We start from the raw sequence: 72,089 nt of genomic DNA on the forward strand, positions 1-72,089 counted from the left end.
AGACTTTCGTTAAAATTAAAATGATATTTATATGAATACATACTATAATTTATAATTATATTACCTATTATATTAAATGATAAATACGCATCATTAAACATAATTATATTTTGTGAGTGTACCTACTTATATAAATGGGATTTAAAATAAAAAAATACCTATAAATACCTACATAAATTGCACGTAATACGAAATTTTAAGTGTGAAGTATTTGTATAAGATAAAAAAAAAATAAAAAATATGATAGCCAAATGATGAAATTTTATATATTTAATTTTTATTACTAGGTAAATATTGTATATTGCTAATCAAGTTTAGATTTTGTTTTAAATAATTTGTAAAATTGTTAAATAATAGTACTATACATTGAATTACTTTTGAAATTATTTTTATATCATTTGTATCTTAATTGATAATGGACATTTAATAGTCAACGATTTCAAATCTTAACAGTTTTGTACTTTTTATGAGAACATTGACAACCACGTGTCCATGTCAATCAATCCGTGATAAAAATATTTATCTACTTCGATTTTTAGAACATAGTGTTTTACATATTATACTAATTAATTAGAATAGTATAAAATAAAAATCTGTAGTTTGGAACTAAGATACAATTCATTAATACATGTTTTAAACTATTAATTTAATAATATTATAATAGTAGTATAGTTATTGCACGATGCACTTTGCTGGAAATGAAAATTTATGCGATTGACATTGATTTGAGATTTGTTCATTATTGTTTACAATTTGAGGGATATATTATTTATACCTATAATACCTGCCAATAGGTATTATAGTAGGAGTTTTTGAGTATTAATTACATGTACAATAATAATTTTAATAAAGTTTTGTATTTTTTAGATAATTGTTAGACAATCACAAAAATGTGTTTTGTCTTAAATCTTATTACAATTTAAAAAATGTTGCTATACCAATGATCACCGTTAATAGGGTAAATGAATATCATCAAGGGTAATACACTATAAGAAATATTTAATCTGTTAATCTATAGGTTAGGTATACCTAGCAATTATTCGCAATTGTAATGTAAAACCACACATTCCTTATAAAACAGAATAGGTAATTGTCTGTGTATTATTGTTTTATTTCTCTTTAATTTAATAATAACCATTCAAAAATGTAAAAAAATTAAATGATATTTCTATATTTCGATATTAAACTTTTATGTGAAAATATGTAAGCACAAATCGATTGAAGCTTACACTGGTTACTAGTTATTTGGTCATAATGTTATTATTTTTTTTTTTTTGTATTTTATTGTAGCAATGGTGTCAACTTCTTTGCCATATTTTCGTAACCACCATATCAATGATTATTCGTTACACGTAATCGTCATAAAAAATTAAACATTTGATGTATTTTTTTTAAGAGAGAAAGCCATCCTTAGAATATATTATTGTCCTTGGATATTGAAACGTGCCTCAGCGAATAACGATGTCCATCGGGAAGTAGGAAGTGGCATATTTTTATTTGCGTAGAAGTCTGGTCATGTTTTTTGAGAAGTCCATGGGCGTTTTGCGATGGGGAACATACTCGTAATAATGTAATACAAAATCGAAACTTTGACCATATCCTAGCAGCAGCAGCAGCAGTGGCGTAATCTTAAATCTCGTATAACTTGTTAAAAGATGACGTATCAATCATTTTATAATATAAAACAAATTAAATTACTTTTGATTTACGCAAATCGTATCAAGGTATAACTAGGTATGTCTAGTGTTTTGTATTTATATGTTCCATCTTCAAGCAAATTTTTTCAATCATTTATTTGACAACCTTCGGAAATAAATTATATTGCAAATATAACTTCCAGACTGAGCATTAAACGAGTAGAAACATATAACTATGATTAGGTTAGGTTATATTGCGTGCAGTATAAATAGGCGTAACCGTGTAGTCCTATAATAGTTTATAGTTTATATTCACACACCTATATATGCAAAGTAATATATTAAAGAAACTATTAAGTATTGTGTTTGTCAAAATATAATAAATTTTAATTGCATTTTATTTAATTTTAAGAACTTTTAAATTAGTTTTAAAACCATGTCTTTTTTTGTCATACAATAAGCAATGTTTAATAGTTAAATTAGTTAATACTTTAATAGGTAAACAAATTCAAAAGATACTTAATCAAATTTATTTCATAAACAATTTATGACGATATATCGTTATTATATTATAATAACGATGTTATCATTTGATTATAATTATTTAATTATTCAAAAAATTAACTTTATAATTTATTTAAAATTCTGTAAATAATAAGAAATTTAAGTGATTATAATTAAAAACTATATACATTGCTATCGATATTAATTTTTATAGGACAATAATATTATTTATCAGAATTTAGAATCTAAGATAAACTATAAATAAAATAGCTGAAAAATAAAAAAACGTAATTAAATAGATTATAATTGTACCTATATAAATTAATGATCGTCCTGTTACATAATATACCTACGCTTTTATTTTGTGTATGAAATAGCAATTGAAGGTTAGGTTAAATATTTTAAGTTCTGAACAGTTTATACTTTATAAAATTAATTAATTATTTGTAAAATTAAATATTATAACAATGTACTATATACCTATTATATTATAATTGTATTGAAAAAATTAAATAATTTTACTAATGGTTTCTACCTTTAACTATTTGGTACCTTGTTGTATATGTATGAAAGTACTTTATATACTATGTATAATGCAAAACATGAAATCGATAAGTATATTGATGAAATTATAAGACATTAATAATTATAAAATTCAAGTTAGTATGATAAATTATGAATTAAAAATAATCTAATTTTCATTTTCTACTAATAATAGTTCAAAAACAACCTTGATTTTAAAAATTATGACTTTGCTGAAGTTTCAAACAAATTTGCTTCATAATTATTTTATAATTAAAATAAATATTTATTATAGATATAAGTATTTTATAAAAGCAACAATAAAAAAAAAAAAAATATTGGATCTTTTCTAAACTTATTTAATTTTATATTATTACCAAAGTTATTTTCTAAAATTTACTATTTACATATTATTTTTGTTTCTCTCAGTGGAATTCTTTTTTACCTTCATTTTAATGTATACATATCAAAATAGCATATTTCCAGAATACTATAGTAACCGATTACATGGATGATAAAGCAATTAAATTAATAGACGAAAACCTTCTTACTAAATTTGCAAATAATTGCCAAACATCTGAACTTAATGTCTGAATAGTACACAAAGTGTCGCATTAAACCTAATAAAAATAAGTCAGTACATACCACAAATATTCTATACCACTCTTTTTCTCCTAATGTACTACCTTCATAACGTTTCTATTCTATTGTCTAACACAATTAGATACTTATAGCTTGGATAAAAGCTTCACTTAAAATAACAATATCCGTATCCAGTGAATTGCCTTAAACGCTAGGTTTTGTAGGTTACGTACATTATCCTTTTATAAATAATAAATACTCCAAATTAAAAATGAAAATTCTTGTGAATAAAATATTACTACTACGAAAAATCTATTGGTTCTAATTATAGGGTACTTCAAAAGTTTTTAATACTAACAAAATTCAACATATCCAGAATATTTCTCTTTATGAAGATAATAATTAATGTCCCAACCTTTGTACCTTTGTACATTTATACAATTATACATTACATAAAGATCTTTCATTGAAACTTTGATAGAAGAAACTGCATGCTTCTACAAAAGCTTTCCCAATTATCTTTAAACCCATCATAAGTCATGTATAAAGGTCTTCTGCACATTATGCTAATAAGTACAGATTATAGTATACCTTGATGTAAAATTTAAAAAAAAAAATTATTTTTGAAACTTATAAAATAACTAAATTTAGGATACATATTATTCACCTAAACATAGTTAAATTTACAGAAACATTTTTTTTTTATTTAGTAGTTTTAAATTAAATTTAAGACAATCATACTATTTTAATAAGACCAACTATAAGTTAAAGTTAATTAAGTTTATTAAATATAAGTTATATTTTTTGTATTATCCCATTTTAGTATGAAATTTAATGTATTTATAAATTTGTCTTTAGATACACATGTTATAAAAATTTTTATATTATAAATACAAAAATTATTTATTATGTTTATAATTAATAAAAAAAATCTTAGTACAAAATTTTAATTTTACACATGGATTAATTCTTTGCTTAAAATTAAATTATATTATAACGAGCTACGAATTAATATTGTTTATATTTTTTAATAAGTATGAGAAAATATCTTAAACAATAAATTACGCAAAAATTGACATTTTAAAACGCACTCTGAAGGTTAAAAGCGTTTAATAAATCAAAAGGTACGCATAATATTGTATTTGGTGTATAGAATACTCGAATATTTAAATTTTAATACTTCATTAATTTTTTTTATTATATTATTTGGAAAGTAATTGTTAATACGGATTGTTAAAAGTATTCGTTTATGTTGTCATTAAATAAATCGTTAATTAAGAATATAATATCTTTGTTAATTTCAAGTTTTTACAATACACAAAGTAGTTATACTACACAAGTGTAGTTTAATGTTTCAAGGTAAATTATTATACCACATAAATAAAAACTGGTTGAAAAAAAATTGAGTTAAATGATCAATTTTTCATCACTAATAATGAACTAGTTAGTAAAATTAAATAATGATTATGAAGGGTAACCATATTTTAATTATTTTGAAATGTTTGTTCAAATCTCTATTTACTTGGTTTTTGATTTAGCTCCGTTATTTGTAATCGAATTCACTAACAAAATATTTGCGCAATTTAGCTAAATACCAACAATGATTTTTAATCACGTAGGAAATAATATTAATAATTTAAATTATAATTTACATTTGTACCATTCATCATTAAAGTTATAGTATAATATTATACATTATAATACAAGCCATACCTTGCTATTATCAGCATAAATAAATTGAAAACGACATTATTATTATGAGCTTAAATTAAATTAATTTTAGAACATTTATTTGAATATATACATAACTGATAAATTAATTTCTATTTCGTGATTAGTTTGAATAATAAGTTGATAATAAACGCTTAGCGCTTATATAAATAAGTCTGATAATACATTTTAAAAATGTTTAACTACTATATGAACAATTTATAAAAAGCCTTGGTTATTATATTTTTATGATTTTTGACACTTAAACAAATATTTTATCAACATAAACCATAAATGTAAATCTTAAAAAGTTTAATTTTTGATTCCTCAATAGGTTTGTGTTTGAACATTTTTATTTATTTATTTATGATTTATTAAAATATAATGATTTCGATATAAAACATTTCTTAGTTGATAAATATTTTTTATTATTTAATCATTTTTAAAATGTGCTTATTCACGTTTCTAACAGAACTGCAAGATCATCGAATAATGGATTACAAAATTCTCATGCATTGGGCAGAAAAAAGTCTGTTATACGTGTCTGATTTTTTTTAAAAGTCGCGAATTCACGATTAATCGCTTAAAATTAAATATAATATGCACTTTTATATATGGATTAATATGAGTTTGTATTTACACTTGTAAAATTTACGTTAAGTTGCATATAATTAATTATACTAAATCGCATGCATTTAGTTTTGTTCGTTCTATCGCGATTTTTTGCAGTTGTAAGTAATATTTTCTCAATGTAATTTCGAATTTTAAATGTGTTTCGGCTGTTGTTTTTCACATCACTACGCATGTAATTACATTTACTAATAATTTGTTTGTTGGCACAGCAACATGTATTGAAACGTATTCTAGAATGCAAATTTACTTACATTTTCTTAAATGAAGGGGGTATAAAAGATTTGTATTCAGATCAAACAGTTCGTTATCTATAGCTACTATAATAAAGTGCTGCAAAGTATCTCCATCATTTCCTGATAACCATTATTAAGGTTGAAGAAAATGATACAGTAATAATGTATTAATAAATATAATTTACAATACATTTAATTACTATAGTTATGTGATAACATGATGAATTCGTGATATCAACTATCAAATTTTGATAATTTTGTCAAGTTTTTAGTCAAATTATGTTACATATAGTCATTGATGTTAATTTCATGAAATAAAATTTTTTATCTGTATACACCAACAAAAATGTAACATATTAATAAAATACCTTTAATAATACTTAATTAAATCTCTAGGTATTATTAAAAAATTCTTATTATACAACTGACAAATATTTGAACGTAAATTAATTGATCTTTAATATAAAAAAGTTCTCTTGAAATAAAATGGGAAGATTTAATTTAAGTAACCCACAATTATTGAAGGTCAAATAATCTTTGTTGAATAACAAAAATACAAAGAATAAAACTGAAAGGAAATTTAAAACGAAAAGTATATTTTTTACCTATGTTCCAAACCTAATTCCCACACATACGCTATTCTAACTTATAGTTGGTTTCACCTTTACTGGATCATCTCTCACTAAATATAGAATATTTCCGGTTCTCTTGACCTAAATATATTATTCAGAACATTTGAATTTTTTTTTATATGATACTTTCAATAAAATTCCAAATATAATTTCAGTAGTATTATTTTTTCTTTTTAAAGATTCTATATATTTATACATTTTTATAAAAATTATTTAATATAAAAAGTAAAAGGTATTCCACATAGGTATGCAATTTTCTTAAAATGTGTATTTTGGAACCCTTTTTTACCTCTTAAAAATTGCATTTTAATCCAAGGTCATGCAGCTCAAATTGTGACTCATCGTTTAGTGGTACCTCTGAGCATGAACACACAACTGTATACCTATAACATATTTTTTTTATATAATACAATATAAAGAATCGTCGAATCAAAGTTATCATACAGACTATATAATATAATATAATAGGTACGTATATGTGCTTTTAATTATTATCGTGTCATCGCTTGTATCAGATTGCTCGGCCGGATCTGTTGTCCCCCCCTACACCCTCATACGACGACATTGCGGTGGGTTATCACAGAAATAGACCCACGGAATCTCGGCTATTGATGATACCTATTTAGTTCAACGCAATGTGGCTACTATCCGACAAACCATTCAGTGCCAAATCTACTTACAACACACTTAACACAATTATTATTATTATCATTCTAGGTATATCATTAAAATATTATTATTTCATATTAATCGAGTGCCTATTCGTTTGTAAATTATACCAGTTACAGTTTGGTGGTCTTTAGGTTTCGTTCAAACAAACTTTTTATTAGTATAATGAATTTCAATTAAAAAAAAAAAAAATACTCAGAGTAAAATACCTGCCTTCAAAAGTTACAAACCTCATTTTTTCTTTTATAAACAATAAGGATAAATGCACAAAACCATTAACGTTTAGGAAGAGTAAGTTCTCAAAAAGATAAAATTAAAAAAACTGTAAAAGCTTAGAGGATATTATGAAAACGTATGCAATATCAAACTACATAAATAATATGCACATTACGTAAACTGATAAATTGCTAATTAAAGAATGGCACACATCATCGTAATATAATCACAAATATTAAATGAGTATCATATTATAACCTAGGTGGCTAACTATCTACTATCTACACACCAAGTTAGCCAGAATGTATACATAATATTATAGTATATAGTATACACAATATACACACTACACACGTACAGTACACATAATATTACATATTCATGTATAGCGTATGTTAAAATATTATAATATTATGTCATCATTTTTTATTTAGAAATATGTTAAAAATTATTCTCTATTTTATAATTCATTATTCAAAACCACAATTTTTATTATTTTTAAATCTTATTAATCTCCCACTTTAATAATTAAGTTCATATAAATTTAAATATACTTCGATTGATGATATTGATTTGATTGCTGCAGGGACATTGCAGGGGACAAGTATAAGTTTTTATTATAGATGGTGTTTTTTGACATATAAATTAAAAGAAAATTCATAAAATTTTCTAAAACTTCATACAACCTATTTATATGATATTGAGTTTAACATAAAAACTATGAAACACTTTAAATTATCATTAATGTATGAAAAAAGTGACTCTAGTATAAAAGTTACGCATATTAGGTACCCTACAAAATTATAATTAATATATTGATTATGTATATATAATATTAATATCAGAATTTATTTATAAAATATTAAAATCAGAAGATAAATTTCAATATTGACTTCAACTATATTTAACATGCCCACTATATGTTGAGATGGATTTAAGTATGCTTTTTTCATAATTAGTATAGTATTTAAAATTACTACAGTTTTGTTAAACAATTTAAACAATTTGAAAAACAACACTTTATCTGATTAGAATAAAGATAATATCAGGTGATTGGCCTATACGTTGCAAGTTTTTATCTCGTTAGCATAGAATAAATATAAAATGTACAATATAGTAGTATAGTACCAAAGTTTATATTTTACCAAATATACTATTTAGAAATATTTAAATAGTAAAAATATACCTAACAACTTTAGTTTAAAAAAGAAACAATATAATAAGCAAGAGTATCAAAAAAAAAAAAAAAAATCATGATTGTTTTAAACAAACATTGAGAATACAACGTCATTTAATGTAATATTTAGTTTTTGGTATCAATGAAAATATAAAATACATAAGTATATATAATAAATACTATAAATAAATAAATCTTACTAAAGCTACAAATGCTCTATAGTCAGTAAGGTTATTTATACTAGGTTATTATACATGAACTATTATACTCTTTTACTGAATTATATATTAAACATTATACATTGATAAAAATAGTGGTGCATTATTTTTTCAGGTATTTTACTACGATATAGTATCATCTTTACCAAGTCTGCCTAATGGTCTTTTTTCAGTTCTTTTACTTTTATTGGTCTTTTTTATAGGCGATCCCTGCTAACTTTAATTTTTTTTCTAACTAATAAAATAATCTTGTACACTTGGGTTGTTATTTCACAGTTGCTGCAGGTTGTTATGAATTCTTCGTTGAAATATTTCGAAGTTATGCAAGGGTTTTTATATATATTTTTCTTATTATTCATGAGTGCTATAAACTCTGTCTCACACGAAAATGTCAATATGGGTATACACTATACAACCCATGCATACAGCATGCATATGCAAAAAAAAAGATCTTTTGTATATATGTACACAATGGTTTGATACTTGAAGCAAAACAATTCTTTCATTGTAATTTTTGTTTGTCATATATTATAGTTTTATCTTATTATCTTTTTATTGGTCTTGAAATTATATAATTTCTGCTTCGATTTCTAAGGCCATTAGCATAATATTTATATATACATTATATTATTTAAGAAAAAATATATTATCTTAATTTCATTAAGCATACTATAATTTCTTTTCATTTATATTACTTAAAAGTAAGTTAAAATCTCTTAATCGTTCAAAGGCAAGTTTTTCAAAGCCGTGATTACTTTTAGCTATTCCACTGCTAGACAAGACATTACTATAATACACTTATTGTCTTTTTACGTTTACTATTATTACCATATGGTAAATGGATTTAGTTAGCTTCTTGCATCCTCTTCAACACCATACCTAGTTACTCTTAAAACTATAATATTTACATCAGCTAGAAGGGTACTAAATCCTTTTATTATCTTTTTTTATAAGGTCGAGTACATTTCTCGTTACGTATTCTATAACCAGATTGAATAATACTGAAAACAGAGCATCGTCTTGTCTCGTGGCTCAGGCCAACCTATTGTATTTAAATATTTTGGATAATCCTCATAAAAAATATACTATACAACAAGTATATTCATTGATCATTCCAACATTCGTATTTGCTTAATTTATCGAATAAACCAAAGCATTTTAATGTTTAACCATATTTGTTGGTAGTCAATACTATCTTATACATGTTTGAAGTCCACAAACACTTTAACTTTTATGAAGATCTTTATTGTGTCAATAGTATTTTTCCATAAGTTGTCTCAATGTGTGAGTATGATCTGTTATGGAATTTTCTTTTTAAAACCACACTGCCTAATGGTACTCTCCAACTATGCTCACTGCACATAATGTAAGTCTCCTTAAGACTTAGTATAGTACTATAGCCTATAATACTTGGCCTAGCTACCACAATAATGATCACTCTTATTATAATTAATTTCTCGTTAACCAATGTCCAATTGTAATTTATGCATAACGTAGATCGTAGATGTCTCCAGATAGCTTTAATAACTGAGTAGTTCAATTTTTTCCCATATGTAAAGAAGTACCTAATAGAATAGAAGACTTGCATATATATTTTATAAGTCATATATAATGTAGACTTTCACGAAATCACACAATTTCACAGTTGGTGAACACAGCTGCGACCTGAGTGAAAAGCATTACAAGTCGTCGCCAAGTTCAGACTCATATTTTTAATGTTTTTATTTTATTACATACCGTATTGTCCGTATTCGCTTAAAAAGAGCAACTTTTTTCTGTATCTATATACATATATATTATGATATAAGATATACCAGGAATGAGACATCATGCTAATATGCTATACTCGCTACATTTTTTTGGAAAAACAAAGTAATAACAATAAATAATAATTATAACAATATTATAATATATATATATTTAAGTAGGTATATTGTAAATTTTAATGTATATTATTTATTTATTGTATTGTATATATAATATGTTTGTGGAACAGAAAAAGTAGACAACAACTTGAATCTCGCCAAACTTTATTATATTGAAAATACCTGATACCACTACTTAATTTTTATAATCTAATATGATTATTATGTTATACTATCCAGTAGATCGACTGGTGAAAATCATTTTTTAAAGGGTTAAAGGGATCATAATTCTATACTATGAAACTTTAAAAATGCCAATATTAACAACTAAATTTTAATTTATATACATTTTACGTAGCTTATAATTAGATTTAATTTTATTATGTATTCATTATACTTCATATTGCTTATTATGTTTACTTTAAAAACTAAATAGTCACATAGAAATCCATTTTTAAAATAGTACACTTAGGTATGAACACTGTCAAATGCTATTGAATCAAGAATATGATGTGTCATTTGTTCGACTGAGTATCCTTGAGAATTTTTGTTTAATTTGCATGCATATTTTATATTTAAAACCTATTGTAACTCGTTAAGGACATTTTAATCAATACATTTCCGTAGGATTATCATAATATTAGAGGTCGGTGCATGTGACGCGATGATAATATACCTACCTACTTATTACAGACTATATACTGATGTATAAATACATGAATAGATCACGGTAAATATAGACATGAAATCTCAGATCACAGCTTCCGTGATTTATAATTTGACGATTCATTTATAATTAAATATTAAAATCAATAACTTTATTATACTGTAAGAACACTAAGAACAAGAGAAAACTATGCCTAAAATATTATTCGATTTAAAACAAACAATAGATTCGATGAGTATGTTATCGTGAAACCATTTAATAACCTTGTTAATCGTTACAATTTTACATTTTTTTTTAAATTATATGTTCTTATCGTCTAAAATAATATAGGAAACAAAAAAGTCACGCGTATTTAATTTGACGTCAATAAAGTAGGTACATAGATTATAATATACTACATCAACTAATATGACTACGTGTTATACATTTCGATTAATATAATATTATCAATGTTTTTTTTTATTATTTACATAATATATTATTGTTTAAGCATCATATTATAGTACACTACTTATTTTTGATTGTCACTATAATATACGTTCTTTTTACGTAAAACACTATTATATTAATTTTTCAGTTGTTCAATGTTTGTGTCATGTAGAATTACAATAAATTAGGACACATTATACAAATTGTTTACTTAATTAAACAAACGAATTTTTCACAGATTTAGCCTTTTTAAAATTATAAATTATAATGTCAGTATATTTTAATTTTACGGAGTATGTTTATAGTAATCAAATACGAAAAAAATTATTAAGGTGCTTAATGCATGTTGTATTATGCTCGTATTAAAACAATGAATAATATAGTTGAACAATAACATAAAATTATAATATTAATAATATTATATTAAACATTTTTAATCGTTTTAAACTTATTAATTATAGTATTACTACTATACTAAATAATTTAATTTTTAATTATTTTTAATTAATATAGCAGTCTCCATGTTAATCGATTGAAAGGCCAGATCAAAAATTTTAGAATGAATTATGGCAAAGTCTAAGTTAGGGCTGGATGACATTATAGCAGTATCGTCTGCAAAAGTGACCAAGTCGGTGTTAATTGATTGAGGTATTATTTTTCATACAGATTGTAAAATTGTATGTAGGTACTTTAATTTAAAAGAAAAAAAATGATTTATGGTTGTATCAAATTATATTATTTTTGTAATAAACTATAGGTATCCAACTTGCAGCTCTCGCCATAGTCAGATGTGACTCGCGTCTTCTTATTTATTAAATCAAAATTAACTTATTATTATTATGAATTTAAATTTTTTTGGTAAGCATTTATAAAAATTTATCAAATTATATAAAATATATTTATAAACATTTCGAATCTTGGTGTAATTACATTTGTCCACGTACCTCACGAACACGTTCATGTTTCCCTACTATAGATTCTCTATTCAAATACCTAATAGTTAAACATTTTCATCATTAAAATTGTTATTTTATTAACTCATGTATTGTTATTTTAAGTTAAATTGGTGTATCCTTTTTAGACTTGATAATTTAAGTTTAAATCTTTTGATGAATGATCGCATGCATGAATTTAAATAATAGCATATAAATATAATAACCGTAGAAACTATATGTATAAACAACAGTTTATTAAAAGGTTTAACATAACCTTACTAAAAGGTTTAATAAGCACAAAATAAACGAGACCACCACTTTAAATTGAAACCAAAAAATAAATCCGTATTAATTCTAAGATGAATCTAATATTTTCACCATGAACTAGTCGAAATATTCCAACCACATCTAAAATTATTTCTTAATAGATTTTATCGAAATAATTCAAGAATTCATCTCAGTTTCCTCAGTTCTATTGCTCGTATCATTAACAGTTAAGCCCGTGACCCCGGGTAAAATCAATTTTTTAATTAAAATAATGAAAGTCTCAAGGCAAGGCGATTGATTATGATCTTATAACAAACCAAATTATAAAAAACTTATCTTATAAGACAAGTCACAAATTATTTTTCGCTAACCAATACAACAATTGCTAAACAAAACTACTATACCTACGCTTAACTAAACCTATACTAGATTTACATATTTTATATATAAACAAATATTTATATACATATCAAATATAAATAATAATTTCTATAATTGTTCAGTACCTATAAATTATCAGGATCAAATTATACTACATACTACTTAAAAATACGAGTTGAGGGACTGAGAATACTATCGCCCCAAGTGGCAATTTTTTTTAAGGATTTAGACATATCATCTTTACTGCGACAACTTTTATAGTTGTCGTATATCAATTATCATCATTCATCCATTGGGTAACATGAACATTTTTTATTTTTTTATATAAAATCAAACTAATTTAGCCTTTTTTTTATTTGTCATGTATAATAAAATATTTTTGATGATTCACAGATAATTTTGAATTATTTTGTATAATCTTTCATCAGCGATATAATATTAAATAAACGGGCTACAGGTGTCATACTACTAAAAAAATGAAATTATCTATTTAAATTAATATTTTGACTCTTTTAGTAGGTACTATTTACAAAACTTTAACATTTTAAAATGTATTCCACTTTATCTATGATAAAATGTATATTTACGAGTGAAAGAACTTGACAATTTATAATACAAAGTTCACGTAAATCGCTCTTATAGCAATTTTAATTTAAGGCCTCACATAAGTTTATTTTAATATTTTATTGTGACTAATATTCAGGGCATTTTAAAATTATTGAAATGTTTAAATATTCATAACTTGCTTTAAGATGAAAATATACTATTTGAGTACGCAGCTTTAAATCAAGTGAAATGGTTGCTTTAAAACCAAGTTTATGTATTATTAATTTATTATTAATTATTGGTAGGTACGAAGAATATCAAAATTTAAAATATTATAGAAATGGATTACTGGCAAACAATTTTTTATGAAAGTTATAACCTTATATTTAGATATATTTAGGGATAATACAATATTTTTAAACCAACTAACAAAATGATCCATCCATCGACTATACCAATATTAAGTCATAGAGAGCGTGTATAAATAATTATCCATAGTATAGTCATGACTAAAGTAAATATTGCTCTACATAATATAGTAGAATCTGCGAAAAATTATACTGCGTCATAGTTTGTAAAAAAAAAAACGGACTGTTAAACCCTGTACAATATCAATGATATCATATTTATTAAATACAACATTATCAGCATTCGGCTTCAAATACCAATGCAGCAGAATCTGCTAAGCAGATGTATTGTACTCGATATGAACCTCATGCAGTATATTATTATAATATACTTTTACGCATGTTTGAATATATTATTATGGTGATATTAAACTTTGTGTATATTATTTAATAATCTCAATGTTAAATATCATATTAATATGTATATTGTATACATTATGTTAAGTTAGTACACACAATCATCATACGACGATTTAAACTCGACTACCTTACAAAAGTTTTTTTACAGATACTTGGGTTTTACAAACTTGCATACATAAATACATTATAATTATAAATAAATACAAAATCGAAGCGACGACAGTGTACGATAATACTTCACATTTTATTCGCAGTTATTTTATCAAGGTTTTACTTGAATTTAACAATCCTATATTTACAGGCAGTTATACACAATTGTGTGTAAATACGACAAATTCATAATAATGGTCATTCGTTGACACGTATAAAACTGACATTATTCCTATAAAAAACATATGTTAATGATACCTGTGACTGATATGTACGTTTTACCTTGACGCGAAATCCTCGGGAAATAAACAGCGTGTTTCGTCGGAAAGAAGGCGATACATATTATATACTTACCTACCAAGTGTAGGTACAGCGCTTGTTTCGTTACGCACTGCCACTGCAACAACACTTTTATAATGCGTACACGTGCTCGCGAAAACGAAAATTGTTAGTAAGTTCTGAAATTCACAGCCGAAAATTCATAACACTAATACACCGTCTACTATAATATAAACATTAAACGGATGCGAAAACGGTTCAATTGAGAATCGGACGAGGGATAAAATGAAAGGATAACAGCTTGTGAGCGATATACACCAATGCGATATTAGCAATCACATCTGCAGTTATAGTGTTATACCATGGTAGTCCGTGTACAAACGTGACCGATAGAACTTTAAAGGCGGGTTTCCACTACATGCGTGTACGTGTTACTTGCATAAAAATACTTTTCTGTGATTGGTTGAAACGTATAAACTTTCTGGTATACCAAAAGCTTACCATGAATACCAACCAATCACAGAAAAGAATTTTCTATGCATGTAAACGTATACGTATGTAGTGGAAACCCGCCTTAATGGATTTTGTCAACGGTCGAGTTACAAAACTAAACCCTGCAGAACTTAAAAAATATTATTGATCGGTGATACGATTTATTTGTTCTGCTATTTAAATATTAATACTATACTATTCTATATACTATACTACAGACTGTAGACTATATAGGTATAGTCGTGTAGAGCACTCTTGATAATGATAATTTCAAATATTTTCACTTCTTTTTGTTCGCCTCACTAACCTACGAACCACGAACCACGGTAACTTTACTTAAAACACGGTCATGAATTCATGATTTTTCAAATAATTGAATAGCATTTAGCGAATTATTACTATTTTTCTGTTAGCATATTCTGCATTTCATTTGGTATATGTTAGAATATTTATTTAGATTCTGAGCGGAGCGATGAATGTAATGATTTTATCATTATGTGTTTTTTGAGGGGTGTGAATACGCAATAAGTATGAATAAAAATGCTTCGATTTTTAAAAATGAGGACAGTCTAGGTTATAAAATTATATCTAGTTTGAACGTTGAAGGGATTAAAATTAAAAATTCTTAGTATTTATTTTTGTAATTAGGAAAACGTGAATTTTTACACATATCCAATCTTCGACAAAATCGATTTTGTTTTTTTGATATACCTTGGAAATGAAAAACTATGGATACCTACTTAAGTTTCTACCAAATATTTATAATACAATTTTCTACTTACAATAACATTTTAAAAATCTTTCGGTTATTTTCATTTTTTTTAATTGCCTTTTAAAATTATTTTCCGAGTAGAGAAACGCTTGAATATTTAATAAAAAGTTTCTCATACGTTTTTAATTTCTCAATTAAAAAACATCGAAAAACTATAAATTTTTAACGTTAAAGTTCATAGTGGAGTTATAAAAAAAGTATTTACTTTAGTATCCCATTTAAATTATTAAAATTAAGAGGTCTTAAATTATTTTAAACTACTAAAAAAAAAAAATAATAATATGAAATTAATACGATATTTTATTTTATTAATTATACACTTTAAGGTCCTAACAAAGATAGTTAGGTACTATGTATCTATCAATTATGTTTAAAGAATAAAATAATATATTTTATCAATATATTTCATAATTTGAGTTTTGAAGCTCAAAATTTAACATAATTCTTAATTCTCGTAACATATTTTTGTTTCAGTATTTACCTATTCATCTAAATTTTAGTTATTCTAATAAATGCTTTATAATAACCACTTGTAAAAAGAACTCAAGCAGTTTATTATAGCTAATAATATTATATTGATTATTACGATGCATAAAGTAAATTACTATATTATTTTCAGTTAGATCGCGTGACAGATAGAACTATAGAACGCATTTCTATTTTCAGCGACTTAGGTTTTCAAATATCTATAATAATATCGAAAATTAAAACTACATCTAATTTGCACTATTAGATACTCATCAACCACCGACTACTAAGTACCAACTTTGAAAACAATTCTTTTCGTGTAGGTACAACATACTAGCGATGGGCAAACCTTTAAATATATACCTGATTTGTAAAAAAAAAAAATACTATTTTTGTTTATATATTTGATTTATGATAATTTGTTAAAAGAAATGAAAACGAAAATAGTCTTAGAAAGAAGTGAAAATATAAATAAATAATAATAAAAATAAACCTAAAGTATGACCTAAACTAATCTACCTAGTATCTATATATACATTGTACCGTCAGGTTGAAATAAATAAATAATAATACATATACATCGAAATTTCAAATAAATCGTTTTTCGTTTTACCTGGATTGCGATCCATGACGAGACAGTGACACTACGGCACGCTATAAATTCTACTAGAACTACTATTTACGTATTTTTAATTTTTAATGTTACCATGTTTCATCGCTCTAATTACGCGTCACAGCGTTTGATAGTGCACAGTTGTTTCGGGATTTATTCATTAAATAAGATACGATAAACAAAATTCTAAAAATCACTTAATAGTGAACGGAAACAAGACCAACGAAAATCATTTGATATTAAATTTGTTTGTGATATTACTCAATTTCTTAATATCGATCATTGCAGTCATCGCGTGTTCAGTTGCGCTTTAATAGTTACGTCGTTTAGCACAATATCTTAGGTTATTCACGTATATTCTAAGCATAATATAAAATGTATTTTAATATGTAGGTGGATAATAGTCTAAATTATAAATTAATCTAATTATAGTTTTAATTATGATTCATTATTTTTTAAACATACCTAACCTTCGAGTCGAGTGTGGTGACAACTAATACTATTGTGTATTATAGTTATATACTTAAGCACCTAATAAAATAATTCTTATTTTAATAATTAATACTTAATTTCCCAAAAAAATCTTGAAAGATATAATACACAAAGCAAGATAGGATTGATTTCTATAATATTAAACTCATCTAAATTAAATGATAGACTTTTTCTCTCTTTTTTTTTATTAAAAAATTATATTTAAGTCTGCATATTTATATATATATAATTTAACATACATATAAATATACGTAAATAATTCCAAAATTATATTTAAAAAAGAAACTGGTTTGTATAACAATGATCACCGAGTGTTAACTGGAGCACAATATGATAATTATCTATATACTATAATACCTACGTTGATTTTTTTAGGAGCCTAGCTGTGATTTCAACAAATTATTATAATAATATCCAGTGAAAAACGTCGTGTCATTATCATTATATTAGTTCATAGTTGAGACTTGAGGCCAAGAAGTCCCATTTTAACTTTTAAATGTCACTGAAATCGTTAAAAATTCATTATTTTTTTACACAAATTACGAATGCTGCATCATTTTAGATTTTGCTAAAGCCATTTAGAATTATTTTATACGAGTATTATAATCTATGTATATATGTCGTAGGCTTATAGTAAAATCAGTCATTTTACTAAATGCCTAGGCATATAGACAAAGAATTTAATTTTTATGCAATTTCACTATCCGCCTAGATATTTAATTAAATGCCTAGTCATTGAATTTCATCGCTAATTTTCCAAGGTAAAACCAATGGAACTTTTATTTTTATTTAATAAGAATATATTATAGTACTCACTACTCGTACTATAGACTATAGGGTATATAATATATTCGTACTATATTGTTTACGTCTATCACAGCTAATTAGCAATTACCGATATATATTTATGATTTAAGTTTTAAAACAATAATACCGATTAACACAAATTAAACACTTTTATATACCTGCGTGTTTAACATAAGTATTAATAAATAATACATAGTTTTTTTTATACAATAAATAGCAATAAATAATTGATAGAAAATATAGTTAATTTTTTAAGAATAATACAAAATGTTTCATTTTAATTATTTGATTGACTATTGTAATAGACACTTAGTTAAATGCCTAGTCATTTTATTAAACACAAGGCATTTAACTTTTAACTAAATGTGTAAGCGGATAATGAAATTATATAAAAATTAAATTCTTTATCTGTGTACCTAGGCATTTAGTAAAATGTCTGATTTAACTATATGCCTACGAAATATATATATATATATATATATTATCTATTGTGATTAATTACTATTTACTTACCAAACTTTATAATGTGAATTGTTATAATTATTTGAGTGACCTTACGTACAAAACACTTAACAAGATTACGTCTATTTTTTATTTTAAATTAATTAGTCACCAATACTATTATTTTATATTTTAAATTTAATATAAATTATGTTCCTTGTTCATAAATACTTAAGTATTATAATTTATAAGTATAAGTATGTATTTATTTAAAGTATCTGAATTATAATAATAACTACTATATTAATATTAATTTTTCTTTGATTTTGGCCAACAAATTTATTTCTTAAGAATTTAATTTATACAAAGTACATTTATTTTCATTTTAACCAATGAAGAATTGTTGAATTAAAATGACGATAATTTACCGTGTAAATAGTAAACAGTCGCATAATATATTTTATATGATTATTTTGCAAATACGTCTTATTTGGTCATTGGGTTACAAGATAATAAATAAATAAGTAGAAGTAGAATCTAATAAATAATTGTAACTTATGCGAGCAGTAAAAAAATAATACATAATATCATAATATTACACTTTTATTATATTTATTGAAAATAATAGAACTAACTTTTTTTTAATATCGTGACTTTAAGGTTTTAAATGGTGTAACTTTTAGATTATAATAATAAATATACGATGAAAATAGCTTGAGCCTTGAGATAAACATATTATTTTATAATGTGTAAGCACCACGCACATGCTTTAAATCAATAATCTAGTTATTTTTTTAATGGGAAAAATATTCTATTTATTTCGCTTTTGGATAAACTAAATTCAAGGTAATTATATCTACCAATAGTAATGTAATCAAATTCACTAAGGTGGACAATTAATTTACCATAATAAATTAAAATCATATTTTATGCATAAACCTACTATAATAACGTTTCGACTTTACGACTGCAGTGGTCTGTGATAATTAAGTTTTAATATTATCATTACGGCCTTTATTCCTACATTTTCTAACATATAATTTAAGTTAACGCTACACCGATCAACGGTATTAAGTAGAATACCTTAAATTCAAATTTATTCTAATACTTTGTTATTTCTCGTTCAATATGTTATCACATTAATGTATCTATATTTATCAGAATGCACGCAATTGTACAGAATAGTATTGTATATTAAACTGTCAATAATAATTTGTTTAAGTAAAATTACAGTATCGATGTACACTCGCCTTCAATGTTTCCAAGTTTAGCAAGTTTAATATACGATTACCCAAATTCTTTCTGGCAAAATCTAAACTTCGTATTTGTTATAAGCTTAATACGTCATAGAATCAAATGTAGCAAAAGATAAATTTAAAATAAAACGATAAATGTTATTGTTCGTTTAAAAATTATTATCATAAAAACTTAGATAGGGTTACAGAAACATTGATAGTAAAATTGTCTACATTAAACCTAACACTTAAGATGCGTCATAACTTTATGCATTTGACTTCACTGTTACTGTAAAACGTGTTAAAAACTTAAAGAGAGTAGCCGTATTATGATCAACTAATGAGTTTTAAATGATGAATCCGATTTCATATTATCTATATTCTATACACTGCATTGAATATATCAAATCAGTAATACACAAATAGATACAATATTATTTTTTTTAAGTTAAAAAGTGCATTTGTTAATGCACCATTATCCTGCGCCATTGTTAGTTTTCACCTAAATTTGATTTACGATTACAGGTATTGATATTAGTATTCGATAATATATATTTTAAAAGTGTATAAACAATTTAATATATAAAATATAAGTATAAATAAAAATGTTATTAATATATCTATACAGTATGTTAATACCCACTATAGGTGCCATAATAAGTATAATACAATTGTAATTTACTAAAACTTCGATTGTTTGTTACCTAACCAAAATATTATACACTAGAAATTATACTAAATAGCATCTTAATATATTATAATCCGTGTACATAACACATAGAATGAGAACCTATATAAGAACCTATAAAATGTATTTAGTTGTATGATAAATAAATATATAAGTACATATTATACTATACATTATTCTATAAACAAGAAATAATTACCAGGATATCTACAATGAACCAAATCGTGATCGTGAACATTGCCTATAGGTGTAATAAACAATACATATATTACCAATGTTAGTAACTATAGTAAGTATATAAATTATACAGAATAAGTATACCACTTTGAGTTCAAGAACTTGATTAAGTAGCGACTGTTTTTTAAAAAAAATACATTAAACAGTATTATAGAACTACTTATATATATTATACATATACATAGGTAAGTAAGCGCGTCATCCTGTGCATGTCTAGTCAACAGATAATTTCTTGGTTGAATAACTGAAAAATAATCTGGAAAGTGTTGACGTAGGTACGGCTGAGATCGAATAATGGGTTATTGTCTTAAAGGGGAACGAACTAATAAATCTACATGCGATGCCAGAATAAAGTCGTTAGATAATAATTATTATACTATATACTTGTGTAATACGTACATATTATATGAATCCCGGTTGTTAACAATAAAATGATAATTCTCAACAATAATCGATCAACACCTAATTGATACACGAGTAGTTGATATAGGTAATAACAAAAATACAGAACAAATAACACTAAAACCAATAGCGTCACTAGAATATTATTTTATAGTAAAAAGTTATGCATATGCGGTGCTACAATGTAACTTATCATTACAATATTACCTATATAGACCGTAAAGTCGAACAACCCGAATTAAGTTATTACACAATATTATCGACGGCCGAGTGGCTGACCCACAGATAATAGTTCCCATTGGAAATTTACAGGGAGGGAGGTTACTTAAAAAAAAAAAGTATCTACTCGTATTTATGTAAACACAATTTCACGTTTTTATATGGTAAAAAATCTAGTGGGAGAGTTGAACACCCAACATTGACGCCAGTACACCACTAGTTCCAATATTGAACAATTTTGTAGAGGAAAAAACTAAAGAAACTTTGTTTATGACGATGTGATAATACAATATTATATGTATATATATATATATACATACTAATCAAATCAAAATGAAACAGCAAAAAACAAGAGATAGAGCAGTGAAAACAAAAACGAAGTAAAAAAAAAAATCATCTATAACACAGTTCAAGTTTTTAGCGTGCCGGATCGATTATTCCGACAATCCATTTTCTCCAGTTTCCGCTCCAAAGAATTTGCCACGACTCGCGTTCACACAACGGGATATATATAATATATATGTAACATATAAAATGACTCGTACACGCTATACGTTACTACTATAGCTACGTGGTATTACAGCTATACCTAAATGGCTATACCTATATATATATTATGTACGACTACGTAACGTCGACAAATATTAACAATAATATAAATGTTGCGACCTACCGTTTACCGTATTTTTTATCATTATTTTTTTTTTCGATCAACCGTTTCCGTTACCATGCTGTATGTTTCCTTCTCTCGGCAATTGTACCTCCCGCAATCGTTATTTGCAGCAGGACGTACCTATCGATCGGGTAAATGGGATTGGTCATTGAAATACGGAACCGTTTCCTATCCCACCAAAAAAAAAAAAAAAAAACGGATTAAAATAATATTATATTTTATAAATCTAAAATACCTACCTACATAAGGGAAAACATTGTTTTTTTGGCAAGGTATCTATTAAATTGTGTAGTATAGTTAAATTTCTCGGATCATGAAAAACGGGAAAATTAGTCGTTTATAAAATTTCTCGAATGACGGTGATAAATTTGATTTTTGTTATTCATTGGTTTCGATAGTACGGGTATTACAATATAATACATTCGTTTTAACTATAATATCGAATCGGAATAAACTATACGGTGTATTTACCGAAAGATATATTCAATACAAATAATTATTATATTTACTTCCACACCGTCATCACAATATTTCAGAGATAATACCTATAAACAAAATGCGATTCGCAAAAATTATGCACGATAATACAATATTATGTGTAGGTACCTTTGACTTTTCAAACGATTTATTTACTGGGAAAAAGTATATAGTTGTGCATTTGAATCACTGATTGTTTGATGTTTCCGACGTTTCCGTTATTGGAATATAACGTATTATAATTTTCACTACAATAAAATTAATTAATATTGTTTATATGATAGAAATGAATATTATGATTTGTGCTATTTCTCGAGTCTCGATCTACATATGCGCTGGCTTGTTGTACAATTTATAATTTTAAATATATTTGCAAATATGTAATATTAATTTTAACATATAAATATTTAAATTACAATAGATCGAGCAATTATAAATGTCATTATTGTTCGAAGACTTTGGTTATTAGTTTATGATAATACATATTATTTATTAAGTACTTTAGATGAAGTGTACTATATGTTTTAGAAATTGCATATTTTAATATTTTAATTAATAATAAAATTGAATGTAAAGTATGTATGCATAAATGTTATCTTGACTATCGACGAATAATTGTAATTTTGTTTATTTTTGTTAACAATCTTATATTTTTCAAACTATTTTACGTTGTACAGTATATTTTTCTTTCATTAATAATATAATAATTTATAACCCATAATGTATGATGTCATCATATAGAATATAGATAATATAATATTTAAAAATATATAATCATTCGTCAGTCATCACTAATATAATATATTAATAATGTAACTAGGTAACAACATAACGCATTAACATTTTACGTTTAACTACAGCAGTAGGTATCTTCTATTTTTAAAAATCGATCACTTAGATATTTTAACGATTTTAAATGACATTATATTATATTATAAGAAAAAATTGCTACAACAATTATATTAGACGTTAAAATAATAATATTTAATTATATAAAAACATAGTATTATTTCCTGTTTAATTGATATTCTGTGAATGTTCACACAAATAAATTATGTGAATAATACAACTTATTTATATTGTTCTTGCAGTAATTATAACCCAGAAGTCTGTTGCATATAGGTACTTACAATATACTTATAAAGTTATAAATTATACCTAACTTAAGTATAACTACCATCAGAAATCCATGTAGTATTATTTTTGATATTAACTGTAATATATATATAAACGTATAATATGTAATATCTAACTATATATAAACTTGAAATACAAATAAATATAATTAAGATAAAATGTTTTTAGAAATTTAGAATATAATATTAATACAGGTAGTAAATTATATGTTACTATACATCTTCTTTGTTGAGAAACCAAAGACTATTCATTTTTAAGATACCTATATAGGTATCACAATATATTGTAAATCTATACAATAATTTTTCCGGAGGGACTGAGGTCGTTGAGCAGTAAACAAAATAAAATTGTACCAAACAAGAATAAATTGTTTTGCTGATTTAGTTGTATTGTTCAATATACATTTTTCCATTATTATTAATTTTCCATGCTTAGAGCAAAATCTATTGTTATTTCATTGAAAACAGTTATAATTTTTCGCTAACGCATCACTGACTTTTATATTTCCTGTTCAACCTCCTTTTTGTCTTCTTCCTGTTACTACGAAAATTGTAGTTACGGTCCTAAGTACTCAGTTTTTGATTTATCATTAAGTTATATAATAATAATGATATACATAAACATATATTGTTATAAAAATAATCTATTTAGTATAATATCACATATTGTTAATAATGTTATTGTATAAAATATACTAATTGATACACCTATAATATATATTTTAATGTATTATAATTAATAATAATAATACATATTGTATTGTTTAAATTTTATAAATTATTATTGTATTAAATTATTATTAACGTGTGAGTATTATAAATTATAATAATATTATTTGTATTTTTACTTAAGCTAAATCATAAAACTAAATCATCAATGTATTTATTTCAGTTCTATAATAATATCTATTTATTGACAAATTTAAATACAACATTTTTCTCAAGTTAATTGTAATGTACAACACTATACAGTATACACTTGTTACTTACACTACCTATGTCATTTATATTAAATATAAAATCGTTCAAGTCACTTATTATTAATAATTATATTTAAAAATTACATACATTTAAGATTGGTAGGTAACAATAATATATTAAATTATGTTAGAAAAAATGTGCATTTTTTTTACAACTTAAATGTACCATATATTTTACTATACTTAACCAGTACAGCAGTACCTAGTACCCATAATAGATTAAAACAATTATTTTGAATACGGTTTTCCAATATTTATCGTTCACATATTTAATAAACAAACGTAGGTTATTATATATAATTTTTTGAATTCATCATAAATAAACATAAGTCATAATTATAAATTAAGAGAAAAAAACGATACTTGCTATTAGCAATAAAATTACAGTAATTACGGATATTTTATGGATAGTTTATGTCTAAGTTTATTATACTACTACTATTAATAATAATAATAATAAAAATTAAATCATAATTCATAATATATATTGAACAACACGCGCCTTAACATTTAAATTACTTATTTAGTCTACAGCATATTCAGACTGCAGTATAAGCATTTTATAAAGACGTATTGTTTTACAAAACCTGGTATTTGTTAGCAAGGCCAGTAAAGGATCCTACATAAAATATTTAAAGTACTAGGTAATATTTTTATTGTAAAAATTTAAAAGAATATTAATGATTTATGTATTTTACATTTTGTCAAGTTAAAAAAAAAAACATTTAGTCTAAAAAGTAAAATAATAATAACATACTTAGATGTTATCTCACGTAGATTTTAAAAAATAATACATACTACACAATATAGTATATCAGTATTATACCTACCAACATTAATAATGTGAATTTACGTGATGTTCCATGCACCATTAAATAAAACGCGTAGGTAAGTATCAATGATATTTGTGAATACGAATAAAAATGTTATACATTTATAATAATGAGGACTATGGCCTATGTTAAACACGTACTATATATGAACATGACCAAGCTCGCTAAGCTCATAATAATATTAATTATTATTGTTATGAATTATATTCATTACTATTCATATTAAAAAAAAAAAAAAAACATTTTAAATGAAAAATCGCAAACGAATACACATTTTTGAGTTTAGTGTTTTGACGACTTTAACGTATATTATTATATCATAATTATTAATAACTGTTTAATTTATGTATACATGTAAAGTAAATTGTAAATATTATATTTGTATTTCCGAGTTTCGACGAATGGCACGCATCTGAAGTATTTTGGAATTTCTGACACGTACAATACACTTTTTTACGACTTAAAAAATATCAATAACAAAAAAAAAGTTTTAATATAATAACCAAAAATGAAACTGTTTAAAGCTTGCTAATTCTATGGATGGTACCTTGTACTTACACCTATATAATATTATATACAAGGTGATTCTCCAGTCATACTGACCTTCATTTATTTCTTCAGCAATGAATTTATTTAAATTTTGATTTTTAAATTTTTAAATGTATTTAAATCATAATATATTTTATAGATTAATTTTCAAATAATTGAGATTATTTTTTACTAAGTCCAGTGTCTTGTGATGATAAAACTACTATTTTTCAAATAAGAACCTTTTTTTTTATTGTAAATTATTTAGTGAATACTCGTATATATATTATTTTTAATGTCAATTTACCTAATTCAAAATTCGAAAGATCAATTTATCAGTTATTAAAATGTTTACACCAAGAATAATAGTTCAAAAAAACAGTATTACAAAAATATTAAATGGATGTAATATTGAATCTAGTATTTTATTATACTTGGACCATTTTTCTAAATTAAAAATGTTGAAAGTTTAATATTATTTATTAATTAATAAAATATTCTAAACAGTTTAATCACCACCATATTATAACTTTTGTTATCATGAACGTATTATTTGAAGAACAGAAGCTTGCATCTTCATAGCACACGTTCTAATTATGCGGATAATTGAACAATAAGTTGGTAACCACTACTCCATGATTGACTCTTTTTTCAATTTTTTGTGGAAAACAATATATTATTGAACATTTTTTTACAGTATAGTATTATGTAATAAAAGCACAACAAAATTTAAGCATATTTTTAAGTATATGACAAGAAGACATGAACATAATCTAATCGGTTATAAAACTATTTTTAGCAAACTGTTTTAAAATACACCTTCTTTCTACACGTCATAATGTTGATTTTATATAATATCCAATTCGTATTTTATTATTTCGATCAATATATCTTTTAGTAAAATAAATTATCTGTTTTATTTCTCCAGGTGACAGTCTTCTATAGTGTATAAATAAATAAAACCTTGATTTTATAATATTTTATATTATTTTATTGTGCATCAAAAATATTTTGTAATCAACTTTCAAAATACCTAATTGTATTATTTTGATTATTTTTCAATTATGTGCCACGTAGAAAAAAATGGGGAACCAATTATTATCCGTGATGTATAAAACTATGACGGGGCCATTTGTTCAGGGATTGAATATTTAATATTTTGCATACGTACATGGCTGACCGGCAGTCGTATACCTTAAGTATATATAGTCGCATTGAATAACTGATGACCTCATCGTGTTTGACCCACTATGCAGATGTACTCCTAACATTATATTGTTTCTCCCGTTTCAACGAAAGTGGCTGTGTTAGCATTCCTAAACTGGCAAAATCGCCATCGCATGCGGATTCTCTATAAGTCCGGACGCGAGAGACTGGTTTTTAGCACACGATATCCACATTATGAATTGTATATTTTATTTATTGACTGTGTCGTACCTATATGATATACAGAGTGATTCACCAACCATGCTCATCCCAATTTTCCCTTTAATTAAGCTTTTATTTAAATTCTGATTTTTGAAATGTTTAAATACACATAGATATAAGTACTTAAGGGCTAAAGCTTTTTATTAAGACCATATTTTCAAATACTCAGATTTTTTTTACGTATACGATGGGAATTTTATATAGTAGGTTAGTTTTCTAATTAAAACCCTTCTATTTTACAGTTCTGTTAAGCAAATGATTTTTTTTTTAGATTCTGAGCAGATCAATGAATATATTGTTTTTACAATGATGTGTGTTTTTTGTGTGTCTATATTACAAACCCGATAAGCAGTTAATAAAATGCTTTGGTTTTCAAAAATGGAAGTGGTTTCTGGTAGAAAATCAGATCTAGTTGATACTTAAAAGAATCAAAAGTAAAAAATGTCTGAATTTATTTTATTACTAGGAAAAACAAAGAAAAAAAATACTAAGAAAAACGGAACTTTTTACGCAAATCCAATTTTCGACAAAATCGATTTCAGTTTTTTATACAACCTAACTTAAAAGCAAAAACTATAGATACTTAAGGTTTAAATCAAATAATTATATTACCGTTATTTCTATAATTTACAATAGAATTCTTATATTTTAATGAATAATATGATATTACATTATTGGATTCAAATTTGACACACCCAAATAATGACCCACTGGATATCTTAATGTACCTACAACAGAGCGGTGACCATCGCCTACTTTTTTTTGTTTTGAAAATTGTATGCATTTAAATTGAAATTTGAACTCGAATTACGAGTTTTTGAGTTGATGATCAGTTATTACATCTTCTGTGTATTTAGAATGCACTAATAGTTCATAATAATGAAGGTAAGCTATTTCAAAATTTTTAACATTGTTTGAGTATGTTAAAATTTAAAATAAATTCTCGAACAAAATATATTACATATTATATTATAATATATTTTATGTAAAATCGTTATCTTGATGATTATCGTTAAAACACTAATTTCAATAACTTGAAAAACACTCATTCAAAATTCAATTTAGATACATTAAAGACAATAATATAAAGTATGGTTCTTATTCTAATAAAGAGGTTTATTTCACTACAGTACACTTCTTAATTTGAAAATATTGTTTTAAAGCAGCTTTCCAAAAAACAGAATTTGAATAAGTATGACGTTATTAAAGTATAAAATAGGGTGAGATCGCGTGATTAGAGAATCAGTCTGTATATATTTAATTTTAAGACATAAATAACGAAACGAAGCGAAAACACAAAAAACTACTTTAATATTATCGACTATACTATATCACTTAACGGTGCCTTCGTGAAATAGATCACTCACCGCTCGGTGATGTAGTTAGCTATACAATTATTTATATCACATGATTATTGATTGGTGATGTACAAATATGGGTTTGTAAAAACTTTAATATACCTCTTTGATAAACATTTAATCTAATATTAATCTAAAACAGACGTAACTACATTAAATATTTTAATATTTTGATCAATAAGTTATCAGTGGGTTAATACAGCGTGTCATTTTAACCTGTTTGGTATTTAAAATACACACATCGTTGGGTGATTTAATATATCACTGGAAGTATGTATATTATAGAATTATACATTTTATACTATATAGTAATATAATAGTAATATATTATTTATGATAATTCAAATTCGTGAAAAACATGTTACGTCAAATTTGTGTGGTTATTAATAAAATATTATAATAACTAAAAAATGTTTGAAAATTCCAGATATTGTGTTATATTTTACACTTCACACTTTAAAACAGTCCACTATAATTTATATAGTATCGTAGTGATGTAGCAATTCCTGTGAGTAGACGTAAGTGCCCAAACATATTATGATTTTGTACCCGAACGCGTTGTTTTTGATATAAAATAATCAAACGTAATGTAGCCCTGCGAGTGTTGCCCGTTATCCCTCAGTGACTCATGATAATATTATGTACAACATGAAAACAAACACATTTACGTCTATCGGGTGGCAATTATCTGGACAGACCGTAAAACGTGTGATTATTTATTGATATGACAATATGTAGTCTACGTAGGTAATTGGTATAATGTAAACACCACAGATTAAAATATAATTATATCTCAGTCCATGGTATACTCGAACACGGGTAACTATTACATAGTTCATACGCGAGACGTACAGGCTACACGCGCATATTTATACATAACGTTATATTACGGTCCTCCGACCGCTTTAAAGTCCGTTTGGGTGACTTATGTAGATACTTAATGATATTATATTATTATGTTCTGCGTGTAAGTAATGATACTATAACTATATAACTGTATAAGTATATAATATTATACGTACAAAACATCGTTTACAGTATACATAATATATTAATAATATAGTCTGTTGACGTTCGCAATCGATGTATTATTATTATACACCCGATGGTTTTCGAAAGTGAGAATGATCTATATAAATAAATTTTGTATTAATAAAATTATAATATAGTCTTATGTTTTGCAGTGAGAAATAATGATAGCAACTTGGTCACGTTAATAGTTATATATATATATATATATATATAGCTATACTAAACACCCTTTTTTTTCATTAATGCGTCAACTCAAAAATTATTTTTAACCTTTTATTATTGGATTTTTTTTTTATTTAATACCTAATTTTACTACTTACTATACTTACGTGGCATTTAATGGTCCAAAATCCTTTACGAATATACAGCTCTACTTATGTATCTATGCATTTTCTTATACTTAAATGGTTTTGGAAGTTTTCCCAGTTGATTTAGAGTTAGGTCTACAACGTCTAATTATTTCTGATGTGAGTTGTAGGTAATTCAATGACACAAAATCCGGAAATACCGATTCTTATTTCTTGGACCATAAAATATGGATATAACGTGAGACTTTTATAAAAGAACATTTCTTGACTGGTGCTGTGATTCAAAATCCTAAAAAAAATAATAATATTATGTCCATTTTATTTTCGGAAAGCTGATATTCCTAATAATGTTATTCCTAACGTCGCAAATATTATGTAGGTACCACACCCGAAACTATTTCAGAATGAAACCTGATTGAAAAACTAACCCGTCAAGTTTTTTGGGGACTCGAAAACTTAAAATAAAATTTTATTTTCCGAACTATAGATATTCCGATTTTGTGAATGTGTGATCATTGACCATTATTCACTTGTTCACTACCTACCAAGTAGTAATTTACTTTACTGCTTAGAAATATTAAATTTTTTTTCATAGTAGGTATAGCATTTTTTATAACAAAATTACAATATATATATATATATATATATATATATTATTTATCAAGGATAACCAACGATAATAGAGTCGCCAGTCGCATAATAAAATAAAAAATATGCAAAAGTCAAGAGCAGGAAAAACAATTTTGAGCCTCAGTTTGGCCACTTCAGATGTATAATACTATGTTGAGATATAATATGTAGTAAGTTTTAACAGTCACCGATGTTTATTAATATTATAGGTACTGTAAAGTTAATAGTACATTTTAATGAATGTAGTCATGAGAATAAAACCATACAATTTCAATTATTTTTGATATTAATAATTAATTAGAGATACAAATTATATATACATACATCGATAGAAATGAATTTAAAATAAATATAGACAATAAAAAATGAATTATGTTGAAATTATGCATTACTTAGTATAACGTGATAAACGATCGTGACATTTACTGTCATAGAGTACCTTTTCTCCCCATATTTTTTTTTTTTTTTTACAATGGTGTAATTTAAAAAAAAAACCTTGGCCAACACTTTTGGAAACAGCTGTCAAAACCTTGTCAAAGAAATCGTCTTATCGGATAAAACGTCATCGTTTAGTGATACTGTTGCTCTAGGTTTTACAATATATACGCGTCGATACTCACAAAGGTATAATCAATAATTAAACATTACGAAATCGGATTGCCACATATCGAGCTTATACTGTTTTGTGCGATAATATTTATAATAGCAGACTATACGTCTCGAACACAGAATTAAAAGTTCCAAAATATTGTGATAGAGCGTTAACGTATTAATTATTAATAATATATGGAAAAATATCTTATAGTATACATTGTGTTTCAAGTTTGGTCGACAATTACTAAAAATTAATTGTAAATGTCAACAATTAGTAATCACTGCATGGTAACCGTCAAAATTCACTTACTGCGATCATACTCATTATCATATAAGGTACCTATATACTAACAGCTAATTTTAAATGTGAAAAAAAAAGTTTTTATGTGATTTGTACTTCTACGTTAATTGGCTTTTTTAAAAGTATTGATAAAAGAAGTGAAGTGTAAAGCACTATTACGCTTAAATAAACTTTAGATAAAAAATTCATTCAATTCAATCAATATTTCTCATGTATATTTATAATATCGATATTTTTTTTATCAAAGTTTTTAGTTTAAAGATAAAAAATTGAAACCATGGGTATAATATACTCATTTATAAATAATAATAAAGTGCTTAAATTGTACATGGTCTTGTGAAATATGAATACTATAAAAACCGTATAAAAAATATACTTTTTGTTTCGCAACTATTATAAAATTAAAAGTAGATTAAATGGTCACTTTATTTATGTAGTATTTACCTATCGGTTGTAAAGACGTAGTACAGCGTAAAACGAGATTAATTAGTAACGGAAGCGTCAAATAAGAAATAGAGTATAATGTAATATGTACAATAATAACAATATGTTAATTGTTACACGTGCTGTACTCAGCAATTAATATGTATACAGATCGTAGTAATGAATTTTTTATCAAAAACACGTTTAAGGAGTTTAGTACATACTCGTAGTGGTAAAGAGATAATTATTGTTGTGTTGTTGGTAAAACGTGATAAAACGAATGTCTGACGAAAGAAAAAAAAACAAAATATTTTATTGAGAATGAAAAATATAATAATTTATGATCTTTATTTAACAACGCCGATGTTATGTAAACACAAAAAATGTGGGATAATCAAAAAAATCGTGTTCCGACTATATCTTCAACTAACAAATGAGCATATTTTCTGATGGTTCTTGTAACATTGTATTACATCATGTCAGCATATACAGGTTAGCTTAAACATATATGCTCGCTAATTATACTGTTATTCAAAATCTGATGTTTGAACTTGGAATTTTGATATACTCTTATAACCCATACTTTAAATTCTTCATATTTATTATTTTATACTTATGGAGTATTTTTTGGAGAATTCCACTTGGCAAAGTTTAAAGTCTAAATTATTCAGAAAGATTTTTTTCTGAAAATGTTAACGTATTAAAATAAAAATTCGAAAGAATAGTTTATGTATTGATGTATTATGGATAATAGATTCATATAATAATGATGGAGTTATGGTAATTTAAAATATTGATATTTAGGCAGGTGTATTTAAAAATAAATAATAAATACATTTTTAAGTAAAAAAAATTTAGTGTGAGCATGCTTGGTGAATTATCCTATAAATAAATAAATGTATTAGGAATTACTTATTAATTATTCATTACTATACAACAAGAAAAAATAGATAATTCTGTTTAAATTATTTGCGAATACTATACATCTTTCAATTTTAGAATTTTTCTATTTCCTTAATTATTGTAAGCCATATAATAATATTATAATCATTTAAATAAATCGGATATGACGTGGTAATCGGATTGGTAGATTATAATTTATAATTCATATTGTACATTCATGTTTTAACAATGTATTATTAAACAGTTTCATTTGTTTTTCGATAAGGATAATACCGAACAATAACAAGAATGTGTACGTATATTGTGAGATCGAAAATCTGACGGCTCTTGATATCTCTCGTAAACACTATTTAAATATTATCAAACAATTTTTATAATTTTGATACAATACATTGTTATGATTCGTTCTTCTGCATTCAACCGATTTTATCATGATTATAATAATATATTTACGACTGATATTTGAATATATTGACTTGAACTCGATGTTGATCCATATGAAATATTATCTCTATCTGCAGAACTCGGAAGTGGTGGCAACTTGAAATTGTATTAAGACGCTACTATTTGTGCCACTGATTTTACTCTCTACTCTTTAGTTTTTATAATATTAAATTATAATATGTATATATATTGACGTACTGTAGTGTTTTCCTTATCTTTTTTTGCGTCACGCTTTTTATTAACTAATAAAATAATAACTAATAAGGATAAGCTATTAGCGCTTCGCGGTTTCGACTTCCGAAATGGTGAAACAGCTATAGTTTAATAAATTTTGATTGTTTCCATGTTGCCTTAGACTAAGCAAAAATAAAACAAAAATAATCGAGAAAGCGAAGAATACAAATATATAAATAAAATAGAATACCTACTTCTGCAAACGTCTTTTGTATTATTATTTGCGTGCTATTGTTGAGATTACACGACCTAAAAACCGATGATTTATTTAAGTATTATTTTTTCTTTGCTTATAACACGCAAAGATTTTAATTAGTTTATCTATAATTTTTCTTTAGATTGTTATCGCAGTAACCATTGCGACAAGTTATTCTCAGCATTCTGTTATACCAAAAAAATTATGTATTCTTCATATAGATATCTTTCAATACCTATTAAAAATAATTCACTAACTCAATTTTTCTAATACTATAGTTCTGAAATAGTAGATACTTTTTTATTTTCCATATAAAAGTAAAATTATATTGTATACACTAGTTAACTTATAAGACAATATTTGAAAAATGAAAAGTCCTATTTGGGAAAATGCACGTTAAAAAAATATAAATTTTCCTAAACAAAATGCTTAGAATAATCATGGATGCTTCTTAGTGTATAAGAAATTTTAACCTAAACAAAGACTTCTAAATTTAAAAAATTTAAGATTATATTTAAACCTTAACCAAAAATTGTCATAGTTCGTTGCTGAATTCATTGGGTTAAATTTAATACAACCTACATGCACATTCACCACCATTTCAATAAAAGAGTCTTAACGATTACGACTTTCTTATAATTAGCCACAAGTTCTTGGTAGGTACCTCAAATAAAATGCTATATTTATTTTATTAATTTCATTATACATAATTTACATAATGGGCTAAGCTAAAAACTACTTATTGCATCTATGTATGTATTAGTATGTAAAACAAAAATAATAATATTTTTAAGAATACGATGTGATGGTAATTAAGTACACAGTGGAAAATTCTAGTTTTAATTTATTTTTGAAGAAAAATGTGATATTCATTTTATTTATATTAATACGTGGTATACACATTTTTTGTATATAGACTTAATATACAGTATACACCAATCACTTTTGTTTAAATAATCTTAAATAATCATATTTTTACTTACTTAAAATAGAGAAATATAATATTACCAGAATTTTACTCTCAAAAAGAGACTTTTCTAAACTGTTTTCTTTTATAAAATATATATGATGGTAATATAGAAGTGAAGGAATTGTTTTTTAAAAAAAAGTGTCCCATTCCAAGTTTATCGTACTAAGGGTACTTAGGTACGGTCTCTACTAATATATGCTATATGTATGGTAGGTACTCACTATTTAGTATTCACGAAGACGTGAACAATTGTGAATATACATTCCTTTTTGTTCTTACACAAATTGATATTAAATTTGTGATTAACAAGAAAATAAATTTTATCTGAAATCAAAATACATATAATTGGAATATTAATAATATATCCTTGTTGGAATTGAGACTCATTGAAAACTTAATGATGTTAATAGTTTTGACTTTTAATCACTGACATTATGATGCGGTCAATACATTATCATATAATATTAGATATAATTTAAATAATGTGAACGCGTTATACTTTGATTCGGTCTTCTTTGCCTTAAACTAGCTAAAAATTATATTTAAACGAATTTATCACAACCGCGTGAATATAATCTTTAAGATTTATTTAAACATGTATTATTATTTATTACAGCTTCTTTTCGTATGTTTGTATGCCGTACAGAAATTTAAATGTGTACTGTATACTTAAAAATAAATATATATTGTTAAATTATAATTATTTTAAATACAAACTAATTGAGTAGATTGTCATTTTATTATTCAATGATGACTTTTTACTATATTAATACACAAGCCGCACAGATGAATTTTGTAAACATTAAACGGTAAATTATTTACCACGGTTATTGCGTATTAATAAGGCTTAACTAAATTATTCATACTTGTCGATTGTTGCTTACGATCGCTCGGATTCACATTCATTTACTTTTTATACATTTTAATGTACTCCATTGCAATACAGTATGGTGGTTGACTGTTGTTTTAAATATGCACACGAGGCTTGTATGATTATTAACATATACTATGATATTTATTTACTTAGTTAAAGAATTATTTGGTTCGAAATGAGAACAATAAAACATGCCACCACACCTTTACAAACAAGAAACAACATTTATAATAACAATAATATTAAAATTTAAAAACAAGAATAATTTTATGATAAAAATTACAATTACAACAATAAAACTACTGTTGTTTCTGAGATTTTTTCCAATAATTAATGTGGATAAATCGGATTGTATAATGTATTAATAATAAAAATGCATAAGATTATTACGAAAGCGATGTATGAAGTAGGTATTTTAATAATAATAAAAATAAACAACAATTTATACCATCACCCGCGTACACAAATCGCCACATTAAATACAAAATATATACATTATACATATTATAAACATAATATACATAGAATATGTTTTTTGGTACAGGTAGAGTGGTTATTTTTAATCCACGATTCTGTGTATTATTTTTTATCAATTTTTATGGAATCAAAAAAAAAAAAAAAAAAATCGAGTGGCTTGTAGTTAACAGTATAATATTTTAGTATTAAAGTGAAATTTTTTTAAAAATTATTTTACTGTTTAATCGTTTTTAAAATCACATTACGAATCAGAAAAATCATTGTATGAAAATGTCGAGTGATAAATATACAGTTTTCAAGTATATTATAAAATAGGTACTTTATTTGAATTACAGGGATTATGAACATACAATAGCCAATGACTTCTCTGCCCGAAGTTTGTTTCTAATAAAAAACAAAACGACAATATTATTAAGTTTTTATTAACAATAAGCCACTTGATAACCTGTAGAATGCCTTGATAAGTACGTATTTTCAGATGGACCGCGATGAAATAAAACCTTTGAAAAATCATCCTGTAGGTTATACAAGGCTAAGGGAGCGTTTGAGAGTATACCGTTCGATAGACGTTTTTACATTAAACGAATGGAAGTAATTCGATCGAAAACAGTAAACTGTCACATAAATCTCCACATTATACGCCTTATACGTTATGTATGAACGAATATAGTGTATTAGTGTCGTATATAGTATTTAGGACCTATATACTATAGGTAGAAGTTTAAGTACGCGAGTACGGCGGTTCTGTCTGTATTTCTCAGTATATGACGAAATGAAATAATATTTGAAAAACGTTAAGGCGTCGACCGTCAACTACTGTAATATTTTCAAACAATTATTCAAGGTTTTCCAGCCGTACACGCATTTGTATATACATACATCACACGTGCGGTGTATATGTGTAAAAGATGTAAGCTTATACACGTACTTTGTTTATGTACGATAGACCTGTTGCAAATATAATAATAATAATAACACAATTGTACCAACCACTATAATAGTAAGTATATACCTATACCTATTAGGTTATATAGCCGTGGTTATTATTATTTCATGTTATTATATGCACTATTATTATAGGTTAGTACGTATGTGGTTCAACGGACCATATTTCAACAACTCTTCCGATATAATAATATATTACTTATTAGGCACATTATTTAGACGACAAGTCTAGATTATACTTAAGATAATATAATGTTATGTGTGTTGGTCTTGAAATCGAATCATACAAAATATGTCTTTATATAGTTGATATTGGTACACATGTATTTAATTCTTTGAAAACGTATATAGCTGGTAAAAAAAAAAATGTTTACACTATATAATACATACTATACGTGTATAATATATACGTATATTACAGTAAAAGTACGAGTACCGGTAAAAACCTGGATTTTATCGACCACTGCTTGCAATTGTCGGAATTCTGGACTTTTACCCATCGATTTTGGCTGGCAAATTATAGGTTATATACAAAATAAATCGATCAAACTCCGAATGATTATAGTAGGCTGTAATTAGGAGTCTTACAAACGAGTCATAATGATAAGCTATTCACTATAATTAAGTGTGAAATGGACAAAAATTAAATCAGTATTTGAAACTTCTTTCAATGAATATAAATATAGTTTGAAAATAAAAACGTATTTAAATAAATATTATTGATGATATAAACCATTATATTTGATTATAATTTTGTATCATATTATTGTAGTACGAGATACCTTAGCGCAACTACCTTTTTTAAATACGTATTTTTAGATCTATATACCTATTTTTAATATATATATCATCTTTATTTGAATTGTGAATTTAATCAAGAAAAAATGATAAAAAAAATTCTAGTTTAATGCTATAATATTTACAGTATACAATTTTATTTATTATATTTTATAATTATAACCACGAATAAGACACATTTTTTTCCAGTAAGTATGTTTGTAAATGCATAGCATATCCTCGGTAATAAATAAATAATTAGTTCTATTAGTTAACGATTGTGATTGTAAAATATAGATACTGAAATATTATAAAACATTGAAATCCTGAAAACTGAAAACGATTTTGTGTTATATATTATCTTAACCTCGGAAAAGTTCTAGGAAAATTTCCGAGGCAAAATGCCATCAAAAGTCTTAAATTAAAATATTTAATAAAATAAAATATGATATTTTGTAGATAAACAATATTTTATATAAATATATAATACATATAATGTATTTTGAAATCAATTGCAGTTTGGTTTTAGAATTTACTAAGATAGATTGGTAAATGTCGATATTTAAATATGTATTTTCCGGCAGCAATTTACTTTAGCAGAGACATTTTAATTTTTTTTTTTTATTCCTAAATTTTAACGAAATTATATTTGCGCAGAGATTTTTTGGGACTTGTTGACATCGTCAAAGAGCTGTGATGCATTATAATATCGTTTCGAATTATTAATTTCTGAGTTCGCCTCTTCACAATAATAGTACAATAGTTATTTTGGGTACCTAATTAAACGCGTATAGGCTATAAACAATATCCACGTTGAACCCGCGTATCTACTGTACTTATATGCACTGTTTACATAATATGTATGACGTATGTATATAAACGAGCGTGTGTATTATTTAATAATAACGACAACTTAATATACGCGTACCTACATCGAAGGTTAACGATGAAGATCTCGGCAAATAGTCAAACGCAATCGATTTTATAAAGGTAGTTCTCGTCACACGTCGTTATATTACTATTATTATTGTTATTTCACATACGGTCACGGACAAAACGCTAAACAGCGGTGTTAGGCTAAAAAAAAAATAAAAATAAAAAATAATATTAAGAATATCGCTGTGAACAAACGATACCGACGACATTGGACGCAGAAAATGTAATTGACGTTTCATGTTCCGCGTACAGTACCTGCACAGCCCATACTCTAGTTAGCTATATCATCGATTTACACCACCGGCGTATATTATATGATAATCATATAAATTATAAAATCAATGTTTACCTGCTGCCACACTACGAATGACGCGTATATTATAATCTATAATGACGTGCGTGCGTGGTGTAACTCGCGTTTCCAAGTGAATATTATAAATAGTGAGTACTCGACCGCCGACTGGTGGGTTTATTAAGTACGATGATAATATTGTAATTATCATCGATTGAAATAATACTAATATTGACGTAATCTTTTGCACAATCGCGGTAAACAATACTATATATCATTATGATATACACAACCATTTCGCAATGCGAATCTCCGTCTGTTATCACTCATCATACAGAGTGTATCTTATATCTTTGTACTTACACGTCGTGATTTTTATGGATTGATAATAATGTAGAGTTTCAAAAGAATACGATATTATTTTCTAAAATAATTTGGTAAAGTACCTATACCTACTTAATTATTGTTGATTTGAACGTACAATAAGTCAATAACTTAGCGATTACATTTTTTCCGCAATAACTTTGCTTCCACACATGCACTTTATATAAAAGTAACTATTCAAACCGAGTTTTCAACGTCGTGCGCCCGTCGTGCAGGGTCGCGTTCCATAGGTATATAATAATATGATGTTACACTACAAGGCGGTAGTATGGTGGAAACGCGGCTTTGATTTGAATAAGTACTGAATTATATGCCTGCAATAACAGTATAATATTCGTTTGTTATTTTAGTAGCATTGGAAATTCTAAAAAACTTAAAAAACGTTTTACATAAACCTGCACGTAAATCATTACTACAGACAGTTGAAATATTCTTGATATGGGAATCGTAAAAATAATAAACAAAGTTGCGCATAATATAATATAATATTATATAACGATAATATAAGACTTTGAGCAATCATTAAATTCCGTAATCGGATTAAAAAAAAAAATAGACAAAAAGAGAAAACACACAGACAATGACGACGGTGACGTGTTGCACGTGTCGGTCGATCGATCGGTAAAAAAGAGATTATGGCGCTGAAGTGCGCACGGTCGCCAAACAGATGATTTTTTGCAAATTCGTATCGCCGACCGACTGTGGCTTGGTGTACGGCTGAGTGACAAAGGCCGTACACGCCATCGAGACGGACGGAGAATGGTGTTTTCCAGCCTGCACTGTTGACGTCGATGATCGGGTCGCAGTAGGACAGGCTGGAGGACATTTTTTACCGAGCTGCACAGGCTGCCCCGACGAAGGTATAAATCATTATCGGAGATCTTCGTGATCGCAATATATTATGAACTCGTCCTTGGCCTTCAAAGTTCTCTGTCAAGGCCACATATATTATGCGAGGGCCTGTGTCGTCTACGTCGCCCCGACATAGATAAGGAAACGTAACCGTAACCGCCACATAAACCAATGATGACCGTCCCCGGTTATTGCCTTCGTCTTCGGGTATGGTCCAGTGCGACACTAACCGTGGTGTAGGTACCCAGAGGCGTATTTAGGATTTTGCTGCCAACTAAGTTCTCCCTTTTTCTCTCTCTCTCTATGTATATACGCATACGCATATATATATATATATATATATATATAATAATATTTAATATTCTTATATTATAAAATATTATGTACAGATAACTACTCCAAGGTATAAAGTATTTGAACCATAATTTTGACTTTGGAGACCCCTGGTTAGAGCAATATATAGCGTTCAAGGCTTTAAGTTAGAATATTTACAAAATATTGAAAATATTCATACATTTTTATTGAGTTCACAATATATTAATTATGTTAATATTCTTATATTATATAATGTATTTTACTTATACGGTTATATACATATGTCTGCAGGGTATTAACAATTTTGGCGTACAAAAATTAAATATGAAATCGTTATAGAAACGGAAATCGAAATTGCAATCTCTGCGAACTGCTAAGGCAGACGATAACACTGACCACCTAGGGTCTATACGTATATATATATATATATATATTAATATTTAATATTCTTATATAAAATAAACTTATCATGCATTAAGTAATATTATAGTAAAGAGGAATTACATTTTAAAACTAATGGTAATAGTTTTAAGTGTGTGCAGAGGCAATTTTTAGGATTTTACTGCCCTGGGTAAACATTCTTTTTTTTTTACAACTGTTTAAATCGGTTTAAAAATAAAACTTTCCAATTACATTCACTACCCCTTAAACAAGTGCTGCCCGGAGCAATTGCCTCCCATGTCCCCTCTAAATACGCCACTATAGGTGTACCGTTGAAAACTAGTTACCTACTTACCTACACTTAATTTTTTTGAAATTTCAAATTATTATACAGATTCATAATCATTAAAATCCCTGTGTACAATGACATAAGATACGTTTTATCATTGAGTATCTATTGGTCTCTCTATACTATCTATACTCAATGGTTTTATGTATAATAATTTGAAAAAATTATATGTATTAGTTATATCATTTCTATTTATTTACACTTCAGTTACTGCTGCAGGCACTATGTATATGACATTTATACCTAATAAGTAATAGATTCGTAAATACTAAATACTAAATACGGTAATAAATGTATATATTATAATTGAATATACTGAATATACAAGGCAATATAAATCATAAACAAAAGCGAAAGCACCGGAAACGCATACTGATGTCAAATTGGTTCTAGATACGAGGTAATTATATATTGTAATTTATAATATTAATATAGTAATATTAGTAATAACTAACATTGTTTTATTTATACATTAATCTACCTTTATATTTAAAATATTATGACGGCTATTGTTATTATTATTGTTATTCCCATGAAAATCGAATTAATAATCTAATAATATTATTATAGTATATTACATGATTGCACCTATTGCTTTCAATATTATCACTTATTGCGATAATACCGCTTAGTATATTATTTATAAGGTAAATTTCAATTATTTTCTTGGTGATGAGTGATGACGGGAGGGATAAATTTGAATAAATTTATGTTAAAACAGAATCACTCTCCTTTAACAACTTTTACAGCTTACAATGTTTTTTTAACACACATTCTATTGATTCATTGTTAGTATTACCATACTCAGATATTACTCAGACCTGTTCCAAGATATCTGTATAAGTGATCACCCTAATGTCAATATTTTAGTATAGAACATGACGTATACACTATCTTAATACAACAAAACAAACTACAATATCAAACAAAAAAAACTATAAAATACATAGCTAAAATCCAAAAGAAAATAACTTTTTAATTATTAATGATATGGTGGTAATATTTTATTCAAAGGATGTCCGTATGACCGTATCTTAGATGACTAGTGTTTGTTCAGATGACCAGTTTTATGTTGTTAGCAGTTAGCTTTAATATTAGAATGAATTGACCTAATTTCAAACTTAAAGTTAAGAACATTATCTATTTATGTTTATACGATGGTTTTTTTTATTATGTTTAAATTGTTCAGTAATATAACTAATTATGTTTTTAACTGTATATTTAATATTAATCATACCTAAGATAAATTACTCTAATATTAAAACTAACAACACATAATTTGTTTTGTTGCTCATGGTTCGGAGAAAGGAAACAAATTATTATCATTTTTTTTTTATCTTTATATTTTATTAACCAATCTTATACATTTTTAATGATAAATATAAATAGTAAATGTATGACCACACTATCTTGATTTTACAGTAGTTGAAATTGTAATTCGATAGGTTTTAGTGAAAAAATACAATTTTAAAAATTCATATTTTTAAAACCCATCAAGTGATAATATAAACGATTTTATTTGTTATAGTCGTTTTTAGAGAACGTAAGGGGAATAGATCTTAGTAAATATTTTTTATTTCATTTATAGGTTCAAGAGTTACTGTACGAGTGGAGAATTAAACCGGCAAAGGTATAGAAAAATTTCTCATGAGAACTCTGTTTTATCTATTTGTTTATATTATATCATAATGCATGTGCAGTCTTTGAAATGCCACGTGTCGTATCAAACTTTTTGCTCAGTTTCGTAACGATACACATGATTGTCACAATATTATATGCGTCTTAAATCTGAAATAGCAATAGTAGCATGTTTACAGAAATCCGTAATCCGTACGTGGTGTATAATATTATTTTATTATCGTTGAAGCGTCGTAATACCACTATGGTCGCCCGTGGATACAAAAAAAAAATCATAATAAATGCATCGTCTCGTAATTCAAACTAGATAACGATAATAATTGTCGCGTGATACAATGTTTACATAATGTTATACTATATTCACTTCATTGTCGTGATATGTTTGACATTAATATCATATCTATAGATAAAAATATAATGATTATTATTTATTATTGCTGTTTAAACTTTATAAATGCAAAAGCGGTAAATCAAATAAACCTACCTAATGTATCTGTGTACATGCCTGTATACGATGTATCTAACTATAAAAATTATTGTTCTGACTGTATAATATTATAACTGATGAAATCAGGAATCTACATCGACTATCTTATAGTAGGCGATCATGGATTCTACTATACTATTATTACTATATTATTGATGCTGTGAATACATTTTATAAGTTAACTGTCCTACTAATTTTATCGATTTTGCCATGAACGCTTTGAACGTCATTTATGCACTTGGTAGTTTTGTGAACCCTGCAGGCTGTGTATCATATATCAGATTTTTATAAAAGTTCCATGGAAAATTCTTTAGATATAAATAAATAACTAATGTCGACAATTTTTGAGTATCATATGTGATACTTAAGACGTAATTTGCAAGTATAAGTAAAATATGAAGGGCAATAACAAAACTGAAAGTTTGACATGTATTACATATGATACACAAGGCAGTCAGCTTGTTATAAAATACTGCAATGTACCTATAAGATAATAAAAACAATAAAAAGACAGAAGTCATGTATAATTAAATCTTGTCGTCTTAAAGACCTTTTACTTTGTGTTTTCGATAGGTACTTTGATTTTTGATTTATTCAAAGCCTATATATTATATAATATATTAAAATGTGTATACAAATTTTCTATTCATCTGCATTATACAAATATAATATTTTAACATAAAAAAATGTAAATATTTAGTCATATATCCGACTCTTCTTTATTATGTATTTATTTTCACAGTTATCTTATACCTATGTATTATATAGAAATGAATATATGATTAAAATAATATAGTTATAACTTATAAGTGTATCAAAGTAAGTATAATTAAGCCAGCCTTTCACACAGAGTCGTAGACCTTAGTTTTTATTATTCTGAAAACTTTTATGTTAAACAGATGCACATAATATAAAGGCGAAGTTATTTACAAAGTTTTCATATTATAAACATTTTTAAAACAAATAATTTCAACATTTATTAATGTAAACGTTATGCAAATAGCGTAAAAAGTAAAAATATATGTTTTAAATAGTGTACAATTTTAATGAATATTCAATTGAGTTAAGACATTTTTTTTTTTAATGAGTTTCTACATTCAGTATTTGATCATATTTCCAGTATAATTTATTTCTATAATACCTACCGACTTGAAAATAGTAAATACGTTTTTGCAGTCGGTACAGCCAATTGTTGAACACGTGCGACTAATTCACAAAATTGTATTTAATGGATCGACATTTTCTCCTTTGTATAAAATACTGTTTAAAAATTGTATTTCTACTAAATTCCATGACAAAGCGATAGTTTTAACGATTAAAGACTAACTTGCCACAAACATATTTAAAATTAGATGATGTTGTTGTGAACATACTTCTCGGTTGTATTACATTTCTTTTTTTTTGTATATATTACACAATTTATATTAATAATTATTTTACAACACACAAAAGTAATTTAATTTTATTAAATAGATAGGAATATCGAGTGAAGAAACTGATTGTCACGGTATTATAGCCTACTACAGGTCTAGCAATATTTTGTATAAAAAGCATCGCGTATGGCTGACGTAGAAAAATACATAGAGAACAAACAATATGCAATATTCTATAATATGACCTCTACAACAACAGTCTGCAAATATGTTTAAGACTCTAACGAGGACAAACAGGTGCACAATAAAATTTAACTTGATATTAAATTCTCGTTTGTTCACAATTGTTGTGTAGATATTAATTTTTTAAATTGTTTTTAACAAAACAAAAATACAGTGGTCATATTATTATGTATGATAACATAGTACGACAAACCAACATTGTGTTCCACATGTGATATTTTTTCAATTGATAATCTAGCTGTTATTACTTTGTCTTAACTGTTATACCCGGTTAAGTGGTTACATACGTATACCTTCAATAAAGTCAATAAAGAAATTAATAATAATAATAATGTGATAACTAATAATACAAGACATATAGGTACTTCACTTGATTCTTGTGGAGGCTGTTAACGACACACAATATGGGTGCAAGTATATATTTTTAAATTATATTTGAAAATTTGGTCATGACAGTTTTCGAATCCTTTTTTACTAATTAAAAATCATAATTTCCAGTAAGATAATTGAAAACAGAATAAAATTTTATTTATTCATAATAATTACTCCCGTTTAAATAAGCAAAAACTAAACAAACGACCTACCTGAAATTATACAGATAGAGGTATTTTTATACCTCTAAAAAAAAGTGAAAAATATAAATTCGTTTTCAATGGTTTAATGCAACTGATTATAATTTGTTATTCAAGAAAATATGTATAAACAAGATTATTTCAATTATTGTGTAAATATACGTACACTAGTAAAACGATTCCACTGTCCATGGACAAAATATATTGTTTCATAATTATTATTATTATTACCCGATTCGATGGATTGATATACTTATTTCAATTTTTGAGACTTCATTAAACTGGGCATTTATTAAAACTATTTGAGATCGATAAAACCCTCACCTATCGCGATACTATTTATTTATAAATTATAAAATATTACAACACGCACTTTACACGCAGAATCACAGCATCTATTTATTTTATTATAGATATAAATTTTATATATTACACATTATTATGACAATGTATTCACATTTTATTACAAAAGTTAAGCTGTATAAAAAATTTAAATCATAAAAGTCTTGGTACAAGTGTGTGAAGGGAAAACGATGTATTCACGAACTACAAAATACTACTCGTATATTTTTTTTTTCAAAATTTCTCAGCGAATAAAAAAATCGGTTTAAATCGTACATACTACGCGTTATACATGTTGCCAAAAATGCTGTTGAAATCGGTCGTTAAGAATTCCGATTTACGCAGTCAGCAAATACAATAATACAATATGAAAAAGAGAGTTTTAAAAATGTGGTCCCGACGGTGAAAGCCGTCAGTATATCCGATGAAAGTAATGTATGCAGCGTAGGCGTTGTGCAGCGACGGTGTTAGACTTTTTAAGTCAACATAAATGAAACGATTTAAAAATAAAAACGACTTTTAAACCGTTTTTCTACATCGGTTTCACGCGTATTTATAATAAAATTATATATTATTTTATTATGTTGATTAAATACAGCGTTGGTTTAGGTATACTATTAATAACGAGTTGCGAGATGTATTAGTTACTCGCCACTCTGTAAGGACGTTATTTCTCAAATGACGTGATAAGTAGGTACTAATGGTTACATGGTTACCTACTGTTTAGTTAGTTGTAGTTATTACTTATTTCTAATAAATTTTCTTGTTTACATCGAAATCATGAAAATACGGCATTGTTTTAGTATAAAATGTTACAAGATACAACATAAATAAATATTAAATAATAAAGGTACCTTATTGAAGTCATTTATCGATATACTATGAAATTCTTATTTCATATTTCACTATTTCACACACAAAAAAATAAATAAAATAATAGTTATTTTTAAATAATATTAAACATATTATTTTTATGAGCCAATAATCCAAATAAAGTATTTTCTATTTTTCGAAAGCTAAACCCCATGTATTTTTATTATGTTGATACGTCCTTTTATAGTGTGCGATGTGTGTATAATGCATACATAATAATATAGACTATGGTGTGCATTGTGTCTACAGTCTACATCTACAAGCCAATCACGTCTTTGAAAACGTTTAATATCTGAAATCATAATCCCAGGTTAATTGTTTAGCTCTTACAAAACAATTATTAATTGTTGTTTTGATATGTTTTACAACCAAAATGCACAATGGTGTAGGTACAATATAGTGCTTATATCTTTAGTCCTGAATGATAATTATTAATTACTAATTAAATAGCACGTTTAAATCTTAACCACGCAATATTGTGCAAATTATTTTTTATCTGCACCAAGAAACAACAAATTTAATACTTCTAAAAATAATCAATTGCTTAGGAAATGTTGCACTGCACAGGTAGTAATCAAGGTAAAAGATCGGAAAGTATAATTTCTCGCCTCCATTCCTCACTCATACGATGACATTACACGCACTTACATTTAAATAAATAATATATTTACGATGGCGTGATTAAAAATCATTTGAATTTGTACATAATATACTCTTATATAAGTTATAATAATATAATATGAGCCGGCCCAGCATACAATAAGAGCGTCGTTCGACTATCTCCGTCTTCCGTAACGACTCTTATCGTTTGGAGTAATGGAGAGCAAAGTTTTTTTTAAATTTTATTTATTTTTTATTTTTAACCATTTCGTTGGAGGCGGCACATTCATTTTGAACAGTATTATAGCACCTCGCATAACCACGTGTAGGATTTTTGTCGTCTGTTTTGTGGCACTTTAAACGCGCGCACACATGAAATTATTTATATTATACAAATTATATATATATATGTGTGTGTGTGTGTGTATGTGCGTGTGAATATACACTAATACTTCTGTGTAATTGAGGCTCGTTTTCCAGCGCGTTAAATAACGTCCGTCGACCCCGCGACGACAAGAGAAGGTCCCAAGTTATATTTGGACATGACCGGGCTGTGTGTTCAGGACCGCTATAATATATTATAAATATATATAATATTATATATATACATTATATACGCATATATTATTATAATATGTGGCAACAAGTCAAGAAACGCCATCAAGGCGCGTGCATAACAAAAAATATGACCGTCAATCGATGATCGATCGCAATCGACTGAAATAATAAAAGTATACAATATATAATTAAAATATAGTAAATGTATTAAATGTATTTTATTGTTTTAAACAATTGTAAACAGACACCAAAATAAGAAAATGGAAAAAGTTTGTTCAAATTGACAAACATCGCAATGAACGATAAACGATCGTTATCGTAAATGATATAATGCACTATCATTTGGCTGGACGTTACAGCTATGTAGGTGTGAAATAAATAGTCTGTCGTCAGAGATACGAGTTGGCTGATAATAGCAATCGGATCTGTAGGCGATCTCCTCTCATCGATACAATCGTGGGCCGCGCTTCGATCGAAAGTAAAAAATAAAAATAAAAAACGTTTAGTAATAAAATTACACTTTATAACATTCAAATCCTAAGGTAGTAAGCTATGTTTGGACTTTTCTAGATGAAAAATAACATGCATATAAGTACTTATGTACATTGTACGTGTAAAAAAATACAAACAACAATAATAGCAATAAAGCAATATGTTTCCCAGTCGCCAGCGGTAAAATTCAATAGAATACTTGAGAATCAACCGAGACTATTATTACTGTACATATTAATTTATATTTTTATGACTGTGTTATTATGACTTGTTACTCAGCGCAAAGCAATTTCAAAGTGTAGAATCCAGCTATGGAGAATTACTTACTGGTTTATACGCATAAAATGACTCTGACAATTCTTATGGTGGTAGATCTAGTTGCGATTCACGTCGTACACTAGTTATATGCATGTAATTTAACTTAATATAGATATTACACATTTTACGATAAAAATTCACAAGTCAATGACCACGACCAAGGAATTTTAACTTTGCTATTATTGAAATAAAAAATAAAACATAATTTTATTAAGTATATACAGACTGAAATCTAAATTATAATTTCAGCTGTTGAAATATACGAAACAATAGTATTCATATTTCATAGTATGTATATCAACAGTATTTTTGTTACTATTATTTTTTGATATTTTAGTAAAATTATTCATAAAATTAGCTTGTATCTTTTATGAATTCATCTCAAAACAGTTTTTATTTAATATTACTAATAATAATTACTAAACATTATACTTATTAAACAATATTATAATAACGATCACGCTAAAACAGCACAATTAATGTATAAAGATCATCATAATATTATTATATAATTTAATTTTAAAATATGTATACTAAATCATAAACCATAATTTGATTGTCTGACGTTTATCATAGAATGTACATTATACACTACAATACAATAATTTTTTACAAATGATAAAAAATTTTATAATAACTAAAATAATGAAAGAATAGCTCCCTAACGGGCATAGATATATTTTTATTTACAAACAAGTGCTGAAATTCTCAGCAGACTATGAGCCATATAACAGCCAACTGCTCAATTAATTTATACTAGGGTGAAATTTCTGAAATAAACAAACGGAGCTATAAAAACCGACTTATAGACTAAAATAAATGTTATCATTGTATTATTTAATGTTTAGTTACCGATTATTATTTTTTTTTTTTAATTATGTTTTAGTATCATCTGTAAACCTAACGTTGTATATTATATTAAATCGAATCGAACTATTTAATATTTATACCTAGTATCTACACTAGCATACGTTGTTAACATGTTTATGGTTTTTATATTAGATATATTATTATTAAATTTGCATTTATATTTTTTTAGATTTAATGTCGAACAGCAAAATATCTTATACTTACTGCACTACTAACTCTATTTCACAATATATAGAATGTAAAAATAACAAAGTTTTAAACGTGTAATTCAAATCTTTGCATACTTCGTTTATTGTAAGTGTATATTTTCTCTTTTTTTAATGCATATTTAATGAGATTAAAGAAACTGTTCAACTTTCATGCATTTTTAAATTTAAAAAAGAAATTTTTTTGTCACAAAAAATATTATTTTCTAGTTGTGTTGATTTAAATTCCAAATTTAAAATAACTATAGTTAACAGTTATATATTAAGTTTACTTTTTGTTCGTAACTACAGTTGATATAAGTATTTTTACATGTATAATTTATATAATGTACGTCGAATATGGATTTCAAAAACCTTGTTTTCAATAATAAATGAAGCTATAACTATGTATACCTACATTAAAAATAATTTTTAAAAAATATTTAAAAAATTCATGAGCATTTCTCTCTGATGTAGTAATATGAATTTGGTACCAAAACTAATACATACTAAGATAATTTAATTAATAAACATTCAGTATTGATATTTTGATTTTAATTTTATAAAATACACATAAAATAAACACGCTATAATGTAAAAAAAAAAATCGTTATTTATTCAATATACGCAGCCTACATAGACCTGGTATGTTAAGTTGTTGATCATTTTATTATGCATATAAACCTTATAAGTTTTCTGACTTCTTTATATGAGCAGAATATTATAATAAATGTAAGTAAAAATAATTTAGTAAAAGAAATAACTTTCAATTGATATATTGTGGCTACAGGACTATAATTACATGACGTTTTATATGAAAAGGTTATTTTATCAAATATTAAATCGAAGAGGGTACCAAAAATAGATCTAGAAAAAATTACCCATGGACAAAATACCAGGTAAAAAATACATGAGAAAATAATAGCTGAAAGAAAAAACTCGTGGTAATAATAGTTGAAGAAAAAAACCTGTGGTATATGTACTTGTAAGAAAAAATAGGTAGGTACTTAAAAAAAATAAACATTTATATTATTGATAGGTAAATTTCAAACAATTTAATACGTAAAATAATACGTCTATTAATAATTATTAATATCATAATAAATTTAAAAATATATACATTCATTATTAATAAAAAAACACGAATTAAGATCTTAATTCGTGATAAAAAATAATGTTATTATGGCTGATTTGTTTTTTATCCATTATTATTTAATTATGAAATAATTCTGCCTAAATAATATTCATCTATTTTTAAGCGACAATTCGTATATAATTATTAACTACCCGATCATAGGAGGCAAATATAAATAGTATAGTGTACCTATATTAATCTTTTTATTTATGACGAGGATGGGTAGTAATTTTATTAGTATACTTTTGTATATTTTGATTGGATATTATTTTCATGGGTATTTTTTCAGTAGTTATTTTTTCCTCGTCTATTTTATATTAATTACCACCAAAAATAGTTTAAAATAAATCTTAAATAAATCTTAAATGTATAGCAAAATAACTTAAAAAAAAAAATCGTCATAGGTTTTAATTTTTTTAACTGGTTTTGTTTTTAATTAAACGCTACTTATATGTATCTATACATCATAATTATACTTATAAAAAATCTGAAGTATGTAGGTATAATATAATATACAACAACAATGTGATCTGTATATTAGAACAATATACCAGTAAATAACACTATACTATTACTTTAACAGTGCGAGACAGTTCATATCATCTTTGTGACACGTTCCAATATCCTATCAAGTATAAAATATGATTTGCGACTAACAACCCCGACGACGGTATTTTACAGTATAAATTATAGGTAAATATAATTTTTTGACAAATTTTCGCAACGAAGACATTAGCATAATAATATAACCAAAATTGTTCAACGTATATTCACTGTCGACAGATAAAAAACATATGCATCGTATACGTTTTTTTAATCTTGTTGTTTAATTTACATCGATTTTATTATTTTATAAAACGACACTCTTAAATGCACATTAAATGCATATACGTGTAAGTAATATGATTATTTTTTCGTACGTACTAACAATTTTTCGATTAAAAAATCAATCTTTAGTCCATATATATCAAATATTTCTTGTTATTCTATTCATGAAATTCTGTTTTTAAATTTAAATATTTTCAATAATCGTGTAATATCGACGAGGTAATATACTTTTAACGGGGTTCGAAAATAAATTGGCAATCACATTAATTGAGTTTTGTTGTTAATTTTTAGTTAACTCTATTCTATTAATAATATTATCTTATAAATGCTCAATAAATTTATTTTCATATATTTCATGAACATCATAAAGTTATAACTCTATAATCTGTCATCAGATATTACAAAATATTTGCTGATATACTTGTGTAGGTATATGAAATTTAATACATAATTATTATATTATAATGAATGAACAACATTTAAATAAAAACTACGAGGTAATGAGTGAGAGTAATAAATATTTTATAATTCAGTAATTAATGGGTACCTACATAGAGACATGGAGTTATGACAGGTGGTCTTTATAAATTGCTGGGAGTAACACGATAACAATTTGAGTTAAAGAAGGCTAATGTGTAATATTATAGGTATTAGATACTGCTTTAATGCCTTCTAACACGATTAAATTTTGTCATATCTGACTATACATTCAATCAATGAAGGGGGATCGTTGATTGTTATAAATATTTTTATATTAAATTTCAAATTGCACAAGTAATTAAATAAAATTGGATTAAAAAAAAAAGTATAATATAATTGTATATTTATTTTGGGAAAATGTGTTGAAAAAGAAGTTTTAAGTAACACAATTAGGTATTATACTTTATAATTCATCAGAGTACTTCAGAATACTTCCAATAAATTATAGTATTGAAAAAATAAGATGAAGTTTTAATAAAAAAAAAAAAATCAAAACTGACCAAATTAGATGTTTTTGATTTTTGTATCTTAAATAGGTACTTTTAAGTTATTAAACTAACAGTCGCGACTTTAACTAATTGAGATTTAATGAACAATAAAGTATTACATATTGATTTTTCTTCATTTTACATGAACATATTATAATGGAAAAATGTTTTATAAACAGAAATATTCAAAATACTAAGATAAAATACTCGTGGAATAAACTAATTTATAAAATTTAACTTTTCTTCGATAAATATTGATAAATATATATAACTTAAGTCAATAATTAAGCAAACAGCAAAACTGAAATCTCTAAAAATGAAAAATATTTAGCTAATAGTTTTATTTACAATAGATTATTATTAACTTATTAAATTTATTATATTTTTTTGTTTTTTGTTTTTTTTTTTTTTGTAGTAGTTCACATGATATTATTACTATCGTTTTCATTGGTATTCGTTAAACATAAAATATAAGATCAATGTTATGGACTAAGTATGTTATTCGAAATTGTTAAATTAACATTAAATGATTAATATACTTGTACGTCTGTATATATTTATACATAATACCTATCACCATTACCATCTTATTCAATCAATCCTACTCGATCGCAAGTCGAGTAAAGTTTGGTATATTGTGTATGTACATTTCTCGTATTTTCTTGTTATTTCGTTTGTTTACCGACATTGTATCTCGATCTAAACATAATGTATATTTTGCTCTCAGAATCTTGATAATAACTGTAGATATATTTACTATTCTTATTTTTTGGGGGTGGGGGGGGGGAAGAAGGTGGAAAAACTGATGACAAAACATGATAAAGTTATCACTTCTTTTCGTAGACAGTTAAAATAGATAAGTAGAAAAGATTAAAAATTGAATGAAGGAGTTGAGTGAGGGTTACTTTTTGGCACTATAATTATTGTTTGATACGGTACCATTTCGGTGATAGTATAGTTAGTGCGTTATCATTCAAACGTATGCATATATTTACAATCGATGATTTTCTTTAATGTACCCGTTCATTCTAATAAGATTTGATTACTTGATGCGAATTTCGAGATTAAACTCAACAGCCTACAATTTATAAAAATTGAATCACACCTTACTAGCTGTTCATCGATTATGAACTTTGTAGTTATGTAGTTTTAGTATACTCAGACTTACGATTTCAGAAAATGTATACAGAAAACTTTCAGTGACCATCGGATTTCTTCTCGATTAGATGGTTATGGCAAGAATAACTGAATAAGATGACAATTGATACGTTTCAAGGTCGTTATAGCGATGTTAAAAATTAAAATGTCTGATTGCATATGTATTGTATTGCGTATAACGATTTAGCTGTTGACACTTTTTTTTAAATATTATTCTAAAAAATGTGAAATAGTTTTAAAATACGGTTGTTTGATTGCAAAAAATATACAGCTAGCTTATCAAAATAATTTCAAATTAGTGCGATGAGTCCAACGATCTTCGATTTAATACATCACATAAGTTGAATCACTACGCGTAAATAAGATACACTAGAGTACTTACACTGATGAAGAATGCAAATGAACCGTTTAAAAATAATATCAACAAAAATGTTTAATTTCTGATAAAATTACTATTTTCACTCAGTATTATTATGATTATCTATAGGTACGTGTAAATAAAATAGTTAGGTACACTCATTATTTTCCCTATATTATAATATGTTAATCGATTATAGACTTTTAAACTGAGATAATAATTTTAGTAGACTTAATATTTTTGAAATAGTATTATAAAACGAATATAGTATCACGTTTGTGTTCACATTGATATATTAATTAAGCATATACGTAATATTGAATGTATTTAAATCATAATATCAACCAATGAGTGAATATACACGAGTATAATACGTACGTCATTAAATCATGAATATAATACATAATATACTATAAGGTCCGACAGTTTGTGGACGAATAAATAATATTTATCGATTTTTTTCATAGTGTATTGTAATGTATAATATATACATTGAAAACTAAAAAAAAATAGTTATCAGTTTTGTTCATTTAAAACATGTCATTACACAAGATGTTAGATGTAAATTTTTATACATTGGTAACAGAAAACACATTTAACATAATATGCACTATCAATACATTTATAGATTTATTCTGTGTGTTCCAATTCCAGGTTTTTCGTTCTTGAACAAATTCTACAAATGTAAAAATAATTATGTTCTGTCGTTTACACTTTTACTTACACTTCTCTATTATTATTAAATTTGATTATATGGCTTTTCAAATGGTACACTATTATACTACTATTATTTACACTCAACGTGGTTGAAAATTTGCATTTTATAATTTCTTAGAATAGCAGTTAATATAATGCCAATTATTAACCACTACAGAAAATTCTCGTTTCATAAATACATTGACATTTATGTTTTGTCTGCTGCAACTTATCACGTTCAAATTAATTTTAGTAAAATTCTATTTATTGTATAATTGTTGAAAAATAACTTAATAAAAATTCTAAATTGACAAAACATTCAAACACAATGAAATATTACTTGTTGAGAAATGCTTGGGAATAATATTCTTGCAAATTTATTTTTCCATATAAACACTTGAAAATGTAATTACGCAATGTGCATGTTATATGTCAAAAATAATGAAAATTATTTGTTACTATGAGGTCTATATGTATGATTACTACGTGATTCACACGGTGACGTAATTTTTATTTCAAACGTGGGCTTTGAAACTGATTAGACAATTCTTAAATTTTAAATATTCTATGCAGTATTAATAAATATTTAATCGAGCGAGCAATTAATTTTTCGTTAGAAAATTTTTAATTTAAATACAAGCATGGCCGAGACAACACATTTTACCAAATAAACACAAAAATGTTATAACTACAACATCTTAGTTTTTTTTTTGAAAAAAACTTTAAAAAATCGATAACGAATATAAATGTTTGGAAACTAAAAGTCCATCTTTTATTATCATAAATTATCTCAACTATTTCAGATATTCAAGAATACAAAAAAAAAAGTTTTTATTCTTTCGCATTTTGTAGTTTATACTAACTACTAAGACAACATACGATACAAGTACATGCAACTTAATTTATATTATTTTTCTCCCCTAAATATTCATGTAACTTTCACGTGTATTTAAAATGTAGTTGGAATTTATTTATTCTGCAATAAATAATAATATTGTTATTATTAACGAAAAATTGAGGTGACAACTTCAGAAAAATCCTTATTATTGGAGATTAATAAGACATACGTCGGTTGTACTCAAATAATTCCAAAATTTCATTTCTTATTTCATAACAACAGTTATCAGTAAGGTATTAGTTTTTTTAATTTTTCATGTTTCAATAATAAAAAATATTTGAATATTACTTTATAAAAATCTAAACATTTAACGTTTGGTATTTTGTTTTACATTTTAATTTAGATACATCATACATATTTATAACATATTTTTAAAGTTATTATCGTTGAATAATTAAATATTTATTATTTTAGTTCAAATATTTCAATTTAAACATTAGTTATCACTCAGTATACCTACCATTCAACAAACGTCACATTCGTTCCTTTTTATATATTCATAGAACAAACACATAATGTCAATATTTTGTGTTTATTGTTTTTTTCAGTATAATCATAAAAATAATGATTAAAAATTTGAAACAATTTTATAACTTAATTTATTTTCATAATTATTCACATTCACTATTGAAACAAACATAATGTACTCCTATAACGATGATATTATAATATGCGTGTTAGAATAACATCGTTAAAATTTTCGAAATTTTTCTCAAAGTAATATTATCAGAACTAAATTAGATAGGATGTTAGGTGTGAAATAATGCCACCATTCAATATTTTTCTATTGTAAAAATGTTAACGCATTACAATTTTTGTGATCTCTTGCACATTATTTCCTCTATAGTATATAAAACACCTTTAATGTTTCTGCGCAAAAAGGTTATAGTTGTTTAAAAGTTATAATAAAAATTGATGGGAAGTATGCCATACGGCATTCATTTAGTCTGTCTAGCTGATAATTTAGTTAAATCGGCAACCGCTATAGTAAAGTCATAATGTTATATTATTGTTATCCACAATTTTTCTATTTTAATCTCGTGAATATCCCAAAATTAAATCTTATACAAAAAATGCCAGATTTTACGATTAGTAATTTTTAACTATTACAGTTTCAAGTTTTTTTGGGCACCCGAAATTTTTTTATTGATCAAAAAAAATAAAAATACTTTGAAAAATCGAAAATATCAACTGTTTATAAATAGCTCAAAAATTTTTTTGAAAATTTAACCGTGTATAGATAACGCTAATATAAACATTTGGTGAAAATTTCAAGTATTTACAGTGATTAGTGATTGAGTTATAACAATATAAAAAAATGATTTTTTTTAAAAACCATTGGAAACTTCTAACTTCTTACCTTTATAATGTATTAAGAATATGCAATTTATAACCTCCCCTAAAGTTTGAAATTGAAGTATTATCTCGACAAGTTATGCTGTATGCTCTTGAATTTTGCTCGTCCAGACGTTTGTCTTTATTATGTGTTCATTTTCGGTAAATCATATAAGTATGATCATTTTAATTTTTAATAATATAGAATTTCGATCACACGGCGTTATATATAGGCTTTTTGTACGACTACAAAGCTAGCCTCGTCACTTTAGATGATTATTATACTTTTATGTTAATTTTATTGAAGTACGTAGTGTATAAATACTATAGTCTATAAAATAATTTTATTCTGAGAGAAATAGAAAAATATGTGCAATAATTAAAAACGAATATCTGTTTTGAGTTATTTTACGACAATTTTCTTAGGTTTAATAATTAATTTATCTACGAAAACATGTTATAATAATATAGTATTATACTAATTTTAAATGATTCACAATGCAGTGAACTTTTTTTTAATTGTCTGTTGATATACTTATGAAAATACCCGTACCTATCTGCCTATAGGCAGCGTCATCAATGTTATGTTATGTTTAGGGTCACAGGGTGCCATAGAAAGGGAACGTTGTTGCATAGGCCATAATTGGTAACTTTACGGTTCAACATTAAAATTTGATGTGGCGCCTGCACTGCCTTAGGTGACATAGCTTGTATGGTAATTAATAAAAATACTGTACAAGAGACTTGATTTATATTAATATAATTATTTCTTTAGATCAAATTAACTGTAGATAGATAGGCTTTAACGAAATTGTGACCTAATTTAAAATGATGATGTATAATACAGTGATAGTTGACCTAAATACTATATAGTATGGAAAAAATACTAAATTAATATTGAATTAATAATTATTTTAGTAAAAGCGCTTTAATGAAATCATGGTACCTATAAATTAATTTCTACTTACGCCATTTGAATTATTGTGAATTACATAAAAAAATGTGCAATTTCACCTATTACTACGTTTCAATATTTAAAAGGGCATGTTTAATCTGCTTTAATGCGAAGACGAAAAGGAAATTAAATTGTGCTTTAAATAAGAATAAACTAAGCAAAACGGCAAGGAAGGTATATGTATGATATATAATTGTATTATTGAAGTTACTGAAATTTTGTGGGTAATAATTTTTAATTTTTATTAAAAAAAAAAAAACATGTTGAGAATACGTCGATGAGTAAAAAGTTTAATTTACCATTTTATCATAAAATATACACCAATATTCTATTTGTTCGAATCCCAACTTACTTTAATTCGCGTACAAGAACACTCGGATCAATATTGGTTATAAGTTAAAAAAATATGAATTGACAAAGTAATTAGATTATAAATGATCATTGTAAATTATTGTAATAGCTATTGGATTTTGGCTATATTAATATACTATATGCTCAACTACTATATAGGTTCTGAAAAGTCTCACATCCGTAAAAGTAGTTTATAACGATGAAAAGTGTTTAAATTAGCCAAAAAATAAATATATTATCATCGTTTCTCAGATTTTGTAGACTTATAGTAATTGTTGAAAAAAAGATCGAAAATTAGTTTTAAAATTAAATTATAGCGTTTTAATTTTTTATCCTATAATATTGTTCAAAAAATATGGATGGTAAGAAAAGATTATATTATTTAAAATTAAATAAATTAAATTTTTTTATAAATGTGTGTGTGTGTGTGTGTGTGTGTGTGTGTGTGTGTGTATGTGATCTAAATAAATTCCTCTCCCATAAAAAAAAATCGTAATAATTGAAACGTTGCTAAACGACAACAATACAAATTACAAAATATAATATTATAATATTATAATCATTTTACATGCAGAGATGTTTCTGAATGTAGAATTTCAGCACACCTGAGCTCATTTTAAAATATTATTCACGCGTGATTCTATTTTTAAAATGTATAAGTACAAGTTATTGCGGTTATCTAAGTTTTACTTACTTAAATGTGTGGTCGTTGTCAGCCCACAACTCCACGTCCTTCGTGTCGTTAAAGTTGCTTCTCGTTATAACTTGTAACTGTTTTCGCGTCTTTGTCCGCGATTGCAAATTATTATTAATTAACAATAAAATAACATTCTTACATAAATTATTATTTCAATATATGGTTAAGACTTAAGTTATACTTTTACAGAATACTGAAAATATGTATATTGTATATGTATATGTTCTTGAAATTTTGGGTTAAGAGGAGACCCACAAACCCTCAACCAACCAGTCTACATGGCTAGTATTAATAGTGAACCAATTCGTATCATTCTCGTTCTGACAAAAATTATTTACTTTATTTTTCATTAATTTATAAAATCAGAAATAATCTTAAAACCTGTTCTATGAATATGTGATGTAAGTACTCTTTCATTAAAAAAAATCAGGATAATTGGATGAGTAATTTCAAAAATCATGAGTGACAAAGATTTCCATTTTCATATAAATAGGTATTGCATCGTATAATAATATAATATGTATGCTTCCTATAGAGTATAGATAGTGTTATAAATTCAAGTTAAACCTCAGTAATATGGGTAGTAAACTAATACGTTGACGCTGTATGATGATTTTTAAAATAATAAATAAATTTGAAGTTTTATAGGTCTTATTATTATTTTGGATTATTGGAGCTTTTTCATTGTTTTTACATAATATAATATTATGATGTCCAAATATACAGGTTTGTGCAGTCCATATTAAACCATAGTCCAATATTTACGTTATAAAGCTCAGTCCACTGAATTTTAGCATATGAAACAGAATTTAATAGTTGTATAATTTAAGCATAAATAAGTGTGAGGTATTTTAAAAATCATCATAATATGTCCATGTGCTTATAAAATAATATATTATTAGGTACTCGAATCTTGCAGAGAACGTTTGAAAAAATCTGCAGTAACATTTTTCGACATCTATCATAAAAAATAATTGTGCATATAATGTTACAATGTTATCACGATATAATTAAATACAAAGATTATATTGCATAAAAGAAAACATACTGTAATTTATTTAATTTCAATAACCTTAAGTAATAAATATAATATAATTTAGAAAGTACGAAAATAATTAACAATATTCAATAGGTATAGGTGTCTATATAATATTGTATAGTAAAATTTTAATTTTTAATGATTGGAAAATATACTTTAATCATATAATTAGTGTTAGGTTAAAAAAAATTATACCATAGTATTATAACAAAATTTCTATGTGTAAAATACAGTGTAGACCAGAGGTTCACCCACCATAAATGGTTATATCAAATGCCCATCATAAACCCATGTCATAATATTATTACGATTTGGTATTTTATTATAATATCATATCGAACGTTACCTATTAGGTAAATACTACATGACAAAATATAATATTAAATTATTGCTACCTTCGATAATACTGGTAATACAATATTATAATATCTCTCGTTAGTTCATTACAGGATACAGTTACGGCGATGATCTCAGAAATGGCGGGAACAATATTTTTCACGTGTGATAAAATAATAGAACACGCTCTGCCGTACATATTCATGCTAACCGGTCTGGGCAAAAAAATGTCGAAGACGACCCAACGGAGTAACTTATAACGGTTAATCACGTAAAGCCGGTTGTACAACGCGTCGTTTGGTAGGCCAATCGTCCGCTGTTTGTGTGTGCCAATAATACATAATATAATATTGGGTGATCCATTTAACATAAGACACTTGAATTATTACAGAGAATACAAATGTTTTTAAAAATATTTCTTTTATTTATAATATAATATATTGTAAATCGTTTAATTTTTAGAAAAAAATGATATTATTAGATATGATATATCCTTTTGAATGACAATATGCATTTTTATTTTTATATTCCGAAGAATATTTTTCAGAATATTTTAATACACAGAAATCAAATTTTGAACTATAAGTTAATTAGTCAACTATAATAGTATTTAAAGTATGCATAGATGTGTGGGGTAGTAAATTTATATTTTACGTGATACCATTTCACTCGACTCGTCGAAACCTTAAATACTAGAAATTATATCTGAGACTATTTGCTCAAAATTAAACTTTTATACATCGAAATACTGTAAAAAATATTCTGTTTTAGAACAAGGAATTAAAAATGCATATTGTCATTGAAGAAAGTAAAAAAATAAAAAAAATTATGACGATAAAAAAGAGCAAAATATATTTTTTTTTACGACTTAAAATTATTTAAACAAAATATTTTTAACAGCGTTTGTAGTAGTTTTTGCAATAACTAGTGTCGTTTGCTCAATGGATCACCCGGTATACTCCACAATACTTATACGTGATTGCGTAATTTGCTTGTGCGTAGAAACAGAAATCCTGTCGGCCGTTATAACTTGTCGTCGGTGGTGGTGGCGGCATTCCATAGGGCTAGCAAGCATGGCAGTCTATCGACCCAGAAGTCCGTCACCATCATGTTTCCTAAGGTCTATATATACCCAGGGTGATTATTTTTGAACCACGAATCAGGTTATATTTCGGGAAATATAATACTACTGTTTTATATTTTTGAGGCACAGTTTCGTTTTAAATCGATTTTCGATTTCGAATCACGTACATTGTACGCGCCATCTCGAAATTGTATTGCATATTCTATTAACTGGCAACGACCACAGACCCATCATTTGAAAATGTCGTTATGCTATACAGAAAATCCGTAAGCCACGCCTCACAGAGATCGCCGAATAGATAATGTTATATCGCAAACCGCTGTCGAGGTGACCGCAACTTTACGTTAAGCCAGGTTCACATCTATACGTCGTCTGTCGTGTAATGTCAAAAGTTGAGCTCGGTCCAATTCACTGTCAATAACGATTAGTGAATGATACCACGATAATAATACATGACTAATCAAAATATAATGCAAGGAACAAGACACGACAGACCTACTATATCTATAATATATTTTGTTGGTTGATCAGAAATGACGGTATTATTATAATTATTATGTAGTATAATTTTTATGATATTTGCTTATGAAAAAAATTTGTTCATCAGACGTGATACCAATTGATAAATACATTACTAGTAGCAATATACTTGCACCCTAACCTAACGTATTCAATAATAAGGTACACTCGACACCTGAATATACAGCAGATTCATTTCTCAGTTTTTTAAATTTAAATTTGAGCTGAATATTATTTTCTAGTTATATTATTCTGATGACTGGTATCATTAATGTAATATACATGCATAATTTAAGAGTAACATCTATTTTTTGTATTAATAATTCAAACTTTTTATGTTACTGTGTTATGCCTGCAATAAACAATGACATACCATAGTGGCGTGATGTCCTATTAACATAAAGAATAATTTAATAAAAATTAATTGGAAAATTGTGTGCCAACAATTAGTTTATCATTATCATTGTATACGAGCGAATTAATAAGGACAATGTCGTAAAAGTCGGTTGCTGTAAATTAATTACCTACCTTCTCGACGGCTACTCTTGACCAGTATTTAGTCATATAACGTTTTTGCTATTCACGAAAAATAATGATATGCCCATTTAGTACAATGATATTTTTAAACAGTGATATCTAACGTATGATCTAAAATTACAATACATCTATTTTCATGTAACAATGATAGTTTTAATAAACGAGTGAAATGATACTAAAATTAAATTTACAATATTAATACAGCATACACAAGTTCTAGTTTTTTTATATCCCCCCCCCCCCCCAAAAAAAATACTTTTTAAAAATTAATTTCTTTCAAACAGTTTACCACATAATAGTAATAAAAATAATCGTTTCTAAAATGTAATACGTGTAATATGAGAACATTATCAACATAAAAATGCCACTTTAACTTATCATTTTTTAGTCTAGATCTATAAGCCGACTGTCGACGACCAAGTAGACATGCGTATTTTTATGTAACTATAATAGTTTGGTTTTTTTCTAATTAGCAGATATTAATTATTATGCCCTTGACATATTTAAAACTGAATTATATAACAATAATTTGTTGGTTAGGCAAACAATTGGGCTAATGTGGTTCAATCGATATTATTCCATATTCGAATAGTATAATAATATAATTAGATAATTCTATCATTGGTTGTGAAAAAAAAAATATACATGTATCAACTTTTAATATAGGAATATAATACGAATCATAAATAATAATAGCTTACGGAAACATTTGACCATTTTATATTGAACTGTGTGGCACATAAAAAACATAACTATGTATTGTAAAATATATATTATTATTATTTAAATATAATGTTTATATTTTATAGATGTTGTATTTTTTACGAACCTTTTCTTCGCTAATTTGTGGGATTTAAAAATAATTTCCATTGAGCTTTAGCCTTTAAGTACTTTCACAAAAATATAAAATGTACGTTTAAAGTTATTAAACTACTTCAAAGGAAGAACTTTGAACTTAATTATTTAATATTTACTATTTATTTTATCAAATTGATTTTATTTGGGGTTTTTATGATGAAATGATTTTCAAAGTTGAAGACGAATGTTATACAAGTAATTTTAATGTATAAATATTCAAAATATAATGCATTATTTTCTCATTTAATACTCATCAAATAAAATCAACAAAAGTAGAAAATAAAATATTATAATATATTATAATATACGAGTATATTAATAAATAATTTTAAATATTATACTAAACAATACTAATCGTATACAAAAAGCTTTATAATAATAACTCATACTATTAATTTACTACCAATACAAATCAAAATTTTAAATCTTGTTTCATGTTATAATTTATCAAGTTTATGAATATATACTCAAGTTTTATTCGTGTGGTCGTGTGGATATAGTTGTTTCTAATATAATGTACATCCATTTACCTAGTATGATTATTGAGTGTATTATATTGTATTATATATATTATATATATTATATAATTATATTGTTTCATTCAACAAGCGTTTTTTAGAAATAAGAATATTTAAGAACATAATATAATATTAGATTGTACAAAGTGTAACTGTTGTATATATTATTATACTGTATAGTATAATTAGGATATTCCATCATATAGTATAACTGTAATTCTTTCTCACGGCGTTAAACAATTTTCTTAGGCAATCATTAAATTGTATTACAGTTTACAATTTAATTTTAAAATGCATGTTAGATTTTTTATTGAACGTAATATTTATACCAGTTCGTAATTTTAAATAAGCTAAAAAAGTGTATTATTTATTTGGTTGATATAAATATATATATATATATATATATATCAGTGTAATATAATTTAGTGTAAGCGTAACGAGAACGATCTATTTCAAAAGTTCATCGCTGTTAAGCATGGTTTTTTTGTTTAAATAATGATTGGTGATCGGTGATATTGTAGTTCGAACTGATATTACAGGCTCTTAATGATGATACGATGACGAAACAAGGCATTTCTTGTATAAAATTTGGAGTTTAATAAATGTATGCAGCTGTCTGAACTTTTGCACACATCAAAAAAAAAAAAAAAAAATGAGTATGAGTATGAGTATACTATATAAAATTCTTTAATAGCACCAGTGGATTATCAAAACTAATATCATTTTAAATTGTGTGTTGTTTCTTAAAAAGTTCTAACTATACAATATAAGTATATTACCAAAGAAGAGAGATTATTGTCCAATGTATTCAAATAGTCAAATGTATAAAATATTTTATTGTTTAGATCGAGAAATTTATTACATAGATTATATTGTACATATATAAATGACGATTCTAACTTCGTAGTGCAATTATTAACGATTGTTTACAAATCAACAGTCATAAAAAATTAAGAGTTTGAAAAAACTTATAATAGATAATAGCTTATCTTATTGTGTTTGATTGAGTTTTAAATCAATTAAAATTATATTTATTGTTTCTTATTGTTAAATATTTTACTACCTAAGTAAAAAGTTTTGAGATTGAGAGGGTGGGGGATTTTTTAATTTCCCCCTCCTATTTAGCTATGTCGTTTTCTATTTTTGATCCCCCCTATCAGAAATCATGTCTACGCTATTGAATATTAACAATAATATTATAATTTAAGAGGTATTTAAAAATAATTGTCATGTATTGTGTATTATCGCAGTTTTATTGTGAATTTGCCTATTCTTCGTGAACCACAGGACTTATCCTTCGTTTAATTCACATACATAATCATATTATTAATACAATTGTACGTCTACGATAAAAAAAAAAACTGTTATAAGCAGTTGGTTTAATACTAATAGGCAATAACTAATGAGTGTATGAAAAACAAATAATAATATAAAGCATTTTTCGAGTAAACACGTTATGAAAATATAATTTTTTGACAAATATATTATATATATTTGTAATAAATATATAAAAATATATTTTAATATGACTATTACCCATAATAGAATCGGATAAATACATAATATTAATAAACGGAGACTTCTTATTGAGGAAATATCTCGCCCTTGAGTCATTTCCTCGTTCGAATTTCATTTTGTAATGACAGTGCGTGTACAACGTACAAATTATATCATAAATATATACCTGTCTGCCTACACATGATGGGTAAGTGTGTATGTATACTTTAAATAGTTTATCATATTGGTCCGTTGAACTCAGACAACATCCCAATGTCACTGCACTGTTATTTATAATAAAAATATACATTCATAACATAAAAACTCTTAGGTTTGGAATGTTAAATATGTAATGTGTATACAATATATTTGAGGATTTAACTCGATTTAAAAACACTCGTCCACTGACGCGTATAGAACGTATATTACAGATATGGTTTAAATATGAATGGTTTGTTTTCTAAGAGACGAGCCTACGGGAAACGAGCAGAAATAAAAAGTCAGTTAAAATAAATTTCTTCTTTTCGTTTTTTTCACAGTATATATTTTGCAGCAAAAAATTATGGGTCGATCACACGTGAAACATTTGGTGCCAAATATATTATTATGTATTTATGTCCAATATGGAAGTATAAAATTGTGTTTATGTATTAGTGTGCGTTATAGACGGTATAATAATATAAATTATGATTCGTTTTAGGTATACTCGGTGCGTACATGTTACGAATATCGTAATTTATAACAGCAATCATCGGTAAACGAATGTCGTGGACGAGAATGAAGAACTTCTTTGTGATAAGTATAGTTAGTTTTAAATTATTCGGAAGTACGTTTTTAATTACAATAATATTACACGCGCGGTATACGTTTTCATTATACATGTACGCGTGTGATATGCCTTATTTATTATTAGACCTGAAACTCAAACCATTCTCAGCTTAAGTTATGTATCACACAAATCATATTATACTGCTTGTCAAACAGATGTATGTTTTTTTTTTTTTGTTCTCACACAATTTTTTCATCCTCGTGATACATTATTTTTTACATGCATAAAAACCCTATATTATTATTAACGCCTTATGAATACAATACTATAACAAGCATTGTGCTTGTATATTCTGTATTAATTTATGAGTAAATCATTCATCATTATTTTATAATAATATTTATAGTTCTCTTTAAAAAAAAAAAAAATAATTATTTTAATTACATATTTGTCTTTCTATTTGTACGTTTTGCTGGTTATAAATTGTACATTATATAATATTATACTAGTACTTAATTAATTACATATGCCTGAATTAAACTAAACGGTAAACGTATAAAAGTCGTCTACAGATTTCAACGAATATTACACTTCACACCTTATATTGATACTTGATAGTTATTAATTACAATTTAAACAAAATAAAATATTATTGCAGTATTAAGTACTTTAGTACTGCAATAAACTCCAATTGGCCACCCGGAGCAAATGTCCTCATTGTCTCCTTAAACAAGGCCTTGAATAGTACTGTATCGTCTGTATGTACTACCTATGTAGCATAAAACGATTGTTTCATAATATTATGTATAAAATATTTTTTTCTCTGATCTTTGAGAATTCATTAGAAGATACTTACAAATAACTTAGTTGAAATATGTAATTTAGTGCAAATTTTAATTTAAAATATCAAAAAAAAAATAGTATCTAGTATTCTAATGTTTATAATATATTAAATATAGTTTTATACAATTTAACTACAAAATAATTTGATAATTTTCTGAATTTTAACAAAATTTGTTAAAATTCTGTAACTTCAAACAACAATTTTTTTTTGTAGTTTTTACGATTGACTATTTTAAATTTTATTTTAAATAACAACATATGAAAAACCTTGTATTAAATTTTCAAGGTTTTTGACTAAGCGAAAATATTTTTTCAACATTTATATTAGAAAAAAAAAAGAAGAAAAAACGAAACAAAATTTCAATTGTCTATAAATAATACTCAAAAATAATCAAAATATTTGACTTTGTTATTCGTTTTTAAATTATAAAAAATAAAGAGATCAATTTTGTCAAAAACTGGCAGAGCGTAAAAATTTTCGTTTTCCTGATTATTGAGATAAGTACTGGGTAGTTTATTGTTTTAGACCCCACAAAGTATCAACTACAGAGAACCAATTTTCTTCTAAAATCCACACACATGATTGAAAATCTAAACATTTTTACTACCCCATTAAGTGATGACATATAGAAAAAAACACAGCTTTGTAAAATCAAAAAATACCATTGCTCTGCTCAGAATCTTAAACATTATTGTCATGATATCGATCTGGACTCATTTCACATTTGAGCATAATTATGTCAAATGTTTATTAGGGTCGTTATTGTTATAGCTTGATGTACTACATTTCTATATCATATCTAAGAGTTTCCCTTTTTTGAATATTTGTGAATTGTCAGCTGTCACACATGAAATACACGTCACATTTCACGGAACCCTGGTCGTATAATTATATGTACACAAACTTCATAAAATTCTTATTGAATTATGTTCGAGTGGTTATTTTAATACAAACATAAATAATAATAATATGTTCATGATAATAAAAAATGAAAGCGATAATTCGTTGTAGTAACACGCATATTATCTGTCGATATAGTTATATTTTCGAAAGTTTATTTATATATTTATGTTTATAATATTATATTATGTGAAGCTATATGAAGTACGAGATAAAAATGAAGTTCGTTGTTGAACATTTAAATATTATTTATGAAAATTACCGGACGCACTGACACACCGTTTACTAATACAGAATAGTATAGTATAGATTTATATAGTTTATATTATTATATTATAGTTTACGCTTTTACTATTGTCACAATATTTATTGAAATATAATTCCATTGTTGGTAATAGTATTCAAAACGTTTTCTTTTCTTGTCAATTAAATACGAATATTAATAAATGGCTTTTAAGTGATTAATCATCTTTAAATATTGAATGTTTACACGAAAACAACATATTATTTTGATGTCATAATTTCTATTTAAAAAAATATTGAGTTTATTACGATTTATAATAAATCTTGAATTAATGGAATTGTCAATATTAAATCTAAGCAATATATTCTGTTATATTAGTATCATTGTTATATTATGACGTGTTGTACTTAAAGTTAAAAAATAATTTTTTTAATTTTTTTTTCACTCTGTCAACGAGTTCATTAGATTATTAAATAAATTTTATTTTTAATTAAATTTTACAGTTTTTACTCTGCCCAGCGTCGTATTTTATTAAATCAGCTGCCGGTAAAAAATTTAAACAACACTAATTGATTATCTATATAATTTACTGCGGGCATAAAATATAACATAATACATTTATTACTATATTCATTTATTATATTATATACTTTATAGTATGCGGTATAATATATGGTCATACTATTGTGACGTAGATAGGCAGATTATTACCTTTGTACTATTAGTAGGTACTTACGAACCATATTATAGATTTTGTAGTACCTAAAATACCAATGTTATAAAATCAATGGTCATAATACCAAAACACATATTAAAGCTAAATTGTTTTATTCACTTTTCTCATTGCATTATATTAAGATTCTTAATTGGCATTCTTTTTTGGTTTATAATGAGCAAACTATTAATTATTTTCTATTTTCATTTCCTATTTTAATTATCTTGTATTATGTTATACTATAACTTTTTCAATTTAAGGTTAATTATGGTATATTTCTGACCTTCTGATTGTTACGTACCTACCTACTTAACCTACCTATAACTTCGTCCTTCAGTACTAATTATTTTCATATTTTTAAAACAACGTGGTAATATGTTGCGATGTTTTTAATTATATTTAATTATTTAAAATTGAGTTCATATAAATTAATAATTTGTTTTAACTTTTAATCATAAAACATGTTCAGTTACTGTCAGACGGTGAGTAAATATGAGGTACCTATGTATAATATATAGGCTATGTATATATCCGTTTCGAGATAGTCAAATTGCACTTATTACCTAAAAAGAAATGATCGAATTACACTTGAGTTGAAAAAAGTAATGGTCGAACTGCACTTGAGCTCAAAAAAAGTATTTCCACAAAATGATCATACATTTGAAGGGGTAAAAACACTAATTTCCTTTACCACTTACAAGCTTAGGAGTTAAGACTGATAGATTGTGTTCTAACCACAGCAACGATTAAAATCATTGTCAGTTCTAAGTCTGTAAGTGGGAAAGGAAATGAGTGTTGTCTAAACGTTTAACCCCATCAAACGTATGATATTTTTATGGAAATACTTTTTTTGAGCTCAAGTGCAGTTCGACCAATACCCGTCTTTTTATCCCAGTGCAGATCGACTATTACCTTTTTTCAACTCAAGTGGAATTCGACCATACCCGTCTACAGTACATATCTATAGTGTAAAAAAATGTATTTTGAAAACATTTCAATTAATTGCACCATTTGCAGAGGACATAATAAAGATAAAATAATTAACGATTATTTTTTAATTTTACTTAAAATAATTTATTATATTATGTATTATACTAGTATTATAAGTAAAACTAAAACTTTATTTTTTAATTAAACAGTAGTTTTTAAAGTTTTAAATAGTTTTTCAAGGATTTATAATTTATTTTGGTTTTAAATTATATTTAGTAAATATGCCGTGAATATAAATATTTTGAAAATATTTCGTAATTTTACAAGAAAATTCATTGAATAATTATAATTATCGACATTATTCTTAACGTGCTATTATTATGTTATCTAGTATAATATAAAAGTTTGATGAATTTATTAGGGCACTATATAAAAGTTTTTCTCAGGCACCTCTATATAGTAGCATAATACTTAGCATTTATCAAGAATTAATTAAAACTTGGATGGTGGATGTATCCTTAATTTATTTATAATACATAGACACAGTACTTATTTTTATTACTTATTCTTATTGATTCAATAGAATCAAAATGTTATTTAGTCACTGCGATAGTTCTATACGTATTAAAAAAAAATCCATATTTGCCTATAAAATATGCCTACATTGTATAATGTAAACCTATTAACAGATTAATGGTATAAATATTTAGTTAAGTGCATCGCATCTCTGTATGCATAAGTACATTATTTAATGTATCTATTTATTATATTTATGTGCATTTAAATTTAAAACACGTTTCATGTACGACCGTCATCAAAAAGAACTAAATAATACACCTAAATATAAATTATAAAATAATAATATATCCTATCTGATTGGCAAGCTAAAATATTACTCAGATGCTAAAATATATATTCTACAGAACTGCACACTTAATGATTAATTCGTTGAAATTTCCAGCATTTTAGATTCCCGAATCCAATTGGTAAGGTTAAGTTTATAAGTTAGTAATATTACCATACTTTTTTTAGATCACTAATTTGACTACTCTTTGACAGTCCTACATACTTATAAGCTATAAACAGTATTATAATATTAATATTATTGCAATAAATTAATAATCACTTCGCTTTGTATATTATATTATAAACAATAGCATTGCAATCGCCATGCGTAGAAGCTCACCGCTCAAGCCCTAGCCCCTAAGGTTACTCTTATACCTATAGTTATATGAGACAATGTATATTATAGTGTCTGGAACTGAACTAGATTCATTGTTTATCCTATAATTATAATGTATTTAATTTAACGCCCGAATCAACGGATGCAAGTTTAAAACAACTCAATCAGTAGTAGTATTCGAGATTGCTAGGCTAATACTAATGAGTTGCTTAGGTGAATACCGAATTATACGTATGTAGTATTTGTACGTACTTAGTACTTACCTGTAATA

The 72,089-nt window shown here is 25.7% G+C and overlaps 1 long non-coding RNA gene across 2 annotated transcripts; it reads right to left on the reverse strand.

Moving 5' to 3' along the window:
• Positions 1-24,063: 24,063 nt before the first annotated feature.
• Positions 24,064-36,380, reverse strand: LOC114132927 (uncharacterized). 2 transcript variants are annotated; one of them, XR_007603380.1, is made up of 6 exons: positions 36,200-36,380; positions 35,555-35,657; positions 34,362-34,416; positions 30,660-30,927; positions 30,321-30,427; positions 24,064-26,443 (listed from the first exon to the last, which is right to left on the reverse strand). It is a non-coding gene; the product is annotated as an uncharacterized LOC114132927 (long non-coding RNA). The 2 variants fall into 2 exon arrangements; XR_003593094.2 differs by having other exon boundaries at positions 24,064-30,427.
• Between the last annotated feature and the right edge of the window lie 35,709 nt (positions 36,381-72,089).

This window comes from Aphis gossypii, chromosome 1 (assembly GCF_020184175.1).
Source record: "Aphis gossypii isolate Hap1 chromosome 1, ASM2018417v2, whole genome shotgun sequence".
In the NCBI taxonomy this organism is placed as follows: Eukaryota; Metazoa; Arthropoda; class Insecta; order Hemiptera; family Aphididae; genus Aphis; species Aphis gossypii.